The 72,089-nt window shown below is 41.1% G+C and overlaps 1 protein-coding gene across 1 annotated transcript; it reads right to left on the reverse strand.

The window, feature by feature from the left end:
* Positions 1-7,745: 7,745 nt before the first annotated feature.
* Positions 7,746-60,630, reverse strand: CDYL2 (chromodomain Y like 2). The gene is made up of 7 exons (XM_072346795.1): positions 60,376-60,630; positions 32,285-32,879; positions 25,662-25,879; positions 19,196-19,368; positions 14,492-14,702; positions 13,617-13,760; positions 7,746-12,152 (listed from the first exon to the last, which is right to left on the reverse strand). The coding sequence occupies exons 1-7, from the start codon at positions 60,397-60,399 to the stop codon at positions 11,994-11,996; spliced, it is 1,524 nt and encodes a 507-aa protein (XP_072202896.1). The 5' UTR covers positions 60,400-60,630; the 3' UTR covers positions 7,746-11,993.
* Between the last annotated feature and the right edge of the window lie 11,459 nt (positions 60,631-72,089).

The following is a 72,089-nucleotide window of genomic DNA, read 5'->3' on the forward strand; positions in this document are numbered from 1 at the left end:
GTGTACCTCCTGTCTCTGGGCTTGATGCTATTTTCACTCAAGTTGGTTTAGAAAAAAATAAATCATTGATTTTAGTACAGCAATGTCAATATTACATTTCCATGTGTCTGTATATACAGCTGTGCATTTCTGATAGTCGATTTTCCTTTTTATGCAACAGGATCTCCATTATTTGTCTGTGTGTACCACAGCATCTCTCAGAAATGAGCCAAGTCTTAGACTGGGATCAAGCCTGTAGCACTGCATGGTGTTGTTGTGACCAAAGTGCAGGACTTGATGTTGTTGGACTCATCCCTTTGGCCTCAGCCCATTGATCCAACCAGTTCAGGTGGTTCTGTAGGGCCTTCCTACCCTTAGGCAGATCAGCACTTCCCCCCAACTTGATGTCATCTGCAGGCTTACTGAGGATGCACTTAATTCCCTCATCCAAATCGTTAATAAAGATTTCAAACAGGATGGGCCCCAATACCAACTATTTGACTTATCAGTGAGAGATGAGGCTGTGACTGTGAGTAGGGCACTTGTCTGTGAAGGCAATGAAGGAATGAGCTTCGTGCTGTGCTGTGGCAAGGCAGTGCTGCTGTGTGTACTGGTACATCTGGAAAGTAACCTGCAGTGCATGTTGTGCACAGAGAGGGCTGGACAGTATGGTGGCTGACTGCAGGTGGATTTGGGCAAAGCAAGGTGCAGAGCTGAGCAGCAGCAGATGCAATCTAATCTTTATTTCTTGGCTGGTGCTGCTGCTCAGCGGTCTCCTTGATGACTCAGTTACATGGTGAAATCAGCTTTCTGAATCCAAAGGAAAAAGTGGCTTTTATGGCAAGGGAAGGTTCTTTCTGGTAATCTGTTCACAAAGTGGAACATTAACCTGCTGCAAATCACACTCCTATAATATAAATGTCATCTTCCTTAATGTTCAAAGTGCAGATTTTACACAGTAAAAACCGGGAATTCTTGCAGAATAGAAATGTTCCCATTTCAGAGCATTAATTGAGTTATAGAGTGAGCACCTCATGGCAAGCACGAGGGCTTGGCGTTATGTTCTTTGTTGGCTGTAATCCCTTTTATATCTGTTGAAGATGACCTATTTTTCTAATGTTTCAGGTAAGGTTTGTATCTCTATAAAGTGCACCGTTCTTCTTATCAAATGAAAGAGGCCCTCACTGCACCCTGTTGTTAATTAGTCTTAAAGACACAAACAAGCAGCTCTTACCGTGGAATATGAAGGTTGTGTGAGCAGCTCTGGCATGCATTATGGTCGTGGGTATTTATTGCATTGCTACCACAAGTGGCAAACTCCTGTCAGCAGGAAGAGGAGCTGACAGAAAATCAGAATTTCTCCCACCTTCTATTGCTGGCTGTTATCTTCTGAAGATAATAATGTAAGTACATTATCAACATGTTTCACTCTGGTACATTTTATTTAATTCCTGCTATGGTTGCAGTTTTGTGGGACAGCATTTCAACATGCTGTTTTTTTTTTTTTTTTTCCCTCTGACCTTTTTATCTTCATTGACGTAGTTTTCAGTTATAACTATTAGCCATTTCTTTTGCTTACTGCATGTTTTGCTTACACACGGAGTTCTACCTCCCTAACCATATCTAGCCATGGCAAAGCGTTTTGGTGCTTCTGCTGCCTCGTCCACCTTTCTGTTTTTAAATGGATTTGCATAACACATGAAAACAAAATGCATTTCACTGCAGAATGATTATATACTTTTTTTTGTAATTACATATAATTATGGCGTTATTTAAATACACCCTGACTTAAGATTTTATTAGTACTTTACTGCTTAATTAACAACTGTTGCTGAAAAGTCTCTGCACCGAGATTCATTTTCACTTAAGCATCCATCCTGATGATGCATCTCCCCATTTGAAGGAATAAATGACATTCTGGGGAATGTTTTTTCTTGGTTGTTTCTCAGTAGTGAGCTGCTTATTTACTGCTGAGTACCTGAAATTATTTAAAGCCGTCTGTGCTTATGTTTTCTGCATAAAAGTCACAGAGACATAAAAATGAAATTCTCACCAATAACTCACATTCTTATCTGGGTGAAGAGCCTGTAAAGAACAAGTTTCCAAGTTGTAAAGTGTTTGGATTCTTCTGCTGCTAAGTCAGCAATTGTGGTGCCACTTTTTGAGCTGTCTCTGTCCTGATTTATTCAGTGTGTTGCAAGCAGCAAACTGATATAACCTATAGGTGTTGTAATTTCCCAAAGTGAGGTATGCATGCAGAGAAGTTGTTTGGGGATAGCAGTACAAGAATGGACAAATGATTTTCCATTTGTAATTGGTAGGTTTTTTTTCATAAGACTTTGATGGAGGAGTGTTGGTATGTGAGAGTGCTCTGGAGAGTTCTGTAGCTGCAGGATTTCTTGGAATTATTGCTGGGGTGATGCTGGGAGATTACTCAGGGCTTTCTGCACACAGGAAAGATGTGTCATGATTTCCTTCCATAAACTGAGAGCATAATTCTGCAAGCTGACGATTCTTTACATTCCTCTTCCTTTACGAATTTCTCATGGAGGAGTTTACCAGAATCCGCTGAAGTTTTGCTTTCAAAACTGAAGTTCTGTGGGATTCATGTCTGTTGTCACACTCGTATGAGCTAAACATGAGTCGTGAAAGAATCTTCCATAGCAAATGACATTGGTTTCCCTTCCAACTTATCCTTTAGTCTTTGTTATTTCCAGTCCATAAGGTGGTGATGGAGGGGAATGCAGTGTTTGAAGAGAAGAACCTTCCTGCTGCTCTGCTCCTCTGTGGGAGTTTGCTGCTTTTCAGGTGTCCTAGACTTTTGTCACCTGGTTGAGCTGGTATTCAGCTCCAGTGTCTCTTCAGAGCAGATTCAGCTGTCTTCTCTTCTGCCTCTGCTGCAGTTGGTAACATCTGGAGGAAGGAGGCTTGGGGCAAAAGTTCTTCCAGCAGGACTTGGTTGCTGCTGCCATTGCTGGTGGCTTTCTCAAAATGTTTGGCTTAGGCTTTACAAGGGCTGAGGGATGGGAGAAAAATTCTCTCTGGGGAAACTAACTGTGAATATTTCCATGCTGTCATACGTGAGCTGCCTGTACTAAAATCCTGCTTTTAGTTTCACAGTTCAGGCTTAGTCCAGGCCAGGAGATCCACTAAATCATCTGCTAAATGGATGTTACTGGCTGTGAGTTGAATTCCCACACAAGATGGCTCAGACCGTGGAGTTCAGCAATGCAGTGTGTGAAAAAGTTTCTCATTTGAGTAAGAACGAGCAGCACGAGGTATGGCACAGCTAGCTGTTCTCAGCCTCTAACTGGAGGCCATCCCTGTTCATTAATGGGCTAGCTGGAAGTTCACAGCCAGCCTATAATTACCCTCAGCTAACACTGTGAAGGTAATAACTAGAGGCTTTTTTCTTCCCTTCCACTCCCCTCCTCCCCAGGTGTCCACTGTGGTTATTTACACCTGTGGAAAGTGAGTAAGAAAGTAGGTATAAAATGCTGCCATTCTGGTTTGGCAGTGTTTTACAGCATTGTAAATGAGTGTTCAGATTTGCAGGTGGAGGACTGGATCCTCTTTCAAGTCTTTTTCATGTTTTTAATCCTCAATCTTTGTGTTCTTTTATTCTTCTCAATAATGTATCTGGGGTGACGTTGCAAAGTGATGCTTCAGTGGGGAATTTCTTATGAAGGATTAATTGAAAAATGATTTAGGAAATCTCGTGATTTCATCAAGCACTTCACAGGAATACTGTGAAGGAGAGCAGTGAGCACAGATTCTCCTTTGGGAATATGACAGATCAGCTGAACTGTGTTTTCATTAGGAAAATGTACTCCTTTTAATGTCTGTGCAAGCTTTTGGTACTATAGGTTATAATGCCCTCATAGAAATCTTCTGAACTCAGCCTTGCAGGGCTGTCAGTGGCAGCTCTATCAGAGGAAGAGCTATAGGGTTGACTGATACACGTTCATGGACCTCTTTTCCATCCCTTTGCTGATTGCTGTTTTCTTAAGCATTTCTCCTAAATTAAAATCGCTTCTGTAAGTTGGAAGAAAAATGAGATGTTTTGCCTGCGCTAGTGGAAAAATAAATCTTTTTTTCTTTTAATGGGGTGTTTTCATTCTGATCTTATAAAAAGTGCTCTCTGGAGTGAAGGTTAAATGCATCCTCGACACTTGATTCCCTCCCCTGGCTGCTGACTCATCATTTTGTTGGCTCACGGCCACCCTGTGGTTGTGCAGTGTGTGCTTACCAAGTGCTTGAGTTGCAAATGGAGCTCTGTTGGATTTTCTCATACCTAACTGGAACAGTTGGGATATCTCCAGCCTTTCAAATCAGCCATAGTGCAGCCTATTTCTTTCATGTTTGGTTTAGTCTTCCAGTAGGTTGCACCAGAAATGGTTTTACTTAAGCTCCGTTACGTATTGTGGACCCGTGTCTTTGTATTCCAGCTGGTCTCAGCCATGGATGGAAGATGAATCCTTTCAGGTCTGCTGTGTGTTATTTCCTTCCAATAGGCATCCCATTAACATCCAGGAAAGATTTGTTTGTCTTTTTATCCTTGTACATGTAAATACATGAGAAGTCCCATTTTTCTGGTCTGATTAAGCGAGGCACAGCGTGGTGCTGGAGGTGGTACATGTGTTATGATCACCTTGTCCATCGCTCTTTTCAGATGAGCCCGGTCACTGGCATAAGAACCTTGCAGGTTGCTCTACAGTTAATAAATTGCATGTCATTCCAGGAGCAGCCGCGCGCCAAGGAGTGATGAAAAGTCATTATGGCAGGAAATCCCGCAGTGGGCCAGACCACCGATATCATTAAGGATTGCTTTAAGGAATAAAGGCAGGATTAGGGTACAGCAGTTGTTGAGTGCAGACCCACACTGCAGACAGTGGGCACGCTGCTGCCTATCAGCACAGCTCATTTGACCTCTACCCTTGGAACAGCAGGGGATCCCTTGGCAGCTCTGCTGGCAGGAGGTTTGAGTTGTTGCTCATTATGAGCCTAATGGGCAAAAAGTGGACTTGGAGGGAATTGCTTGCCAGAGTCTGAGTCCCTGATAAACAACTCACTGCAGCTGCATACAAAATAAACAAACGAGAGGCTAAGATAATGCAGATCTTGAATAATTAGGCATGGGAAGAGTTTTATGTGAATGCCTTTATCCATTTAATGAACCTCTTGTACAGAGTGCGTACCCTGGAGCCCTGCAGGCAGCATAGGTAATCACCGAGCAGAAGGCTGACAGGACAGCAGTGTGGAATTGCTGATTTTTTTTGGGAGCATTAGAAATTGTAGCACTTATTTACAGACACGTCAGAAACACATTTCTGGATGACTGTGAATAACTTACTTCTAGATGATAGTAATTAACTTAATCCTAACGAGTCAAGATTGCAGCTTAGTGTTTAAATCATTTTTCATTATAGAAACTCCGCTGTTAGATGCAGCAGTTCAAAAGCCTGTTTCAGACACGACTCGTAATTGCAAAGTGCATTTTCATTCTTATAGCTCTGCACAAACGTATTTCCATGGCCAGTGAAGTAAGTTGCACAGACATTACATGGTCATCTGGAACCCAGACTGATAAAAGGGGCAGGAGAGCTGAAGAAGGTTGAAACATAGAGTATGGTGTTTGTCACTCGTAGATGAAGGCTGTGCCTATTACATGAAAATCTGCTGAAGGACAGGTGGGATTGTAATTGCTGGGATTGTAATTGCTGGGATTGTTGACTTATTAAGTAGTGCTATTATTTGTGCACCAGGTTTGGTGGGGATGGCATTCAGTAAATGTTGTCGTGTTAAAAACTGTTGTAGACTTTAAGAAAATCAACTCTCTTACCTCCCGTCTTCCCCCCAAATTAGCCCCCCTTTCCAGTAACTCATAGCTGGAGATGATGTGTGTATTAAGATATTCCCATGTAACCGGTTAGAAGCAGAAGCCATGTTCTTATGCTAGGGCAGACTTTGCACAAGGCTTTAATTCTTCCTTCTGCGTTTCTGGTCTTTGCTTCATGCTCTGTATTAATTCAGTTATTCCCTACTAAGTGATAAACAGTTTCTTCTCTCTGAAATGAGAATTCCCTTCTTTCTGCCGTGGTACTTTTTGACAGTTTCAGGTGAAAATTACCACGTCGGGCCAGATGGGCTTAGTAATTGGTATCCAGCACAGCTCTGAAGGGTCCCATTTTTATCTTACATCTGTAATGAGCAAATTCTGTAAAACTAAGGGAAGAGTATAAATGGAAGCCGAGTGCTATAGCAGGTTTATATAGGTGTATATAGCCGAGTGCTATATAGGTTTGAGTTCTAGAGTATGTTGTTGCTCTTGTTTTCTTAGAAACTTGAAACACTCTCCATGCTATCAGAGCAGATCCTCTGAGTCCCAGCTTACTCTGAATGCCGCCCACATTAAAATGGCATTCTGGTTTTCACATCACCTTTCACTTGCTGTTTGTTCTTCTTTCCATTTGCAGTGTTGAACCTGTCTGTTACCAGAGCCCAGAATGAGAAGTGCTGCGTTTTAGATCATGTTTTGAGCTGTTTGAATACTTTCTAGATCTTGAAGTAGATTGATGTCTGCCCATTCCTTTTTATGTGCAATTCATAAACTGTTTGCTTAACTTTATGAACCTTCTTTGTATGTTCTTTCTTATTGGGATCCTATTTTGTGTAGCTGGTCGGCACATAAATTCACAACCACAAGCATCAGCACTTACCTTGCTAAAACAAAACCCGAGCTCATAATATTTGTGTAGATTTTCTTAACTTTGTGTAGATTGTTTTAATTTTAAAGAATTTACTTTCCTTTAAAAATGATTTGTTTAAAAAGATTTGGCCGTCTATGTTAAAAACAAAGCCTTATCAATGACATGTTTAGACAAGGAAGGTGTCGTGCTCCTCTTGTTATGTGCTTACAGTTTAGCGTGAACTCCAATAAATTAATTCCTGACAAGAGTCATTGTCATAATTAATTGGATTTGTTGATGGTGAAGTGAGGCTGAATTGCTCAATCCTCTGCTCCAAGTAGCTGACCACAGCTATTGCTCCCACTGTTTGTTGTGTTACAGCTAACCAGTGTAATTGCTGGAACATTACTGTTGTCCTTTTAATGAAGTGTATGTCATGGTTTGAAGTCTTGCTGTGTAGGTGGTTTGGATAACATTGGCTCCCTGTAAGAAAACCCTTCCTTGTTTGCCCCAGGAAGAAGTTTCTTAGTTACTCTTCCAGTCCTGGGAGATGCCTGTTGGGATCAGTGCTCAGGGCTGTGTACAGGCAAACCAAGGGGTTCTGGGCTGGATCCAGGCCTCCCTTGCAGAAAGCACTTCAGAATCAAATCCTCTTCTCCGGGGCCAAAACGCTCTATGCAGCATCTGGTTTGGAGCAGAGATGTTTTAGGAGATGTGTACGTGGCATATAGTGGAATTGGTAATAGTGTAGGTGTCCTAGAAATGTACTTCTAGGTCAGTCCTTGGAGGTTTTCATGGGTTTCATCATGAAATGATAAATCGGGTTCATGGTGATGAATGATTGCGAGGATTGCTTATTGCAGCAGCTTCCACTGCCCTGGTTTGTGCCAGTAAAAATAGTTTTAAGTTTCATTGCTCTTTTAAGCAGCCTGCTGTATGCCTGCTTTGTTTGAAAAGGCAGAATTCCATGAATAGCTTTATCCTATCTAATAGAAGATCATGTATAATGTTGGTCTGTGGCTGCTGCTTACCATATTCATTCTGATTATGTAAAACTGGAAACCACTGCATTGAAATGAAGTTTCAATGTTTTTATTCAAAGCAGCTTCTCACAATGTATAAATACTGCATATTAACACACATGAAAAATACAACTTCTAAGGCACCCAGAAATGTGTCCATACACTAGTTACAGGACCATCAACAAATAAATTGTGTACAATTTGATCTAGACAGTCAATATTTGATATATCAGAAGATACAAGTCCCTCAGTACTGTACCAGTTTCAGAAAATATTTACAACACTGTGATATAGGGGTGCCTGTACCCTTATAATATTATAATATGTACTCATCATTACAAATATTAGAAACTGTTTTAGTCTGTTCCATGGCGTTCTGACAAAATAACTTAAGGGTCTAATTTGGGAAGTTCTACAATTAATTACTTGTGCAAGTTGTGAAAATAAATTTACATTGACATAATTTGTGAATTTTTGGTTCTTTGCTTCATCTCAGAGGTTTGGTAATAAGCCTTACCAATAGACATGCCATCCTAGCTGAACATCACTCCTTTCCCAATCGGTCAGTGGACACGTCTTTTTCCCCTTACACTTGACATAGATGAGAATGCAGTGTTTGTAGCAGAAAGAGACTATTTGATCTTCAGTACAAACGTCATGTGAGTTCATTGGCTGCGGAACTAACGCTTGGTTAGAATAATGCAGTTCTTTGGTCCTTTGTTTTTATGGAAGGCATAATATTTTTATTCTCTAAAAATTGAAGTCCTGTCTGTGAGTAAGGAAGCTAGTGAATGACTTTCAGTGTAGTATTTAAAGAAGCAGTAAAGAGATTTAATATGGCTTAAAACATACGGTTAATTGGGCGGACACAGATAACACATCTAGGATACCGAGTACCCAAATGTACTATGATTAAGATTGTCTATAAGTCTCTTATGTAAACTTCTTTAGTGTCTCCTAAAGAGTGGTGGCTTTAGCCAGATTTGACTTTTATAGACCCAGCCACACAAAGCCTGAGATTAAACTACTGTGGTTGGGAGCACAAATGCACGGTTTATATATAACAAAGCCCATGCTGACAAGTCCAAGTATGTTGTTCAAAGGAAACAACCCGTATTACCCTTTTCACAAGAAAAACTTAAGGCCCTGTACTCTGATTTGCCAACTTTCTTACAGCAATTAGTTGGGGAAGTCCTTAGTACTACATAAGCCATTATGTAGCTTTAAAGATTTCTTGTACCTAATGGTAAGGCTTATTCACAAATGCAATACATTTATAAATTACATTTAAAACTTTAAAGGCTGGCAAAATAATTAAAAAACAAAACAAAAAAACAAACCAACAAAACAAAACAAACCCCAAACAAAATTGTCTGTTCATCCCTAATGTTAAAAGAGCCTTTTTTTTTTCTAATTAAAAACTATTGGCACAAAACCATTATATTATAGATTAAAAGAACAGTTAATAGTAGTGAAAAAGATTGCCTAAAACGCATACCCTAACCTACCACAGAAATATAAAAGTTTATATTCTGAAAATATATACTGTATTAAAGTTTGTAAGCTTATTCATTTAAACAGAAATGTACTGAAATAGTAAACTGAGCAACACTTATCTACAGCAAAAATATACATGCAGGACAACACAAAATAAATTGCTTACCTTTAATATCTACAAATGCAAAACTGTAGATTTTTAAAGATTGTACAAAACAATTTACACGAGAATAAAATAACATACTTAACAACAAATTGCATTTATCATCTTAAATACTGTGAATATTAGTAAAGGTACCCAGACTAATATGTACAGTACATCGAAATGTCTGGATACCTCGTAAGGACAGAGCGAATCAATTCTGATCTTTAAATACTGGAAAAGAAGCTTTAGACATTATTATTATTCTTTTCTTGAAGGGAAAATAGATTTCACGAAAACTAGACTGTAACTGTATAGATATGAGCAATTAAAAATGTTAACTATGGTTAGCACTTGCTTGAATGGAAAAATAATTATAGAAAATGTATTTCAACTATTCCTTTGTCGTAAAAAAAGGTAAGCTGCGGCTATTTGAAAACTCAGATGAAATGATGCAGTTTAAAGGTCTAACAGCTTATCATTCTTCTTCGTTTGAAAATCTCATATAGAAAGCAGGCCTTCACATTGCCGAGCGATTCCTCTATACTTATCTACAAAAACCAAGCACAGTATCGAAATAAACTTCCTAATATCTTATTGACACGTGACTAGGAGTTATGGCTCTCTGGACGGGAGTAAAGGAAATAAAGGAAACTGAGGAATCGTGGTATTTTCATTGCTTATAGAAGGTTTATTATTTTGTTAAAGTTCTGTAGTCATCCCCTGGAGGCCTGATTGTGCAAACAAACACTTGTGAGTGCGAGTGGTTCTCACCTGGGTAACCCCTCATCTGGTGCAGTGCGGGTGTCTTCGTGCACAGACTGCACAGCAGGAGTTGTTGGTTTTGAGGGGATTTCTTGAAACATGAGAGCAGGCTTATTAGAAGCCTTGTCTTTTTAATGAAGAACTTCCACGAGAACATCTGCCTTTAGGGTGATCTTTTCCTTAAAACTCGGTGGTACAATTAGGCCATAGAAACAGTGCTTCTAATTAGTTGTGGAACACGAAATGTTATAGAAATGTGTTGAAGGGTTGTTGTAATCACCTGTTAGATGACTTTGCAAGGGCTTTGTGGAACCCTTTGTGGAAAGGCTGTGAGGGAGGAAACCTCCCAGCCTTGTTTGCAGAGGTTTAAACCATGAGCTCAAGGATGGAGAGCAAGTGCACAAACTGCAAAACAAAAATATGTGCAAAGCTGCTGCTTCAAGAGGCGGTAATTTGGGCACGCTAAAATGGCAGCTGGAGTCACAGAGCATGCTTGAGTCATTCCCATATTAATTGCCTTACTAGCAGGAAAGAAACGAGGTCGATCCAGTGTTCAGAAGTCAGTCAGTGTCGCTGAAAAGTACTAGGATCACATTCTGAAATAGCAGATCGGACTGTTGTTACGTGTGGACTGCTGTATGGATAGCCGTACATTCTGGGGGCCAGATGGTGGGGTGGCCAGATGTGGAGGGCCGGGAAAAGCAACCCGAAACTTCTCCCTCCGCTTAGCTCAATGCCTAGCACCTTGTATAAACTGTTGGCCCGCGCCCAAAGGCCTCCAGAGCAGAAATTATCTCACACCTGAGGAATCAGGCAACTAGACTAAGGCTCGTAAGGGTTTGCTTCCAGACTTCAGACCAACGAGGGATGTTTAAACCTGAAGAACAGTCAGGTGCCACGGAGCGGCACCGCTCACCCTGTCACTCACATCCGGCTAACAGGACTGTCGTAAACTTAAATAAAGCTTCTTGTTGGCAAGCCCTTCAGTGCTCCTCCAGAAGGCAGGAAGTGAAGAGGGTCTTAGGGGGGATCTCATTCAGAATCCACTATTTTTTTCCCCTCAACTGTGGCAAATGAATTTGTTCCATATATTTTTATACAATTTTACACGTACACGAGCGTGCACGTGGCTGTTTCCTTTAGTGCCCGCAGCATACTGTGTGTTTTCTATATATTCTTTGCTTTTTTTTTTACATAAGTTGCTGCTAAAAGTGTGTTCGCATTCCCACGTGATGCCATCAATTCAGTCAAGGGAAGTATGAAAATAAGATCTGTGATCAACAGGCAGCTGAATATGAACAAAAAATAAATAAGTTAAATAAATTCAACAAAGGAAAAAAAAAATCCGAGTAGTTTTGGTAAAACTAACTTTACATATTATACATATAAATTACCAGATTTTTCCATTACACTGTTAGAACTTAGCAAAGAGAAAAAAAATAAAAATTAAAGCATTTCAAAAGTGTGATGTTTGGGTCTACAAAATATTGCGCCAACCCGGTTCTTAGATGGAGCCCTCTGTGTCAGCCCAAATGCGTTGCAAGAGCAGGAACAAGTTAAGGAGGACAGACAAAAAAGATCCTTACAGATGGTGTGCCTTACTGGGCCTCAGTGGTGCTTCTCAGCACATGGAATGTACGTTTCTGTCTGGATGAGCACGTGAAAGATGCAGCCCTCTGTAGAGAATATGTGCACTGAAGAAGCCTGCCTATGTCTCGGTTACATGAAATCAAACCAGCTACAGGCAGGTGTAGCTCACAAGGAAATCGACACAACCATATGCAGTAGGATACACTGTCACAAACTCCTCAATGACGCATTGCCTCTGCTTTTCAAACACAGGTGATGTTTGACTCTGTTCACAACTGGAGCGTTTGCCGCCTACGTTAGGCTAAGACATCAGACTTCGTAAATCTTGTCTTGCAAGTAGCTGAATAATGAATCCAGTCCTTTGGAGGAACTCCACAGCTGTTTCAACATCTGACACTCTTTCTCATTCACATCTTCAAGTCCGGATTTCAGGAAGCTCCGCATGAGGCATTTGGACTCTTCCAATACCTAAAGCCAAAATATTATATTATATTATTATATTATTGAAGGTCTGCCATGAAGTATTAGCAGAAGGAGCTGAACGCTTTCCTTTGAAAATGGGACCCCTTGAGATTAAGGCGTTTTATGTAAAATAATCTTTAAGGCTTTAGAGGCTGGAAACCCAAATATGGATGTCCAACTTAAACAGCTGGTCCCCATGCATAATTTCATTACCAAAAGAGAAATGGATAGAAATGGGCCTCTACTGCACATACTTTGAAGTTTATTTTCTTCAATGCTTATATAAGTGAAATATTTAAGGACAGAAGGGTGTTAAGTGAAAAAGCACTCCCTGTCTGTGTTCTGGAGGTTAATTTGCCTAGCATAATATAAGCAGTCATCTGAAATAATATTTCTATAATTCAATGAAATGATGCTAATTGCAAATAGTGGGCCCTGCACTTACTTTCCCAGTGAACAAATATCCACAGTGAATTTGGATGAGCTCATCACGTTCACTATTTCTTTGGCTTCAGCCTGATTTGCATTGAGGATCTCAGGGAATGCATCTGTTCTTTGACTCTCATCCTTGTCCACAGGTTCACTCCAGCCTTTCCAGCAGGACTCAAGTGAGGATTTTACTGGCAGCCAGTAATGGTGAAGGAAGGAAGATTTCATAGCAAGGCCCAGTGTTTTTCTCGACTCATAATGCACGTTACATCAGCTTGATCAAATAAGCTTATGCTGCATTTGCAGGGTTTTCATTCTGAATGTCTTTGGTGAGATCTAATCTGTGCTTCATTTAATTAAAAACCTCCCGCGTCTCTACCTTCTCTTTTACAACAGATCGTTTACAAGGAACAGAGGGATGTTAAGACAGATTTAGGCACGGGAAGTACTAAAAGAAACTGCAGCAATGTGCACTCCTGTTAGTAGAGCTTTGCTGCAGCCTGTATCACTTCGTCATGATACTCAGTGACCAGACTGAGGTCAAATCCCTCTGTGTCTGAACCTCCTTCACAGTAGATGTTAGCTGGCACCATGCTGTACTGCACAGGACATTTTGCAGAATCAGGAGCTATGCAGGTGCAGAAAATAAGGCAGAGTCAGATGAAACGTAGGCCAGGACAATGCAAAAGGCAGATTTATTTTCTTACTGGCACAGCAGGGATTTCCTGGTATAGATGCACAGCTTTGGACTGCTCTGCCTTCATGAAAGAAACCTTTGCTGAAATTCTTTTTCAGAATCTGTGGCAGGGTGGTTCTAGTCATAGGCTGAATGTGGAGATGGGAAAGTGAAACAAACCTCCCTGCTCTGAAAAGTGGGAAACTCCACGAGTCTGCTGATCCCGATCCAGATTTTGTATTGCTAGACTGTTCTGCAGGCATGGCTGTGGAAGCTGAGGACCTGCTTTCTGATGCGATGAGCCTCGGGAGCACCCCTTACCTCTGCAAAGTGCCATTCAATCACAAAGTAGTGTGATTCCTTACCACTGCACTGCAGGATGCCATTTCCTTCACTCGGAGCATCACTTCTTGGCTAAATGTTGTTGGCCAAAATACTTGTGACACCAGTCCTCTGCTGCAGGCTTCTTGTGCAGTCAGCTTTCTCCCACAGAACAACATCTCGTTTGCCTGTGAAACCAAAAGATCAACTTGAGATCTTGGATGGTAATTCTCCTGATCTTGTTTTTCTTTTTCCCCCCCCATACTTGCCTGCTATTTTCAAAGTTAAGTTTACAAATGGTCTGCTGTATCTTTCCACATTGCAGAACACTTTAAAAGGAGTTTTGGCAGCTATTTAAGGATTGTGCAGGTGGCCAGAGCACAGCATGGGTTTCGCTTAGGAGAAATGTGCTGGCGTGAGTGATGAGTCTGTATTGCTGATTTTACAAGAGCAACTGTCAATAATGCAGTGTTAACGTGCCAAGAGTATGGAATACTTTGTGGGGCAAATTCTGCTTTGTTATCCTGCTAAAAATGAAGCAACTTCACTGGAATTACTGTGGAGCACCTTTAGAGCAGTAGAGAACAGCATCTAGCTGTGTTACTGCACAGTCCCCACACAACACAGACAAGAACTCTGCAACATCATTCTGCTGAAGCATTTCTTCTCTTTTCTACCATGATCTTGACAATCTTTTCCCACCCATGTAAGTCTTTCCTGAATTTCCTGCCTTTCCAGGCAGGCGGAATTGATTGAATTGATATAAGAAATTGGTGGGAATTAGATGAACTTTCCGTGGATTACATTTCTATTTATGACAGTTCAGGGAAAGTTGTTTTGTGGTTTACATTTTAAAGAGAGAAAAGAAGAGCATGACTCGAACAAAGGTTCTTCAGCAATACGAAGTGGAAAACCTTACCAGTGCAACACCCAGAATTTGTGGGAATGTGTATGATGAGCAGCCAGCTGGGGTGAGTCGGATTGTTGCATATGGTGTCTGAAACCATGCCTTCTCACTTGCCCAAACGATATCACATAGTGGTAAAATTGAAGCTCCTAACCCAAGAGCAGGGCCGTTGATAGCAACCACAATTGGCTTCTTAAATTGAATAAAAGCTTTTACAAAATCCCTAAAATAAAAAAAAATAAAAGAAAGGTCTTGAATACAGAAGCATCATTTAGAAAAAATCCCAAGCTTAAAAGTATTTAATCTGAAAACAAATCAGAACCACAGGTGAACTCAATAAATGCCATGGCCCAGTTTTATGAGATCAGAATTGAAAGATATTTTCTACTTCACGCACACAAATTTTATCTCCTATTTAATTATTTAATCTTTCATAGTTCCCAGGATATTAATAAGTTTTGCATGTGTTGTATATGAACTGAATAACTGGGATGCAGTGACTGTGATACGTTTTGCAGAATGGTTTGGTTAGGGTTAGTTGTGGGCCAGTAACTCACTTGTTGGTACACATCGTTGCTTCTCAGTTTGTTCCAGAATGGCTAGTATGGATTCTGATGATCTGGTTTGGCTAACTTGATATACATAATATAGTGTGAAAGATGGGAGGCTCATGTGTGTATTGTTGGGTATTTATGTTTTCAAAAAGTTCTCTTAAGATCTTATATGGAAGGTTTCTGCAAGTCCCATTACTGGGCTGGGAGACAGCAGCTGTTCATGGCACCCCAGATAGAAGAATAAGATCCACAAAGGGGAATCAGAGAGAGAGAAATAGACATTTTTGGGGAGGAGAAGAGTAAGGCCAAGAGTAATACCAAGTAGCTACCCTTTGCCCGCCTACAACTGAAAATGTGAGGGAATGGGATCTAACAGGGGAGTTGATGTAATTTGATTCAGTTGGGTGAATGAACTGGAACACGTTAGATTCTGTGCAATGAGGAGATATTTTAAATAAGTTGCCTTCGAAGAACTGTGGAATGACATCTGTTGAATAGAATAACCTATACACTATTTAGGGGGATAAAAAGAGTATAATTGCAGACAGATTATGGGCTCTACCAGCCCGTGTACAGCAGTTTGTGAAGGCAAATCAGATGCTCAATTACTTGAGAAAAGAGACATACATGAATGAAGCTGAAAACAAGAGAGGTGATTCTGTTCCAGCCCCGGGTACTTATTAGATCCACAGTGCATTATTGCTGACTGATTGTAGGAAAGAACGTTGCATTTTGTCAGATGTGCCTTGCAGTGAGTTGCAGTTCTCTCACTGAGGTCATGAAGACCTTGACTTGTGCATCTGAGAACAGGAGGTGTGACTTCCAGGTTAGAGTCCCGATTTGGCAGGCAGTAAAAAACATGCTGAAGGTAAGTGTTTTGTTGGAGTGAAGTGCAAGGGCAATGGCTGTATTTTAAATGGAAACTGTGAGTCTGAAGTCACTCAGTATTGTGGTGCTCAAAGAATGAGGCTGTCTAGTAAAGAGTTCTTTCTGGACTGTGAGAAGGCATGGGAATAAAACAGAAGATCAGAAGAAAGACAAATAGAGTGAAATAAGGAATGCTGTTTTTCTGTGTTCAAAATAATTTCATTCAGGAGGATGGCAGAGCTAAGGAGAGCTGTGGTTCATTTTTGTTTGCAGAAACAGTGCTGTTCCTTTGTCTCATCATAGCTTGTTTATGGTCTTGTTTATGCTTGGGTAATGACTGGAGGTTGCTGCACCTGATTAATTCCAGAATTTTGTGAACCTTCATAGTCAGCTTTGCAAATAGGGCTGAGTACACTTCGGAAACTGGGATGTGATGATAGGCAGAAATAAACAGTGTGGATAAGTAATGGCAGCTGATCTGACGACCGCATGGAAGCAGAAGAAAACTTGTGGAAAGAAGGAAGCGTGTGGTACAAGGGGGACCTGAAAGTGAATATGGAAGAACAGCTGGTAGTGTGGGGAGGAAATGGTAGATGATGGGTAGCAGAAACAAAGCAGAGTGCATTCGTGAAGGGAAAGGGATGAAGGAAATGTGAAGTCTTCACATAAGTGAACAAGGAAGGAAGGATTGGAGATGATAGGAAAACAGTGAAGCAGAACATTGAGAAGACATTCAGACTCTGTCACAGAGGCAGGCTGAGCAACAGTATGGCACAACAGGAGGGCATGGAGTGGAAGGCTAAAATATTAGAAGGGGGAACAAATGCCTGAATTTGGTCTACAGAAGCTGCAGTGTCCAGTGCCCCACTTGTCTGTGCTTGCTGCTTTGCATGCTGCATGTTTCAGTGAGTTCTCTGTCCCCAGAGCCTGGCATGTTCCCATGTCTCCAAACCACATATCCACACATGTAGTTGCAGGGCTGGAAGATCCTTCTTTCAATTCAAGGCAGTCTTTGAAAAGAACCGAAAGATGTAATTCTTGTTTGACAGCAGAAGTGGGGTTTGAAGCCAGGAATAAGTATCACATAAAGAAGGTTTTTGCTTTTGCTAGAGGAGATCTGGAAAGCAGACCATCAGGCATACTCTGGGATAATTCGGTGTTGTTGCATTGTTGTAGTTAGAACTCAGAGGGACATCAAAGGCTGTAAAGAAGTTAGGCAAGAAAAGTCATTCTTCCGTTTCTTCTGACTGCAGACAGAACTTTAGGTGTCAGGTCACAGTGATGCCTGACTGGTGGTGCAACAAGGGAGGCTGCTGCTGGAAATGCATTCCTGCAAGTCTTGTGGGTGCGCAGGGCTCGCTGGCCATGCATGCGTGCTGCAGCACAGTCCGTCTGTCTACCTTGCCCTTGCTTCAGGTGTGCAGTGCCAGGCATGTCTGGCTGGTGCTGTATGCAGAGAAGCTACAGTCTTGACATGAGCTGAAAGCTCAAAGGCTACGGATGAGGACAGGGCCCAAATAAATCACTCATGTGAGATGAGATCTGGTGCGTATTTAAACCTTAGTTTTAATTTGCGATCAGTACATGAGATCTGTAGTTTAGCAAGTGGAAACACATGGTAATGAGGATTTTAATTTGATTTTGCTAGAAGCGTACCGGTCTAATTTGATGTAGAGCAGTGGAGGCAGAGATGCATTAATGTGTTTGAGGACATCATAACCACTGAGAAAGCAAAGTGTACATTTGTACTCCTCTGATTATGGTATATTTTCCATGAGTTCAGTCCTTTGTTCGTAGAAAGCACAGAGAGTGCTGAATGGAAAAAGTAGTGCATTGTTTCCAGAGGTACAATAAAAATCTGTTTCCAGTGGGCTCGAAGCTGACATTCTTGATGAGGAGAAGAGCATTGTACGAGTACTTCCAGAGCAGTTGGTGAGCCCAAGGGTAGAAAAACAGCCTTGCAGTTTGGATTATGGTCGTTAAGATGTAGAACTGGTAGTATGCCTGTATATTAAATGTGTGCAGATAAATGTGTACGTATATAACAATACCTATCTACACAGTATTTGCATAAATATGATTAAATTTGTCTGTTTTCAGGGAGTGCGAGTGTGTCTGTGCTATCGGACAAGAAGAGCAACTTTCTTCCCTCTAGTTGTTTTTTGGGTTTTCTTTTCCTTTGCTTCGCATTGAAAGAAATCCCTTCAAAGAGATTTTGTTGTTAAGGCGTCACTGAGTGATATTCAGGCATAGAGTCTTAAAAACTGGTTGTGATTTATCATATTTTAAGAAGTACATTTTAATTCTTTCAGAACATTGGCTACTTTGAGACTTTCAGAAGTATTAAATTGAGAATCCAAACTGATCTGCATTAGTTGTAACCAAGACAGTCGGCAGTTAACGCGTCATGCAACAACTGCACTTAATCTTGTGTTACACATCCCAAATACAGGTCTGTTGTAAAACAAACACTTAAGAATTCCTTCACAGAATTGTAGGAATCTGCTGCTTAAAATCATAAAGCTCTCAGAATTACAGTATTTGTAGGGAGTAAAAAATGAAAGGACCAAACCCTCCGCTGGTATAGACTGGTGGAACACCATTGACTTCAGTGGAGTAATGTTGGTTTATACTGGAGGATCTGCCAAATCTGTACAACGAATACCTTGAGGATAATGTAAGTCGTTGGTGATGTATTGTGCAGATTGATTTGTAGACTGCATGTCATAAGCTCCGAATTTCTATTGAGGTAATGTGATATGTATATAAGGAAAGTCACATTTTAGTGATGAAAATAAAGCTACATTTGCGTATATATTAAGTCATTTAAGAAAAAGAATGGAGACCCTTCTAATAAGGTTCTGAAATACAGTGGAATACTGTTGTTTCAACAGCATATGACTAAGCCATGGATTCCCATTTGTACTGAAATTCATTAAAATGACGAACATTAAAACAAGTAAAATATCTGCCTTTCAGGAACCACTTTACAAAATGAAGCAATAGTTAATTTGGAAAAACAGCAACAAAGTTGTATTTAAATTTGGAGGATGAATTTGAAGTATTAAATACAGAGAAGTGGAATAAAATAAATCCCTATGGATAGTTAGCACTGGAATAAGTGTGCTTTCTTTTGTAATAAGCAAAGGTCCAAGGTTTTCACTAAACAAATTTGCAGGACTATAATTAGAATGCAATCAACACTTATATATACAACATTTTTGGACCTGATATATATCTTTATAATCACACACTGCATTTCATAATTTAGAGATCATAGGTAAGCTTGGGTCACCTTATAGCTTCTGCAATCCTAGTGCTTTCCTTTCTTCTGTCATTGGATAACCTGCCAATTAAATATGAGTAATCTAGGCCACTACAGAATACACTTCCCACTGCGCTGAGAAGTAAGAGTTTACTGTCATCAGCTGATGCATTGCACAATGCTCTCCGAACTTCCTTCATGATCTGTGGATAAAGAAAAGTAAACAATTCGACATGCATGCCGTTGCAATATCATTTCCCTACTTTTACAAACCTTATTGATTTTGAGAGACTTAAATTTTGGGCACTATTAATACTTACATCCATTATATATATATATATATATATATTTGCATAATTTTAATAGAATGATAACACTGAGAGTTTACAAAATATTTGATCTTTGGAAGTGCTTTGTAGACGCTGACTAATTCAAAGAGTTTTGAGGATTTGGCTACTCTCTGCTTGTCCTGTGGGAAATTGAAGCTAACTTCCAGTATTTGATTGCAATTTAATAATTTCAAATATCACTTTTCTTTTGTTTTCATAGTTAATATTCAGTGAACATCACCGTATCCTCTGTAACACGATTACCACAACAACAGCCTATAAACCTCACCCAGTTGTAAATAAGACCTGTAAACCCCATTTTTTTTTCAGTTTGTCAACTGCTTTGGTTTATATGGCATGTATCAGAGCAAGGTAGGACAAGAGGGCATCGTATACATTGACATGACAAATATATTATTCATTTTTTCTGTGGTCAGTGATATTGTTACAGCCTACAAAAGTTAAAGCAAAAAAGCCTCTAGGGAGAGAGACATTTTTACACTCTGATTTGGAACTGGATCGAGCTATTAATCGCATCATAAATCAAACTAATCAAAGTCTGTACAGAATGGAGCTGCTGTTATTGTAAGGAAATGGCCCTTCATCTGAGTACAACTGTTTTCCTAATGATTTTTAAAAGGAAATATTATTTCATAAAATCCTGGTGGGCAACTCCTTGTCATAATTCAGCGCAGTTTGGAAGCTGTAATCGATGGAAGCAATCTGAGCTTCCCTTCTGCCGTGAGCTGCTCTTCACACTTGGGTAGGGCCATCATTTCACCTGGTGTGACACGTCCTGCCCTTACACACACTCGTGTGTCAAAGTGCTTCCTTTACACAGGGCCCAGCTGAGTCAATCTTTTCTTGTTTGTGCTGAAAGTTCTGCTCAGGGTCGATTTTTGTAAAAAACAGCAAAATGTGGTTGGGGATCAAATATGGTTTCTATGTAAGAGAAAAATAAGACTGTTGGCTCGTAATTATTTTTGTTCACTACTTTCTGTTTCCAAAAACTTCTTACTCTGAAGTGCTACATTTAAGATACGCCCCTAAACCCAGAAGTGAAGTCCAGGGACCCTCCTGCTCCTCTCTACAACTCAAACTGAGGAGCAGTGATGCAGTGGCACAGCTGCCCAGGGACGTGCTCTTTCTTAGGGAAGGTGTATGAGTAATGTCAGAGAATAACAGTCAAACATGTTTATATACAACAAGGAGTTTTGCTTTAAATATGATGCCACAAAATGGTACTCCTTTCAGCAAGTTTCTCTTCTGTGCCCCTTCTCCCAGTGACATTTGCTTATGTTCCATCTCTTTGATGTTCCCACTGCTATCCTTCAAGCACATCATTACCATGGCAAGCCTGTTTCTTTCTTACTTTCCCCTCATTGATTTGGATGGCAAAAGCCGTCTAAAAGTTCACCTATCAACATTAGGAGCAGAGGCTGTACAGCCAGTTGTTGAAGAGACAATACTCTGCTATTGCTGTTATTTCAGTGTTTTGGAGAATGATATTAAAGGTCTATTATTAGGAATTGATTTCTGGGATATAGTGGAAAATGGGAAGGCATTGCTGGTATTCTGGGATGTGCTGCTGAGCAGGCCTGGAAATTTATTTCCATTGCTCCATTACTTTCTAGCAAAAGAAAACAGCATGAGAAAACAGAAATAAAACCCTGAGTGTAGCAGTGTTTGTTTTAGATCTCCAAAAGATTTGGGGGGGGGAGAGGGGGCAGATATCTGTAAGCTTGTTAACTTTGTTATTAAAAGGTATTCAGAAGCTCACTGAAATATAGCAACTCCCTCAATCCTTTTCCTGTGTGGACCAAAGTTCACCTGGTTATCAGTCAGCCTATTTACATCCACCCTGCTGTCTGCTGTGGCTCCAAATACCTTCAGCATTGCTGTTCAGTAGTGTATGCATGGGTATTTCCCTACAGGTGTTTATATGATTATAGCAAAGCTACTAACAGTAAAATAAGATAAAATAGATTGTTTTTAGGGTTATGGAATTATGTATTAAACTGCATTATTCAGTATTTAATTTTGGCTCAGAACCTGCTGTCTGTGTTTAAGTATGAATTTCCATTTAACACAGCAAGAAATTCAGTACATATAGAGATCCTATGTAGTTTTTGTTACACTTATCAGATTCCCTGTGCTTTCTGCCATGGTTCTTAATCCTCCCATCATTTTGGTATAGCAATGGGATTTGTCCCATTTGCTTTTATTTTCAGTAATAGACCAGATCTAAAATGACTATTAGCAGGGCTCCACTTAATAATCATACTATTTCATTTTTATTAATATTCAGAGAAAACAATAATTATAATTATTTATATTAATGATTTAAATGATTCCAATTCCTTACGTTACATCGATACACCAATAATTCTTAATATAAACTGTAAATTACTCTCAAGCTTCCTCTAATTAGCTTTTTTTTTTTTCTTTAATGGTCTTTTAGGCAGTTTTCAGTTGTGGGGGCAGCATTTCTATTTGCATTTATGTTACGAACGTTTCTGAGGCAGCATTTAGAAAACAACATGGGCCAAAATCTATCAAGTTCCAAATTCAGGCCAGCCCTAATGCTTCCCTTAGTGTTTTATTGGAGCCCAGGTATACAATAAAATTATCACTTCCTTAAAAGCTGCTTGTTTTTTTTTAATCCAGTCAAGAAAACAAGTTGGTTAGTCCTTTAATAGGACCTTGTACTGCAAAATAAACGTAAACTGTTTAAAGATTTCATTAAACTTCCCAAAGCTTATTTCAATGCCTTTCATGGGACAGAGGAAGTTTTAAAAGGTGTTTGGTGCCCTTCCCGTTCAATATTGCTTACATTCTGGGGAAATCAGGAAGCTGGGAACTTATCGCCTTCATTACACAAAGTATCTTGAACAGAGGTCTCTTGTTCATACAAACAGGAATGCAAGTTTAAAAGGTGAACTTCTCTGAACCTCTCAGGATTTACTACTGACTTCTTTAAAGGTAAATGTTTTGTAAATATTGTAGTAAAGCGAAATTTTAAAGCCATTCAGTTGTGTTAGAGCCTCCACCACCGAGCCTTTTTACATATGGATGCCTTTTGTTACTGCCTCTTTATGCAAACAGATCTGAGTCTGTTCTGTTTGACAGAGAAAGGAGCTATGAACCTGCCGGGCTATTGCTGGGAGTAAGGACTGGCCACTGGATTAATCTCTGTGTATGAGAGCAAAAATGCAGAAAACAGCCACATTTTATCTTTTATTTCCCCTTAAGTTGTAAGTAAGGAGAAGTGAAAGCAAGCCAGTGCTCCAAAATGCACCTGGCAGAACTTTCAGCCCTTTAATTCTTATGGCTGGAAACCTGAAACCTGACTGTTGTATGTGAAGTGGTACTTATATCAGTCTTGGATACGATGAAATGAACTTTAAAAGTAGCAAGCCTAAGACACTGCAGTAAACAATGAAGCCGTTTTGTGACACCGGCATGAAAGCTTTAGAAGGTCTTAAAATGTATTTTGACCGTCCCTGAACATTCGGTAGAAAAAACTCAACTCCTTGTAGTGGCACTGAACCAACTTCAGTTGGTGTAAATAGTGCTGGAAGAGCATTGGCACATTTTGTGCTGCAGTCACCCGCACGGAACCACAGGTGTGCTGCCGTTACCAAAATGCATGATGAAAATGCAGGCAGCCTTTTCTAAGCTGCGTTTGATTTTGTAGCATGAATTGGCTTCGTGGCATGTGATAATTTTGTTGGGTAGGAAAAGGTCTGATTTTGAGTCAGCTTTGACATGCAGAACGCTGTGCCGTAATCCTAAATATGTTGGTTACTTTAATTAAATTGGCATCAATGCTGGAGGGCAGGGGATGAACAAAACTATTAGATTGCATGGGAAGGTTTCACTAAAACACAAAGAGAAGCAGGGGTGTTTAAGAGCAAGAGTGATTTTCTATGAGGTTAATTTTATAATGACTGTGGGCAGTGCACACCTTTTCATTTCTCTGCCATGGATGGCTGAGAACTGACAGCCCATGATGTTAAACACACCAAGGAAACCTGCTCTGAGTGAATTAACCATTTTGGATTTGGCAAACGTGATTTACTGAGCTTCTGATCGAACTTAAAATTAGCGTTTCTTACGTTTGTGGGGGTTCCGTGTTTGTGCCTTTTTATTACCCAGGGTTCACAAAAAGGTGTCATAACCAAAATGGCTGTTAACTTCCTTGAACTACTCTGTCAGTTCGTCTTAACTGCGGCTGTGGGTGACAGTCTGTAGCACTGGGCACTCAACATGTTTTGTTTTGCTGAAATAGCCAATATTGGAGGTGCTGGGTTTCGTGGTGTGAGTGCTCACGGGCTGCTCTCTGGATGGAGGCCAAAGGAGCAGTCTCACGTTTGCCAGCAAGCGGCCGTCAGAGGGGAACGACTTCCAGTTGCTCTCAGCCTGGATGGGTTTTAAACAGACAATCTAAATGTGGAGAGCTCATTAAAAGCTTGATTAATTCCCGACCATCCAGCTTCTGGTCAGTAATGTAGCTTTCTGAAATGCTTTTTCTCGTTTTCAAGTGAAGTTCTGTAGAAATAGTTCAGTGCGGTGATGCAAGGAGAGGTGCTAATCATTTATCCTCATATGGAGGTGGGCCCCTGACATATTGCATGCTGTCGAAGAATGAAACAGGTTGGTCTGGCAGACCTGAAGAGCTTGAGTTCATTCACTGGTTAGTGCATCTGAACACTGCTGATGGGGAGCTGCACAGCCAGCAATGTGAAGATATGTCTGTTCATCCTGAGCAGAGAAAGCCCTTGATTTTGTGCCTTTTTTCAGGCCCTTGGGCTCTTCCTTTAAATTACCTGCAGTGTTAATTAGTGGCAATTAATGCACAGATGGAATGATGGATTTGATGCAATCATCTAATGTGTTTTAAGGAACTAGAATTAAAAGCAGGTGTTTGGTGTTCTGGGTTAATTACTGAGATAGTCTTTTTAAACATTAAATAGTTTAAAAACTAAGAGTGATAAATGTTGGTACCAACAGTTTAAGCGATTTAAGTTCTTGGTGTTAATGCCCATGTGTTTGTGTGCATCTGGGAAGGTGGAGTCAAATTTAGGGCCCATCATTCAGATAAAATCATGGTGATTTTATTGGAAGCTCACTGTAAGTCAGTTCATTTAAAATTTACTCAGTTTCTTCTTACTGAACAAAATAATTCCTAAAACTTGCAGATTGCGTTTGCCTCAAATTGTGCTCACACTGAATGTTCTGATGTTGTGTGGAGGTGTCTGGTGGACAAAAAAGGGCAGCTTGGGGAGGAGTCTGCAGGATGCTCGGACAGCCAAACTGGCAATGGGAGGCAGCTCCTAAAGCTTCTCCTTGGATATGTGGCATCTTTTCCATCCGGCCATTACTGCCTTCATGGAACAGGATCTAGCATGTTGTCTGCTCTCCACGACATGCATCCTGCTGCAGGCATTTCTTTATACTCCTTTTGTTCTGACATAGGAAGTGTTTACCACGACATCGCTGCCCACTGAGCAGAGATCATGAAGAATGGAGGCAGTAGCTCCTCAGCCCTTCCTGTGACTGTTGTATGTACTTGAGAAGTACAAGCTACAAGTCTGACCCTAAGTGTGTCATGTTGTGAAACTAGGGAATTAATTAGTACCGTTTATATATTGAACATCTTTATGCAATTCAGCTGGGAACAGAGCCCTTAATTGGCAAAGATTTCATAAATAAAGATTCATAAAGTGATTTAGAAAACAAGCAATTAGGGATCAAGGTATACTTCTACAATTACTGTTTCAGAGTATAGCCTCAAATACCTCCCTGTGCAACAACTGGAGCACTATTTATATTAGTATGAGAGAGACTAGATTTCACTAAAGATGGCATATATCAGTAACTTCAGCATGGGAGATCTGCATACAACTCCATGCTGGAAATGCAGAGTGTCTTTCCTTTCCTTAGCTCTGTTTTTCAGTTTCAGACATGTCAATTCAAAACCAATTTCCATCGCATTCTTTTACATAGAAATCCCAAGCATGAAAAAGTTAGATATATCTGAGCTCCATACTTTCTTTTCTAAGATAATCAATTAGGATAAAAATACTTAAATTAAAATGCAGTGTTTCCAAGTATAACCCACACCTTAGGATGGCTTTCTTTGGCTTCTATGGCTACGTGCTTACCTCTGGGGTCAGTGCATTGTTATCTGAAGTCTGACTCGACAGCAAAATATGTGTGAAACCATCTTCTTTCCGCACCACAATGTCCCTGAACCGGCAGTTACTTTCATTTTGACGCACGCTGTATCTTAGTCTCTTATCGAAGACATAATCTTTTTCCCCATCTAGTTTCCTTTTCACAGTGCTGTGTAGATTCAAGCTTCCATTGGCCAGAGAAGAACCTTTCAGATGGAAATAATCAAAACATAATTATGCCTATACCTTCAAAGAAACTGACTCACACTTTTTATTAGCTCAAACATAACACGATATTTTGCAGTAGCCTCTATGTGATAAATTTGGTAAATCAAGAGTATGCCTGTCTCATCAAATGTGGGCTCAAGCCATTCTTATTATTCCTTCGAGCTTTAGACTCCAAGTTTCCTTTATCAGACAAGCACTAGCCCAAGTGAATTATAGCATGTAGGACTGGTACTCCATACGGCATTCAGTTCCGCTTTGAAAGTGAAAGCAGTTATATCATGGTCCTTCTTATCACTTTGGGATGATCGCTGAATTTTGTACAAAATTCTACTTCAGCTTTGGATGAAACTTGACAAGTTTTGCCCATATCCCATCTTTCAAAGTGATATTTTCTTCCTTTCATGGTGACCAAAAAGTCATTACAACGTGGTAATTTTAACACAAGTTGTCTCTTGAGGAGCATCTCTATGTGACAGTAAGAGAGGGGAGTTCTCACTGAGCAGACAGGTACCTCACCTGGCATTCTTTTCCCTGCCCATTTGGTTAGTGTTAGAAGTTGCAGTTAGCCATCACTGCTGTGACCACAAGCTTTTCCTTGATACATTTTACAGTCACAGTAAGCTGTCTTTCACCTAACAGATATGTTAATATTGGTCGTGTGTATAGGCATTTATCTACATGCAGATATCATTATCACAAACCTCCTTACAGTTATGTTAAGAGATCCAAAATACTGGTATATGGTAAAGAAGTTAAAAAGGCAGAGGGATGAGTGAACATGAAGCGGATGATGCCTTGTGTTGAAGGTGAAGGCACACCAATTTCAAACACAGACGCTAAGAGAATGGCAGATTAATTTGCACAGGTGATCCAGCTCAAACAAATGCCTCATAGAAATACTTTCATATATTTATGTTGCATTTTTCTTTGCTTGAGTAATGTATTCCGTTTGTAAATTAAATATATGATGTAGGAAATCATATGTTGTTCTAACTGTAACTGGGGTAGTGCAAGATCTAAATGAAATATGAGAGGAACATAGGTGGGGAAGTGTCTTTTCCAAGGATGGATGATGAATAGAACAATATACAGTGAGTAAATTGTCTCAGTGTAGACATCCCTATAATCTTGCTGCATCTGATAAACTGGACAAAATGATCAGCAAAATCCAAAGACAAAAATCAAGTGAAATCAGGCCCATTTAGAAGGGCAGTTGCGTGGATGTGATGGAGCTTCTGAAGGCTTGTTGTAAGGCATCCATCTGCCTTTGTGAGAGGTTTAATAGTTAGCACCTGCTGAATGCACACAAAGGTAAACGGTACCTTTGCATGCCAAGATGAAAAATGAATGTGACAATGGAAGAAAGAGGCCGTCACCAAGTAATCTGTCATGCATGGGAAATAAATTAAGGAAGTCACAAATTAACTAAGGAAGCTTTAGGTACTTCTAAATGTGGTTTACCAGCTTAGGAGGGACTACATGATGCTCAGCCTAAGTACAGATAGAAAGCAGAAAATAATCCTTCCTGTAGTGGGAGTTTAATTGAATTATTACTTTGTGCTTAACCACTAGTATGAGTTGGGAAGGTACCTAAGCACATATTTAGAAGTTTCAATATATTTTAAGGGAAATTAAGATATTCCCAGAACACTGGTGCCGTTTCCAAGAATGGCAATGAAAGATGCTATTTAAGGAGGTGTCCCAAGCTTGGCCATTCTCTGTAGTCCTTTCCCCTGTTATCATCCCTACACGTCATACAGGAACATGGGAAGATTCATCCTTCGTGTTTCCTTCAGTATTTGCTTGCGGACCTTTTCATGCATTTCTCTAATCCCTTTTTGAGCCTGTGGATGCTGTCTGTCTCCACAGCCTCCTGTGGTCTGAGTTTGAGAAGTTTAGTAACCACTGTAGAGGGGAGAATTTTCTTTCATCTGTGCTTTTATCTGATGATCCACCAGTTTCAGTAAGTGGCCCCTAGTTCTGCTGTTGAGGGATTTAGGAAATGACAGCTCTGCATTTATTTCACTGGAGGCATTAATGATTTTGTAAACTTTGATCATATCCCCTCTCAGCCTGCCTCTCCCCACACTGAAAACCCTTCTAGTCTTGTAATCCACTTCGCCACTTCAGTCGCCTGTCCCTGCACCTTGTCTAGGCCATCTACTTCCACTGCCATCAAAGGAGAGGAAATGTACTGATATTACTGTTGCTGCTGTTGGTACTAGAAGGTGCCTGAAGAATCCAGACTGAGTCTGGGCCTCTGTTGTACTAAGCACTGCAGAAAACAGATTAGAAGTTTAGAATCTAAGAAGATAAGGTAGACAGAGAGCATGAAAGGAAAGAGCTGCTTCACCTTGTAGGCTCAAGAGTACTAATACTGGTGCCAGGGAAGGGATGGGAATAATGGTGTTGTGGCAAGAAGGTCTGGACTGCTCCTTTTATTAGCAGCACACATTTATGTTAAATGGAAAGGAGCTGTGTGTTTCATTTTTTGTAGGTGAAATAAAACATTGTCCTTTATTCTCAGTGGTGGAAGTGCTTGGTATTCCTGTCAGCCCAACAGCCTTTCTTTTCTCTGTCTCTTTCCTGTCTTTCTTGTGGGTAATGGTTAATACTGTACATACTTTAAAAAAGCATTCTGGTGATAATTTACTAATAATTTCAGACTTCTCCAGCTAAGGGAGCATCTGTAAGATATCTAAAAGCAATGAGTTTTTATCCAAACTGAGAAAGCAAGCATATTTGGCTGTCTTTTACTGCCAGTACATCTCCAGAATAAATAAAACTGAACAAGCTATAACAACAAGAGGAAGCAATGACTAAGTTCATAGAGAATATTTAAATCAAGGGCACCATGAGACTACAAAGATTTCTGTAGTGGAGGAAAACAGTGGTTAGTGATACATGACAAGCAAAAATTCTTCAGCAGATGGTACAGAAATAGAGCGATGTAGGAAAGGAAAGAGAAAATTAAAAGGGGATGTTTCTTGATGCTGTCAAGAAACCTGACAAAACAATCACTTGCAATTACAATGGAAGGAGTGAAACAGCAACGTGATAACAGAAGACAACAAATGTCATCAGAAAGAATGCTTTTGTTAGCTCCTGGGAGCATCAGTGGATGTTCTCCTGCAGAGGTTTTCAGCATTTTCCAATTTGCAGACCCTTAAATAACTGCCAATAAAGATGACGCTGCTCTCCTTACGAAGGGAAGTGTAGATGTCAGGAGAGAGGTTTTGATATAAAAGGGCTCTCCCAACTTCAGCATATGAGAGTGCCCTCCCTCTGTGATGCTGTAAATAGGATTCTATACATATGCTTTCATCTCTCTGGGGTTAATTGCTTGTTTGTGAGAGCTTTATCTATGGTTAAGCAGGAAACAATTACCCATACCCATGTAGATGTATATACATACCAAACATCTTCATCTCTAGAACAACTAAAAATTTCTAAATATATTTTCAGTGCGCTCATCCACTTAGCAATGAGAGGAGGCTGACATTCATTTGGGCTTCACATAGGCAAACTCAAAACAGACACAGATGTCTGCTTGGTAGGATGCTGCCCAGGGCTGCCCAGGAGCCGTGGATTCCGGGAGCCAAACCCAGGCCCTCCCAGCTCTGTCTCTGCGCCGCATTTAGTGCCAGGAGCCCTGTGAGTGCCAGTGGGGCACGCCGGGCTTTTGACTTCCAGACTCTGTGGCAGACAGCCTGAAACCTCTGGCACAGCTGGCTGCCTCCGAGCTCGAGGTGGGAGCCCCGCCAAGCAGACGGCCACAGAACTGCAGGTCTCGGGGGACAGAGCGTGGGGACCTTGGCTCGGATTTGGAGAAAGTTTTGAAACCCAAGATGTTGGGAAGAAAACTTCTGTTCAACACATGGGCATTTTTTCTCCCAAACTTTCTTTGTAATATGTAAAATTTCAGGCTAGTTTTAGTGTGACATTTTCCCCGCAGTGATACTCGCTGGGCACGTGGCAGTGTCACACTGGCATCTACTGTGAGTGTGAATACTGGGAGAGGTCAGTTAATTGTGGTAAATGGTGGAATGCCAGATTCTGTGATTCGACGTTTCGAATGATGCAAAATCCTGTATCAGGAAACATGATTTCTCAAGTTTATAGGGCAGCATTAAGAAAAAAGTCTGGTGGTTTTTTTTTAGGGCCTTTTTCATTAGTTGCTGCTCTGACTTTGGTAGCCTCATCTCTCCTCTTTGTGATTTTCCCCACTGTGCGTGTGCTGAGGATCACAGAGCAAAGCTGGAGGGATTTCCGACTGTGGTGTTGCTGCTGGGTATGGTTTTCTTAGAGGAGGACTGGATTGGGAGTCACAGATCTCCTGCCTCAAGGAAGATGAGCAATGCAAGAGCTGCATGCATCAGCCATGAGGCCAGGAGTTCCAGCACGGCCAAACCCGGGGCTGCTCCGGCACTGCAGCTTCTTGCTGAAACTGAGTGCTCACAGGTGACACTGCTGCTATGTTCTGTGGGGACAAACAGCAGCTCGTTTGACCTTAGAGTTCTTCAGTTCTTTGTTAAAAAACAAGAAATCTACATATGGGAATCAGTGCTGTGAAAAGCTGCATCTTGTAACAGAACTTCCTCAATGAATAACATAAACGATCTGCGGTTAAGTATCAAGACTTTTTGGAGAAGCATCTAACTTTTTAAGCAGGCTCACATGAGCTCAAATTGAAGCGACAGTTTGAAGTGTTGCTGGCATCATCTGGGCTACTTACACTTTTACAGATGACTATATATGCTGTGTATCTTTAACGAGGTAGCTGATGTCTGCGTTGCAAGACCCCAGCCATTCTAAGATGTAATTATTAAGAGTGGGCAAGGCGGCTCAGCTTCCCAAAGCAAGAAGCATTTCTAAGGTTGGTGGTAGAGTGAAAAATGGAAAGCTGGATGAAATAATTTATGTTGACTTCTGAAAAGTTTTTGGCAGGGCGATTCACAAGAAGCTGTTAAGGAAATGAGTGCTATCATGGGCTGTGGAAAGTGGCTAATAAAAATAAATAATTGGAACAAATGGTTACTTTTCATCATGTCAAGTGATTAGTAGTGGCTGCCCCAAGGACCTGCAGAAGGATTAATTTATTTAATGTAGGTATTAATGAACTGAGAAGAGAAGTATGAGAGGAAATTTTGAAGAGAATACCAAATAAGTAGAGTAAATACTACGAAAGATTCTGAAGAGCTCCAGTGAGTCATAACAGAAAGGTGAATTGGCAGCAGTAAAGCAGATTAAACGCATAATGAAAGGAATCATACATATAGCTGTGCTCTAAATTAACTGCGACTGGAAGGGAAAAATAACTAAGAGCAACTGTGTATCACTCAATGAAAACCTTTATGCAGTGTGTAAGAGCAGAAAAAAATAATACTCAAAATATTGTTTTGCCACTATATCAGTAAGCAGTAGGAAATCATTTGGAACAGCTCCTGCTGCTTTTAAAAGGTATTTGAAAAAACACACACACACCAAAGGCAAAGGTCAAAAAATAAGCCCATGAAAGCAACAAAATAAAGAAATACAACCAAGCAATCAAATAGTTGATCTAATAGAAGGTTGTGTATGGAAGTTTCTGCTACAAAGCATCATCTTTGCTGCAAGTTTGATAGGCTGAAGAAAAGATAGGACCTACCTAGATAATGAGAAGCTGTACAGTTGCATTAAACTGTGTGATACTTCACAGAGAATGTATGATTATGTTCTCTGATGGTTTATTGTTTGAGAATTAAGACAGCCAGTAACTATGGGGATTAGAAATGAACTTTTTCTTACAGTCAAGTCATTCTTTTCACCTTAAGGCTGTCTGTATCTTCCACTTAAGAATGTCTTGCGAGTTCTGACGTTTCTAGTCAGTGCCAAAGGTGAGAGTCTGGAAAGTCTGAGTATTCTTCAGTACTGAAGAGCATTAGTCCTGAAGAACTTGTACTCAGACACACTTACCAGGATATGTTAGCAAGAGTAGTATTAATTATGTCATAAAATGCTTCTGATCTTTGTAGACCATTGGGTCTGTGCACGTACAACCGATCAGTGACTTGGCACTTGGTAATAAAGACAAACATAATCTCAGGGTTAGACATAACTCAGCTGTCATTACTACTACACAAATCATCATCACGTCCTCATAGGAACTTTACACTGCAGTGCCATGCAATGAAGCCCACGCTGCTTTCCCTTACTCCATAGAAAAGAGGAGGAGATAAGCCAACTGAGAAAAATGCCATAAGGAATTGGGAAAGAATGTGAAACTTATGTGTTTCTCACCACATCTCTTGTGTAGCATGACAATCACTGTTCCATGACTGGACTTTGCAGTTTCTGCAATTAACCCCCCCCTCAAAAGACTGTAGTTGTTGAAAATCACATACCAATTCCGTTCACAACAGGCGATTCATTACTAACTTCCAACACGCTGGGCAAATTTTGTTCTCCTTCATGATCATTTATATCCACGTTTTGCTGTTGTGAGCCATTCCCAAAATGTCTAGAATCCTTTTCGTGGCTGCCATCTCCATTCTGCAGACCATTCTGTGGCTTTTTCAGTGGCATGATCTGTAAACCGCTGGGAGTAGTTCGGTAAGTTACAGTTTTAGCAGCCCTGTCATTAGCAGATGCTGGCTTTGCTGCGTATCCCCGTTTCTGTTTTTGTAGAGAAGGATTGATTCTCTTCCTTTTGTGTGCTGACCCTTTTGCCTTCCCAGATTCAGAAGGTCTATGTGGTATTTTCTCAAGAGATGACCCTCGGTTTTCCCGTAAAAATTTTGTAGTACTGGTCTGTTTTCCATGTCTCGATCGCTTTTCTCTGCTAACGTGTAGTCCATTGAACTCATCAATAAATTCCTCACAATGTAAGAGATGATGTTCCGGTTCCCAAGTATCTTCATTGCTTCCGTAACCTTTCCATCTGATGAGATATTCCCATTTGCCCTTCTTGTTCTTCCTTTTGTCTACAATCCTCTCCACCTGAAAGAATAAAACAAAGAAGTATCATATTAGACAGAAAAATACTTTGGTTGTGAGAAATACGTTCTTCGTTTGCAGCTACAAAGACCTCCTTGACATTGTAAAGTAGTTTTAGTATTCATGAGATTCAGCCCCTACAATACAGTGCCTAAAATCTGAAACGACTCTGACACTGAAAGCCTACCCAAGCTGGCCAAGACGCAGCAGCCTGTTTTACTGATTAAAACTTATCTTAATTCCATAGGATGCAGTCCAACACCATATTCCCATTGGATCCCATATAGAGCATGCTGACTGCTGATCAGAGTCTAATTGGTGTGTGTATAAACCGCTTGACACAGCATTTAGGAAATGGAGTTACATGTTTCAGTGTGACGAAGAATTCTCATGAACAGACCTGGCAATACATGAGAGGAAGGCAGTAGCCCCAGCGGTATTTTGACAGCAAAGCCATTCTCCCTTCTAAAAATGCTTGGAAAAGATGTAAAATGCCTGATCAAATCTGATCTGGGAACCTGCAATAGCCAATGTGAAAAACAAAACAAAACAAGGCAGAGCCTGAAAATCTGTGATGAAGCCATGATTTCATTGAAAATGTGTTTGTAAAATGAGTCTGGTTTTGTTGTAGTCTTCAGCTACCTCTTCTTTGAAAGAGCTGCCCAACGCATCTTCTGTTATACTGTCACTTCCTGATCATGCTCCTGAATCCACACATGGATTATGTTCTTATAAATGCCTTCTTCATGTCTTGAAACTATCCTGAACAGAGAAACAATTAAAAAACTATATATATTCTATTTTCATTCCTGCACAAAGGGACTACGCTGGTCCGCCTACTGAGTACACATTGATGGTATCACATTGTGGAAAAGAGATGGTACAACTGAAGAAATCTTTGTGCTGCCTCAGAACAGGCAACATCTCAAGTAGAAGAAGAGTGCATATGGAAACCTAAGCATGGTTAGTGATCTGTGCTGACTTGTGAAAGAAACTGGAAGAGATTTATTTACTTTAGGGAAGAGAGAAGATGTAACAATCTGAAGTGAGTTAAAGATAGGTATGCAAAGAAGATAGCTGTGATCCATTTTCTGTGGACTGGACAGCAGATCCTGGTTTTAAATTGCATCGGTTGTAATGCAGATAAGTCATTAGAAAAACCTTTGTGATGGTGAGAATGATTAATCACAGAATAGATAACTTAGGGAAAGTAGAGAGGGCTCCAGAGCAAACAAGTTCTGTTAGACAAACACGATCCACAAGCAGCCGAAATGGGCTGTGATGATTAGAAAACCTTTTGTAGTCTCTCCCAAGCTTCATTTTCTGATTATTGTTTTTTACTTCTTGAAAATGTGGCTCATGAGGGATAAGGATGCCACCAGTATAAAAGTTGTTAAATAAAAGTGCTGTTGTTAATTTAGGAAAAGTAAGCACGTGGATAGCTACTGTAATATTTTGCATTGCTTGTCAAAGAAAAATCATCTCATATGAAGAACAGCAGTGGAATCTGTATGGAGCATTTAACCTTGAAGAAGGGCAATCACAGTGGTGTATGTAATTGTTCACTTTAGCTCTCCTGTTGAAGCAAACCAACAGAATTATTCTGTCTGTTCACTGGCTGGAACTGTACATTCATGAAAATCATGGTGGGTTCCCCAAAGGATTTTAAATGTAATTAGCAGCTCAACATTATACTTCTATCCCAATTCATTTACATGGGAACAGCACTGAGAGATCTGTGTCTGAGTCAGAGTGGACAGCTTTCCTCCATCTCCAGGGCATTCAACTGCAGCACCCAAAACAGCTCTTTGCTGTGCTCTGTCTTGTGAAGTGTCTGCACAGAGCCTCTCCAGTATCAAAGCAAGGAAACATCTTTGCTCTGAATTCAGCACAGTCCCCTTCAGGATTGCTCAGTGTGGAAAAAACAATTAAATGAAGGCAAGTTTGAAAAGAAGAAGAGTACTCAGAAAAAAATGAACTGGCACTTTTCTGTTCCTTTTCTGGGACTTTCAGTTGTTAAACTGATAGACCTGTGATCTTGTTGGTGTTACAGTGAGCAGCTGTCCAAATGATCACTGCCTTTAAAATACTCCTTGTCCTCCTATCTAGCTGGTGAGACCCTACATAGAATCATAGAATTACTCAGGTTGGAAAAGACCTTGAAGATCATCAAGTCCAACTGCAGCCTAACCAGTAGCCTATCTCTAAAAACCCTCTGCTAAATCATATCCCTGAGTACCACATCCAAACGGCTCTTAAACACATCCAGGGATGGCGATTCAACCACCTCCCTGGGAGCCTATTCCAGTACCTAACCACCCTTTCTGTAAAGAAGTTCTTCCTAATATCCAACCTAAACTTGCCCTGGCGCAACTTGAGGCCATTTCCCCTCATCCTGTCACTATCAAACTGTCCACTCGTCCACCACATCAAACTGTGGAACTCCCTGGTGGTCAGTGGTTGTGGATTTGTTAATTACTGCAGCTTGGTATAACAAGGAGCAAAACACACCATATACATAAATGTATTCTGGGGAAAAAAATAAATTGCTGCAAAACTCAACAGACCACAGCAATCACTACTGCAGAGAATTCAGCTGAGCACTCCTCCATCCCTAAGAGCTACACAACACAGGCAACCCCTTCTGCTTTTATTGAGGAGCTTGTACTTGGGAACAAACCGCATCGGGTTGATGCTATATCAGAGCAACTTAGGTCTCTGCATTCCCCCACTTGCTCACCGAAGGAAGAACCTCAGAAAGGATGCATAAATAAGGTGCCGTTTTCAGAAATGCATATCAAAACAGCTCTTCAAGCTCACCTCTTCTCCCTTATGGACATTTGGTTAAGTTTATCCATAACTCTTCACTCATTTGCACGTTGTTGTGCTAATACAAGGAGGGAAAGTGAAGGGAGGTGGTTCCTTGGAAAGCGTTTTATATTTTGGAAAGCACTGAACTGTTTTGGTGATGAGGCATTATGAATTTCAATTAAGAGGATGAAAGGAGGAAAAACATTAGTAGTCTTTGTTTCTGGAAACAAAATACTGGCAATGGAGAATGTGATTAACCAGTTCAAAACAACACATCGTGAGAGGAGAAGTATTTATGAAATTGGGTCAAATTTAATAAATGGTTTCAGAAAAATTATCCAGTAAGCAAATATATTTGGGGAAGACTAAGTATTTCATGACAGCATTTTCAGAACAAAGCTACAAGGGTTTCACTTCAAGTTTAATTGAACAAAACTAAAATGAAAAGGCTAAAGAGGCACTAAGTAAAATAATATACCCAAAATGTTTTGTTTCTGATCAACCCCAACTCTGAAAGGAGTTCGGTTCTCCCCAGCAAAGCCATTTAGATCAGTATTTTTGCTGGGGAGAAAAATGAAAACAAAAAAATGCAGGCTGATCCAAAATTACTGTCATTGAGTTTTTTTGGTCTGGCCACCATAACCGCTGGCTTGACTGATGGTGTACACAGAGTCCGAGTAGACATTTGCCTCTTTCTCACTACTGTCTTATTGCTTGTTCCTAGATGTGTTTGAGGGTGACATCAAACATCCTTGACCTCTCAATATGGTCTCTTCTCTTTCCCAGGGCTTTACGTTCTCCATCAGTTTTTATCACTGTCAGAGTGCCACTGTGTTCTTTCTCTGCATACAGCGAAGTGCTTCAATGCAGGCATAAATATCAGTTTGTTATCCACACCTGGTACAGCTTGTCCCATTTTCCTTATATTTATGGCCCACAGTAATAATAAACATAACTTAAAAATATATATTAAATAATGTATATTTGTTTTAACAGGTAATATATAAAGTAATAACCTTTCTGCATTGACTTCAGGTTACACAAGTTCATGTGAGTTTTCTTAATGAGAAGCCATGACAGCTAGTGATGAATAGAAATAATTTCATTCCCTTTCTAGAACAAACAATGCACAGTCTTGGGAACATGCAGAAAACACCTATGGCTTCACTGCCTGATTTTCCACTTTCCCCTGTTCTATCTCTAGTGAGAACTCAATAAAATCTTCCTGAAAGTGACCTTGGTAGTTACACTTTGCCAGATCTCTAAGTTCGATATATTTGGGTTGGAAAACCAAGTAGTTACATCTAATAAAACTGAAACGAGTGCAGACAAAGTGTAACAGAGGGACATCACAGTTAAGAGAGTGCTAGAACTGACATATACCATTACTTGCTTGGAATCTCTGTCTCTGTCTCTACTAATTCAGGAGACTCGGGGTGCTGATATATTACTATTTGTTTTAAGAGAAGAAACAGAAGAAGACCATAGAGTTTGTGTGTGTGCATTTGCATCATACTCTTCCAAGTAAACTTAGCAGTGTGCACAATGGCAGAAATAAGGTCATAAATGAACTCCTTTTGTTTAAATGATTTGTATTCTAAACTTGATGTGAAGTTTAAAATATCTCAGTTGATTACAGTGCAAATATGAGGAGCTTCAAGAACTTTATGATATAATCTAGTGATCAAGAGCTTATACACGCTGAGTATAATATACAGTTTCCTCCTCCACAAAAGACTCAGGGTCAAACTCACCCACTGAACCACGCAGTGTTATTGTCAACTTAAAGAAAAATGTAGGCCAAGTTAAAAAGGGTAATTCCTCCTGAAGTATTTCTGTAGATACGCGTGTAAAACCAGAGCACAGTGCACTCATCTCACAGTTCACAGGAGCTCTACAGAGCATCCATAAAAAATCTTTATGCTCTCAGAAAATACCTTCCAGGAGAAGAAGAGAAATACCTTCCAGAAAGGTCTGGAGGACCACATGTCTTCTGTGTCATTTCCAAAACGAGTACAAGTCATCCCTTCTTCGTCCATGCATATCTATATAAACAATTTAAACTGTAATCTGTGATGCTCAGATGGTCCCTTTTAGCGTACAGTACAGAGCAGCAGACTGGTTTCAAGACACACTAGAAGAACTGCTTTTCATTACTCCAAATTACAGCACTCATACTGTTTTATATGTTGTTCTTTTTCTTTGGAGGTCTTTGTCCCATGTTGTGCCTCAGGCTGTTGGAAGGGATATAGATGGGTATTTGAAGAAGGCGCCAAGAAAGGCAGTAAGACTTCTGAGAGAGATAAATGCCATCTGATTCAACATGTTTGTTTTCTACTGCCCTAACTACCTCCTTTTTCTTATCTTCTCTTTAACAAATAATGCATTTGTTAGTTCTGAATCTCTTGCTTGCTTGTATATGTGATGTGTTTCTCTTGTAGTTTTATTTATTTTCTCAAAACCTGCTAATCAGAGCATTTGTTCCACATGTAAGAAAAATATGGGAACGTATCTTCTGAAAGGGTCCTTTAGAAAAACAGCGGTGGAATTAATGTTGGGTCTCTCTTCAGATCTGATCCAGCACTTTAAAACAGAGTAGATCTAATCAATGTACCAGCTACAGATGCTTCCCAAGAGGAAAGTTGTATAGTTACCTGGAAGAAATGAAAGCAAAAGGGCTACGGAGTCATAAAATAAATGGGAAGATGTTCCTATTCACAGGTGAAATATCAACAGACATCTCCCAGGAAGTTCAGTGAACACCCTGCCCTGCCTCATGTCATAAAGAGACTGCTTTTTATTCTCTTCCTTTTTTCTCCTTTTATTCTAGTTTTCTGCAATTTTCTCAGAATCAGAAGAGGCACCAAGCTTGCTAGTGACACTAAAAGTTCTGTCTTTTCCTTCACAAACACTCATGAGCCCCAGGTTAAACATGGTTGCAAAGCACATGTCCTGCAACAGGTATATGCAGACTTGAGCCAGACCAAGTTCATGGCCTTGTCTTCTCATTTCATTCCTTGCAGCCTTCTCCTGTTCAGAATTTACTTCATACCCAGTCTCTAAAAGCCATCCTCCTCTCCCACTGTAACTTTAAGGGTATCATCTAAATCATTGTCTTCATTAGGACATTTAGGTTTACGTGTGCAAACAGTGCCTGTAGCAGGAGTGCCAGGGTTTTTTGAGCAGATAGGAATGGTAATAGACATAGGGATCTTCTAATTGTGGAAGGGGATTTTTGTATGGACCAATTCTATCCCTTTGGAAAGGCCTAGAAAATTATAAATGTTGTGGGGACCTGGGAGGGATTTCCTGGTCAACATGTATAGTCCATGTCGTAGACAGTTACATCGTATAAATCTTTTCATACTGGATATGTTAACAATGCAGAGCATATTTCTGCCCTGGGCTTGTTGTTGGTAGGTTGTGTAGCAAACAGCTGGTACTTCTTGAATTTAATCATTCCATTTGAAAAGCAGATCAGTTCTCCAAGGTACAAAGGTGTCCTAAAAAACAGAGATACTCTTGAGCAGTTGGCAGTGGTCATCTTGATAATGCTTTTTATGTATCAGAAGAGCAGTACTATTTCCTTTGCAGTCCAGCTCTGCATCTATGCCATCAAAATAATTGTTTATGCAGAGTGCCCGTTAGGTCTGCTCTTCAGTAAATGGTTTAAATCCCTTTCACTTACAAATGTTAATCAACACATGCAACGTATGTGGAAATTCAAAGAATTCTGTTTATTTTGAAGCATAATGATGCACTGCATTTATCAAATCACTGCATTCTTTTCCACGGTAAATCAGTTCCTGATTGGTTTTGAGGGTTCATGTTTCTAATGGAAGGGAAAGCAAGAAGCATGGCATAGCAAATGTCCTCTGTGTTAAAAATTAAAGTCAGCCATGATCAAACACCCACTAAAATGTGATAGCACAGTTGCTTTCAGAATGAACCTGTTAGAGTCCCGTTTACAACACTTCATTTTGATAAAGAATGCTTTTATTTCCATAGTAAAAGGTGGCTGGTAACTTCTACTACAGTGCTAAATTTGTTTTGTATCTTACAGTGCACACTTTAAATGCAGAAATACCGGGTATTTTCTTGGTGTGCAGACCAACAAAGGAAAAAGTAATGTTGTTCCTATCTACTGCTGCTGAGATTTTAAAATCCAGTTAGTGCAGTCTGATTGAGATGTGGATGAATTTTACTTTAAGCAGGACCATTCTTGTAAGAAGAACATGACTAAGAGATAGATGAGAAATCTAAGTATATAAGACAAAATATTTTGCTAGGCTCCACAAAGAGCTGTCTGTTTTGGGCACATGTATGGCTCTCAGCTATAGTTATGTCATCAGCTTGTTTCTCTGCTGATCTCAAAGGGATTCACTAACTTTCTAACATCCAAGACTGTGTGTGCAGGAAGGCTGTGTCCATCTAAAAGAGGAGTTCAGCACAAGCACAGCCTAGTAGGACCTGATTCTGCCTATGCTTCCTTTACAAGATGTCAGCAGGATTATTCCCAGCTTACTTAGATGCAATAAGATCAAAGTAGGAGTCGCTTCAACTTAAACCATGAGGTATTTTGGTTTTGTCTAAAAGGAGTTTGTAGGTACAGGACTTGAATGGGCTCTAAGCAGTGTTACGTGAACACAGAACTGTTCTCTCAGTAAAACTGGCTGGAATGCATTAAAATACTCAAGTTTTTAAACAGACATGGAAATGTGTAAGCAGTAGTAAAAAATAAGAAATTCAATGATTATCAATTTCTGTAAAAGTTACACCTGAAACGATTAGAAAAAATTAATGCTCTATTTTCTGTTACGTTCATTTGCAGTTTGGTCTCCTGTTACCTCGTTCGGTCCCAGCTTATTTTCGTGTTCTGTTGTACCATTTGCTCAGTCTTTTTCTGTACCATATGGCCTTCATTCAAATTCATCTCAAGGCCAGGTCTTCAGTTCAACATGTTTACATGCATCCCAAAGCTTAGCCAGAAGTGAAGATTCCACACAAAAAAAATAATACAAAGCTTCGGCTATAGTACCGTATAAATAAATATTTGAACTGCTCTGCTGTACTATCACCCAGTGACTCATTGCTTTATAAATACTGCTGGTAGGGCCGTCATAAAATAAACCACATGTTCTTGTGTGGTAGGTAGAAAAATATTTTCTTATCCCTTTTACAGAAGAGTGGTAGACATGAGCCCAGAGAAGTGGAGCTCAGTTTTGGAGGAGCTGTTGGCTTTGTAGAGGTTTCCATAGGTGCTGAGGACATGATTTACGTGTTGGCAGGAGCTTCAGGTGCTCAGGCTTCACCAACTTCATGCAGCACGATATCTGCGAACTGTTCAAATGGCAGAGCTCTGATGCCATGTAGAAGATGAGAGACATGGAGAGGGCACAGAGTATGGGGGGGCTTATGAGGTGACACTGGGCAATCCAGGTGGTTGTTGTACAACACCCGCTCCTTACTGAAGGGATTGCAAGCTGCACTGCAGAACTAAATTCTGCAGTGATCTTGAAAGAGGACAAAAAACAGCTTAGCAGGTATTTCCAAGGAACTTGCCTTGTGCTGCAGTAATATCTTGGGAAAAATGAAAGCTGTTTGTTGGAAAACATGTTGAATGGACAATGAAGAGAAGGTAGTTACTCCCAAGTAAGGGATGTGGAATAGCAAGTTCTTTTGGGGTAAGCTGTGTGAAGTGACGGGATATGTTCTCCAGCTACTGTAATACAGGGATAAGCACATATTTTTGAAACAATCAATGCATATTTGACAGAGCAGCAACCCCAAAAGAATTTCCAACCTACAGGCCTGGATATGAGCAAGGATGGTATTTGTGGCTGAGCCAGGAGGGAAAGGACAATGAAGAATGCTGTCCATGTGCATTAATGGCTGGTCAGGGATGAGGAGATGCCAGATAAATCACATCTCCATTTTTGCTATCCAAACTAGAACAGGAGGCAACTGGCTTGGAGCATCCATATAGCAAAGGTAGTGACAGCCAAATTTGGGAACAATACCATGTGGGGATGGGCTTTAGAAGGAAAAGGCTAAAAGTAGGAGATGTTGTACAGTATAGAAGAAGGTTAAGGGGAGATCGTTTGAGTAAAAAGCTGCAGTAATGAGAGAAGCAAAGTCATGAAACACAAAGGTTTCTTTCAGAATTCAGTAGAGTTTCTCATTTTCTTGCTTATACAAATGAAGCTGATGTGACAGCAGAATACAAAAGTGAGCCAAAAAGAAAGATAGAGCAAAAGGAAGAATAAAGAAACATGCTTTGGGCAACTATAATGGCATGATAGGAGCACAGAATTTCACAATATCCAGGATGCCATCATGACTTCATAGAAGAATGGCACACATCGTTTCAAAAATTATCTGTGAAAGAGTATTTGTCAAAAAAGAAGAATAACACACCATTAGTCCCCCAGAAACAGTATTCAGATGAGGGTCAGCAGACCAGGCTGTAGCCTCAATTATTGCATTGATTTTCAATGCAGATGTAATTTGTGTTCTAGATTTGGGTTTTGTCCACTGTGAAGGCAACTTGCTACGAGTGTCCCTGTCTCAGGGACAGTAGTTAGGGCAGTAAGTTACAAAAGCTGTTAACATTCATCATACTGATGCATTTAAACACATCTCATAGTGTGGCTAGTTAGAAACCTGCCTTCAGAAAGTGAGGATGGTGCTCTGCATGGGAGAGTAAAAGGAGTAAAAGCCTACCTGTTGATTTAATATAGCAGTGTGATTTGAAGCCATTGCATGGACTCCACAAGGAGGATGCTGGTGTGGGTGAAGGGCAGCAGCACATCTGAGCTTGTGCAGTGCCCGTACCTGCAGTGGGCCAGACTGACTGCACCTTGTGGGATCCATGTGGCATGCCACCTCAAAACCCCTCCAGCAAAGGCAAAGAAGCATTAATTGGCGAGACTCTCATTAATCCTGGTGGGGTACAGCCAAGCATTGTTTGTACCTCCAGGCACAGGGGTTGAGATAGAATGGAATCCATTACCCCTTCCAGTAAGATCCCAAGTAACCGCACTGGAGTTTCTCTGGCAGTTGTGCAGATGCTGCTCAGAGTGCCTGTGGGATCACTGGGGGGGTTTCTGTGGAGGGATAAGCCACCTCTCTATGCTGACTGCTGCCCCCTCTTTCTGTTGATAGATCACTCTGATGTGCACTGAGCGTCAGGGGTGGACTGGAACTCTGATGGAGCTGAAGAACCATTTAGAAATGTCTGCGCTTGGAGCACTATTGAATATGTAAGTAGTGAATACATTACTGAGGATATTTTCCATCCATTTGTTAGTCAGATTCCTAACTTGGCGGCTGTCTTAATACCTCAGCTGCTCCTGGATGCATTTCCAGCAATGGTAAAGGAAAGAGCTTTGTTCCCCGTGCCTCTGTAGAATGCGGCACTATATTTTTATAAACGTGGGGTTTCTTAGATTTATTCCCCACATTTGTCTCACTAGGATTAGGCTCGTGTATGTTCTCTGTGTGGCACTATGCCAGCCACAAACCAAAGCTGTGAAGGCTGCAGCTGTCTGCTTATTATTAATTGAGAGTTAGTGCTGAGACTAACACACTGGTGCTCCATAACCCATACTGTTTTGCAGATAGTTTATGAACAGAAGCTTAAATTCACAATTTAGTGTAAGATACCTTTGGGTCGCACTTGATACTAGGATTCCACTTGCAAATGGTTTATGAAATTACAAATGGCTGATAAGGTGTTAGAAACTCTCATGATTCTTGAATCTAATTAATCTTCTAATGAATCCGTGATAGTCTTGGGGTGTTCTCGCAGTCATCTCTAACAAAACTGCATGTAGTCCAATACTGGAACAGGTGCCCAGAGAAACTGTGGAATGTCCATCCTTGGAGATGCTCAGAACTTGCCTGAACAGGATCCTGAGTGCCTTAATTAAGTTGGTGCTGCTTTGTGCAAGGGGCTGAATCAGATGAGCTCCACAAGTCCCTTCCAACCTAAATTATGCTCTGATTCTGCAAGACGTAATTTTGCCCAAAATATTTACTCATCGTTCACTAATTTATTAATTCATTTCCACGTGGAAAAGCAGCTGCATTTGGAAAATTGAGTTCTGTTCAATCTGTGGGAGTGGGTGCGTGATCTGACTCTGTTGGGGTGTTTTGATTTACCAGGCTACTGGAAAGGAGCTTCCTGTAAGCAGCTCTGAACTACCTCCCTTCCTTGACCTTGTATCGTTAGGAGTCATAGAATCATAGAATCACCAAGGTTGGAAAAGACCTAAAAGATCATCCAGTATGATCTTTGATCGCTGGCTTACAGGTCATACAGCAAGAGCAACTTGCTCTGAGGTAGACAGGATGGGGATGGCTTGGAAGACCAAGGCCAGCTGATCACCAGGTTAAATCGGCATTTTTAATACTAAGATACATTGTGGAGCAATTGTCTCCCTTTAAAGTAACAGCTGTGTGCTTTCAATGTTTGGATGAGCACTCACTGTTTATGGTACAAGCAGAACAAGGCAAAGTGTGGTAAATTGGGGTGTGAACAAACAAGACACCATGAGAGCAGCTGTATTTCTGCTCTTCATCCAACATGGAGGAAATGAAGACAGTAAGAGAGATTAGTTACCGTATATTTACCACAAAGATCGGAGGAATCATGCTAATGAAAATGGAATTCTCATACTTAACCCAGAATTTTCTGCAGAGATGGTGAGAGAATTCAGAACAGAATGCATAGGTGGGGCCTGAAAATCCAGGCTTGTGTTTTAAGTCCTCTTTGCCACCTCAACCACACTTCCTTATTTTTTGTCTGAAAAGAACTCCTCTGTACAGTACAGTGATCTCTGACCGGCTGTTGAAAATGGGAAAGGTGCATTGCAATAACTTCCATGTAAAGAATTCCATAAATGAAAAACAAAATGAAGTAAACCTCATCTTTTTGGAGTATGTTTAGGGACATGAACTGAGCTTGATTAGCTGTAACTAAGCTTGCTTTCTAGATAAGAAGGAGAAAGTATTTTATGTAGCTGTTTGGAATATTTCAAGATGGTATGCACATGGGTAACGTGTTTGGTTTGATTCCAAGGCAACAAGAAATTTTGGTGGTCATGGAAAAAGGATTTAAACAAACCGATAGTTTGTCTTTAAATAATCAGAGCATTTCCCCAGGGAGCAGTGAGTGTTTGCACAATTATTACTCTGAAATGTTATTTTTACAAACCTATCCTACTACATGGATACCAATGGTCATTACTGCTATTTAATAGCATAGCAGGTGGAGCCTGGAGCTGTGAGCACTTCCCTTTAATAAGTAGTGTGCCACAAAGTTGAATTTGTTCTCAAAATTAAATGGTCAGAAATGTTGATTGGAAAATCTTGTACTGAGTGTCTGTCAGATCAGTGCTAATGAGACTGAGTGCGCTCTGAACCTAATGGTGGGAGTTTTGCAGGATGAGGATTTGGTGTTATTCTGGAAAAGACCTTGCCCTGGGCTGCTGAATGTCACACGCAGCACTCAGAATATGCACTGTGCAGGGCAGGACTGATACAAAACGTGCTGTGCCATATGCTGCGTTATCAGGCAACCTGAGCTATTTTGCAACACACGCAAGGATACATGCATAGTTACAGGACAACAGGGGAACACTGAATGAAATATCCTTTAGTTTTCCTCTAAACTGCTTCTGAAGGTGACAGTGTGGGAGAACGAAGCAGATGAGTCACCTGTACATCTCCTACATCTTCTTGGAAATACTTCTTACTCACATAGGAACACTTCAGTGTTCAGTGACTTCCCCCGATGGCTATAGAATAGCAAATCATTTTTATTCAAGGTAACAATCAAAATGCCTGAAAATCTCTTGACTTTCAACTGTTTGGAGATGTGCTTGTTTTTGTTATTTTTTAACTCTTCTAAATGCCACATGTGTTAACAACGGAGAGCCCTGTCCAAGTTAATCAATAAGCTACTTCAGGTTTGCCGGAGGAATGAACACATAATTGCCTATTTTCTTCCATGTAAGAATCCATTTGGCTTCAATTTTTTTTACAGTAGATATTTACAAAGCAAAGAGATTTGTCAGGCTTCTACTTCTCTTCTACTCCAGAATTTGTATTTTAGGACCTAGGTTCCTTCCCCTGTCAAATATCCATCTCCTTACAGGCTTCATAGTCAGCACTGTGAAATCATGAACTATGTAGGTAATTGCTGGCATTGCTCAATGAATGGCACCCTGTGATAGTGTACACATGCTTCATGCACAGTGAGAAGAATTAGATGCTGAATTAGTTAGTGACAGTATAAAGCAGTGAAATTGCTGCCACGTGAGAGTGGTTCGTACTTTATCATATAGTCACAGAAGTGAACTTATCCTGGAAGTTGTCGTTATGCCTTCCTTAAAACTATAGGTTTTTAGCCACTGTTTGAAATAAAAAGCTACTAATATCCTGTTCATCAGATGTCACAGTAATAGTGGTGAAAGACTCCCCATGTTTAAGCTTGAGCTTTCCAGCTTTTAAGCTAGTATTTCTAGCATAAGCTTACTGTGTAGTACAGGCTAAACTGAAAGCCACTGCAGTAAGGATGACTTTCCAGAGTGAATGGCGTATGATACCACAACATTTTTTTCTATGTTGCGAATGCTGTCTTCTTTTTGATAAACAATTGGGCTGTGGCTATAAAACCTCTGGGGATGTAATGTCCTGATGGCATTTTGACAAACAGTAGAGCACAGATCTAGAATAAGTTTTATATGCCACAACATAGCAGAAATACCAATGCAACCGGAGTGACATTCATTTAAGAGGAGCTGTGTTTCTTTGCAGTGTGATGACCCAGACTTGATTATTTGTCTGTCATGGCATTAGTTACAGACTCACAGATTCATAGATCTGAAGGCCAGAAGGGACAACTATATCCATCCAGCCTGTCTTGGGCTACATGGGAATGTTTTACATCCAGCAACTCCGTTCCAGGTCCCAAATTCTGATTTAGTTAAACCACATCTATTAGAAAATCATCACATCTTAATTTGAAATGATTCACAGAAAATGCACTTCACTGTTGGTAAATCTTCCCAAGTGCTATAAATAAAATGCTAGAACCTTAATGTTAAAAAGTGCATCTCATTTCTCATTTATGTAGGGTAAATTTCCAGCCACTGGCTCCTTTTATATCTCCGTTAGCTAATTTAATTCTCCAAACCTTAAATCCTGCGAAGTAGTTTGCAGCTAACTGCACAGATGGCCTCCATATTTCTTTAAGTTTTGTCAAATTTTGGTGCTAATGTGATGGCTCTGTCTGAAATTCTGTAGCTGCTTCAGAAGCCGTGCTTTAAACCTTCATCACAGATGCTAGGGTTCACTACTTGTGTTTGAAGTTCAAATTCACGTATTTCATATCATCTTGAGGGAGGAAATTTTTAGGACGTTGGGGGCTACGATGACTACATTCAGCAGATCAATGCAAAGCGTTTGTTTTCTTTGCTTCATTGCTAGAGTAAGGATGTACCTCTTAAAGGCGGGACAGTTGTGACTAAAGACAAAGGCAAAGTTAACTAAGAGGAAGATCTGTGGTGTTCCAGTCTGTGTCCCCTTTTCATTCCTGCCATCCTACTTACTGTCTCAAATCTGTACCCATGTGTTCAGTCATATGGACAAAGCGAACAGCTTCTCCCTGTGCTCTACTGGATTACTGCATACTGCTAAATAATTGCCCACATCTGTCTACAAACTGCTTTACATCCGCATAAATCTGTACCCTTTCCTTCTGAAACAGGACAGGAGTATTCTCATCTGTTTCCGAAAAGTTCAAGTGCTGCCTGTTTATCCAGATTTATTGGGTTATAACAGCACACAGGGCAAAACCCGACAAAGAACTCCTGTATGAAAGTTATACAGGCTGTAAAAGTTCAGGAATTTGCCTTCAATAATGAAATTCTCAGCATTTGATATTTTAAAAACACACGCCACAAATGTAAAAATGCTAATTAAACCAATTAGAACACACTGGGAGTACACTGACAGCAGGCACATAAAGCACTAATCAAATGTAAGGAAAGAGTTTAAATACTCCGGATTTGCTAGCTTTTATTTAATTATTTTTCTTACCACAGTTGAGTACATTAATCTTGAGAGTGGAAAGGACTGGTATCCTTTGGATACACGTACCTGAAAATAAGACAGGGGCTGGTTTTGCTGACCTGAGAAATCACTCATTAGGCACAAGTGATTCACTGTAAAACTTAGAGGAAATGAAGAAGTAACAGCATTTTCTTCTCAGCCTCAAACTTACTAACTAGTCTGTTGAGACTGGTGGGCAATGGAAAGGAACTGCTGTCACTTTAGAGCAGGCAGAACTGAAATTTACTTGATTACCTCAAATGAAATTCATGACTTGTCAATTGATTTCTACTAAAATAACCCAGTTCCTTATTTCAGAGATCAGGGAACTCCGTGGGGTAAATTCAGTCAGTAGTTTCCATTATTGGCACATGAGCTCACTGGTCCAGGGCAGTTGGGTATGAATAAGGTTTTTTTTCTTTCCGACTAAAGTTCAGAAGTCCCTGTCCTTATAGTACTGCACAGAAACACAACAGGAGGGGAGAGGGTGGGATGGGAAGCAGACAGAGCAGGGCTATGCACAGGGGAAGAAGGACCTTTGAGCTTTTAGAGTAGAACAAGTGCTTTGGGATTAGGGATCACCTTGAAATTGCTGAACCTACTGCCTAAACCACGTGTCCTGGCTGGGGAAGGAAATGACTGCTTTATGCACATGCCACATGGGAGATCTACTTCTTTCTTGGACTACATGCATACAAAAAATGAACAGCACAGATCTATCATACAGACACAGCAACCCCTGTGTGTTCATGGATGCCTTCATTTTCCTGAAGGAGCACCGTCAACTCTTACACTATCAGCGTTCTGGAAAGATGTGAATACTTTTATAAACAGTAGCATAGTGTTGTTTTAACACATCTGTAAATTCTGTGTTCCCCTAACACTGCCATATCAGATTGTTCCCTATTCATCTGTGTCAGAATCTATAAATAATATCGTGGTAGAAGTCACAAAGTGTTACACCACGGGTAGATTCTGGTGTGTTATTTAAACAGTGCTACACTCATAGCTATGCACAGCCAAATCTCTCCAGCACTGTAATGAACAAGGTCAACTTGGTCAGCTGAAGTTCTGTTTTTTAAATGACTTTTATAAAAATACTTTGCCTGAGGACTTTTAATTTTCTTGGTCTATCTACCATGGTTATCACCGTTTGGTTTTAAGGAATACTGGAATAATTTTAGGAAAGTTTCTTTTTCTTTTTCATTTTGAGTGTTAGAAGGTAGACATTCCACGAATACATAATTTGCAATTCCTGCCCATTAGTAAAAATGTCCCGTAGCCAGAAAACAGGTATGATAGCACTTTTCCTTTCAAAATGATGCCAGTTCATCACTGTGAGTCATTCTTAGGTTTCTATGGTGAATGTTTTTTCTGCAGAGGAGGCCTTGGAGTTGCTGACTGAGTCTTTCCTCCAGTGCATTTTCAGTCTTCACCACTCTGGGAGTTAGGTGTTACCAATCCTTTCTAGAAACAACTTTGAAGTTTAGGCTCTGAAGGTGAGAACCTTGCTTATTTTAAGATAAAGTCAGATCCAGATATCCATTTCTCTTGGTGCAGAGGATTATTATGATGTGGCTGACTGTGAAGAACAGTTGATAGCCATGACTGTAGAATTAAAGATTTCTTTCCATCCTGTTTTCCTAAATGCAAGATAAATGGCAGTGCAATAAAGTTCTTCCTTTGAAGGCCAGAGTCTATTCCGCACATGAAATGGGTCCTTGCCATTTGTGTTTTACAAGAACAATATTAACATTCATGAACATTTCATCTTTAGCCATGTGATGAGCTTGCTTAACAAAATAAGCCCATCCTTATCTTCTGTGGGCACTTCTTCCACAGAACCAATCAGTCTGTTTATACATGAGTAGCTACCTTCTGGACGGCTGTGAACATGATGACCTGGGGCAGTGGAAGCCATTTGCAGTACAATGTCATTGAAGCTCTGTTCACTTGATGCTGAAAACAGCTGCTAAAACACAGGCAAACTCTTAGAGGAAGGCTGGGGATGTTGCAGAAATTGGTGCAGCAGAGAGCTGGTGCGGTTTTTTGGAGCTCCAGAGTGCACAAGGCTCAAAGGTCAGCCTAGGAGCACTGCTTTGAAAGACAGAGGACTCCAAAGAAACTCTCAGTCCTATATAGGATTTATTAAGCTCATTAAAATAACACCCAGTCCTAAATGAGCCACAGCTTTACTTCTTCTCTGTTGTGGCTCTGGAAACTCACAGAGTGTGATTCCCTAGCACAATAGCAGCGAGAAGCCACAGATCAAAAGCAGCTGCCACCATGTCTGAAAAGGGGAACGCTCTCCTAACTGTTTGCAGTTTCTGTCCCAGAAGCAGAGCAGCTACCGGTTTACCCTATTTCGAGATGTCCCTGTTTGAGTCAGAGGTTCTTGTAACCTTCTCAGAAATGGAGCTAAAGATTAGTCACATCAAAAGGAAATAAAAACAACACACAACAAAATGACTGTAGAACAGTCCTGCTTCATCGTCTGTCTCGGCTGCACTGCTACTGCAAAGCCATATTACACTCTGTATAACCAGAGGGGAACAAAAAGGCAAGTCTTGCAGTCAGTCCTTCTGTGAGATCTAAGGCTAAGCAGGCAGTTCCTCAGCTAGCCCTGAGGCTTACCCCTCAAGTACCTTCCACATCTTCAATGAGTGATGCATCAAATACTAAATATCCAGTATATCCCCTTGCTTCCTGTTAGTGTATGCATCTAAATAGACATCTAAAACACACCTTCGTGATTCTCAATGATACACAACACACTTGGTGTGTAACTGCACTTTGCAACATCAGCTGCAGCTCCCTATTACCAGAGATGCTTCAGCTCTTGGACTGGTGATCCATGGGTGGTAACAGGAGGAATAGCAACTAGAAATTAGGGGACGTGTTACTGAGTTGGTAGAAGTAACTTCTTGGAAGAAGTCTTCCATCAGTTCTGCTAGCAACTCCTTGAAGCTTTCTGAGGTTCTAAGAACAGCAACTCATTATTATAAGCCACAACAGGCAGTTCACAGGTTGAGCCATGAAGTTCTCCAGTGTGTTCTTTCAGGGTAGTGAAGATGGCAGTGGGGAAGGTGGCAGCAGGAGCAGACAGATCATTGCTACAGTGCTGGAGAGGGGCATAAAAGCTGGCCAGGGAAATTACCCTTTGTATTCTGATAGAAAACACGAAGGCTTACTGTGGGTGTAAAGTAAGTGGTGCCTGTAGAAGAAATGCTGAGTCACAGCTTGAAGCAGTGATTGAGCACCTAGTGAGAAGACAGGGCCAACCCAGGGGAACTTAGGAGCACGTGGTGAATCTGAGTGACCACATGGGCTGGAGCCAGGATCCAACCCTTCCCAGCCCTCATTTAAGGGTTGGCAGGAGAGGCAAGCTTATCTTGCTGGGGAGACCTGCCTACTTGAGATCTTCCATGGATAAGCAGTTTTTTATTTCCCTTTATTTCTGTGTCTATGGCTGCCGTGTTTAGGCATATTGTCACTTGCAACAGCCTAGGACTTTGCTACTCTGCTGTTGTTGCTGTCCTTTCTATTGCATTATGGCATTGCAGTGCTATTTAACCTGTATATGTAAAACTATGTTATCAAACACAGCTTTCTCTGGGGTCCTCTGGGGTTATAGTATATCAGTTTTGATGTTTCTGTGTAGAAGAAAATTATCAGCCAGTGGTAAAGTTCAATTACACAAGAGTTGCTTTTCAACTTCTCGCATTTTGGGAGTGTGAAAAACATAAGTTTGTGCACCCAAACTCTGTTACAGCCTAGTCTGCAATTACTGCAACCAAATAGTGTTGTCCCTTATCAGTCATGAGCACCATTATTTATTCCTTCAAGGACTTCAGGTTATTTCCCCTGGAGTCATGTGGGAACACTTTAGTACCTCAACATAATTCCTAGTACTTAATTTGCAATCCAGATTGTCTCCATTTTCTTTCTTATACAGAACTTAAGTTACATCCCCATTTAATTTTAAAGCCATATTGTTGCATTGTGTGAATCTAGAAAGTGGGTACTTCCTCTGCTTATTTAGAGGCAATTTCAACCACTTCTCATCCAAAGGCAGATTTCTCTTGGTGTCTCTCCTAAACCTGTGAATTCATTGCTGTGTTGGACTTGATCGTTCCTTCCTTGGAGTAATCGCCAAAAAACTTTGTGATCAACACATTTGCATTTCAAATGCCTCGAAATTCATTATTGTGCATCTTGTTTCCATGTGAACTGTATTTAGTAGAAATTCCCCAGCACCTTCCCTGTGCTGACACACCTGATAACCTATGATGAAAAGGCTTCTAAAAGGCAAATTCATCAGGTGTATTAACGTGATAATGTGATTTTATGTTTTGTAATAGTCCCTTTCTCTAATAAAGAAAACAACTTAAAAATATTACTAGAACAAATTTCAACTGTGTAAGATTTCAAAGGAGGCCCATTAGCATAGTGAAGCCAATGGTACAGAAGAGCATTAAAAAAAACAACACAATGTCACATTCTATTTTGTAATTCCTTTCTTATTATGAAGAACAATAAGATACATAAGGAGTGCACTCTCTTTTGTAGTTAGCTTGACATCTGCGAACAGCTTAAGACACCACCACTTATTGCAGTGAGTGCGAAGTGATGACAAAAAGAAGTTAGTTTTTCTGTGCCTCAGAGAGCACACCAAGTTGAGCTGGTTGGTTAGAAATTGGGCTGTTCCTGTTAGGAATCAGCATTGCTGGAAAAACAAACAAGTGTACCACAGTAGCAACTTCATGTGTCTGTCAGGAGTTGGTGGCTTTTAATGTGTATTCATATATGGTTATCAATCTTTAAGGATTGATAAACATGTATTAACAATCCTGCAGAGCTTTGAGGAAGCCTAGGAAGGCCATCCAAAAAGTTTTGATGCTGAACTGCTTGTTTTATATAAGTGAAAGTTATTTTTATTAATGAATTTTATTTCATTAATATAACTTCCTAATAATACTGCCTCCAGAAATTGCCTCATTCCATGCATTTACTCAGATGTTTTTTTTTAGTATATCCTTCTCCCTTTTTATCTTATCTATTAGACAGAACTATGGCAGTGAGCCAAAGCTTCACTTTTTATATGTTTGTTTTGATGTTACTTCATCACCTCCTCCATTCTTCTGGACTTTTGTTTGCATCTTCCACCTGTTGCATCTTGTTGGAATTATGAATGGAGAGGTCTCTAAAACAGAAATGGACTTTTCTGCACTGGAGAGTGACTCACTATTAAGATTTGTCCTTTAATTTGCAAGGATACTAATTAGCAATGATTAGCAATTAGATACAGAATACAACTTGTAAGGCGTGTATGTTTGTGATCTCTACAGACTGCAGCAACATCTTAATCAATACTTATGTTTGTTTAACGACTGTGGTATGTACAAAGCTAAGAACTACCATATAGGGTCAGACTATAAGTCCCATCTAGCTCAGGGTTTAGTATATTTTAATAGAAATCAGTATTGGATATCTAGGAAAATAGAATCTATAGAGTAAGTGCTGCCCTTGCGTTTCCTTTCAGATAATTAGCAGTTTAAGGATTTCTCTCTACTGAAAGGTAGAAAGAGATCTATCCTCCAAGATGCTGTTTTACTGTTCTTTGAAACCATTTATAGCTTTGACTTCCATGACATCCAAAAACAAGGAATTTGAGGATTGAAATACTGTGGAGATCTAGTTGTTTGTCTCAGTCATTTGCCTGATCGCTTCATTTGTTGCATGCTTTTTCTAGCACAATAAGAAATAGCATTCATTACTGAATTACTGGTCATCCTCCGTTTGTTTTTCCTGTAGCATTCCTATCTTCCACAATTGCTTCTGCTAGCAAGAAATTCACCAAAATGTTATTTTGAATGAAAGCCATTCCACCCTTTGCAACCTCCTGTTTGCCTTTCTTGAAATGTATGCAACACTGTAAATGTGAAGGCACAGTGATACGACAGTGATGAGCTTCTATTTCATTCTCAACTGCTTTTCTGGTAATATCCTGAATTCTCTTTGAGCTTTACCACTGCTAAGCAATACTCTTGTCTCATGGACCAAACTCCTATTAAGAGCTGAAACATCTTTTTTTGGCTGAGTTTCACCTGCTCTTGTTTGTGAGGTGTGGAAAATGGAGATGATGAAGAGATTCACTACAGAAGCACACACCTGATCCAAATTAAAATACTAACAGAGGCATACCCATAAACTTTCTGCAGTGATTCTAAGCTCTCTCCTAAACAGTTACAGCTTCTTCAGGGCTTGTTGTTGTGCATGTGCAGCCTGGTTTACTTTTCCTTTCATCATTAGCTTGCATTTACAAACTCTGAATTTCAGCTGCTGTCATCGAGCTCTTCACCATCAACCTTTCCCTTGACAGTGCTAATAATAATTTATAGACTTCCAGTAACAAATATGGTTATTTTCAAATAACTGATAATTCTGCTGTACAACATTGTCCCAGTACTGAGGCTTGGGAATTCTATCATAACAGCCTATCATTGCTTCCTGTCTGTGAACTTGGCTGGCCAAGAGATGACCAACCCTTCTAGACCACAGATCTATTTCATTATCAGCTGCTTCTCTGAGATCCTGACAAGTGATTTCTTTTACATACAATCACTTCAGCCATAGCCATTGCTATCAATTTGTTCATTGACTCTGAGATTTCCATGAGATCTGACTTCCCTCTAAAAAAGCTGAATTAACTCTTCTCCAAATCATGACACATTCATATTTATCTGCTGATTCCATGTCTTTTCATAGGTGCTACTAATTTTCATACAGCAGAGCTCACAGACTGAGTAGTCCGCAGTCCCCTGTTCTCCTTCTTAGTCCATCAGGTTCTGAACAGCTGTCAGCCAACACATTTTTATAGGATGATTTCAAATAAAATCCACAAGTTTGCATTAGCAAAGCGCCTTATGGAACAGAACATCCTCACTGTCCCCTTTTTTGCCCCTCTGAAGGAACAGACTGTGACTTCGGGTATCGCTAGATTTCTCTTAACCACCCACCATGTGGGTCAACTGATCTTTTTCAAAGGAAAGTGTACTTCTGGCAGATGCTTCAATACTTGTTTTGGTTTAGTGCTTTGTTGTAGTCTACTGATCATGCTGATGCTGTTTACAGTACTGTGAGAATCAAATTTCTTTAATAAGCCAAAAGGAATAATTGTTTTCCTACACTAGTCCAGTATATCAAATTATCAAGAAAGTTTCTAGAGACCTAACAGATTTCTAACGGTATTTTACATTATGCCTGGTAATGAGACGGTACTGAAATCTAGATTCTCTGTGCAATAGAAGGAAACAGATTTAAGTGTATTTTCCTTCAGCTGTGCAATATTGCCAGACTGAAATTCTGGTGATACACAAAGATTGTGATGCTGTTATTGAGCAGACCAGAAAAGCTGTTTTTCTTTAGCTAAAACCAGAGAGTTTTCATTTGTACAGATGTAAACTGAGCCTACATTGAAAATATTTGGTGTTAAATTATTTTATATTTTCTGTTCTAATAATTTAGACGCTAGGGATGATTTAATCGGGTTTTTTAAACCAATATGAAGATACGTTATAAAACATGCTACAGAAATTTTCTGAAAAATATATGGGTAAGGAGGAACAACAAAAAGGGATTGCACTGATGAAGATGTACAGAGCCAAGAAACTGTAATACTGCTAAAAGTCAAATGAATGGACAAAGAAATGCCATTTACAGCATAGCTGGCCATCACAATTACTCCATTGATTAAAAAAAAAAAAAGCCAATTTATTTCAGTATTAGATCACATTTAAATTTTGCCATTATTTAAACTAATCTCTTTCTAAATATTGCAACCTTCAGAAACAATAACTAAACAATGAGTTTATTGCCAGATATTAATTTAGAACCAATGACCGAGGTAAAACATCATATTTATCATTCAGAAAGCAATACAAAAAAATTGTTGTTTTAATCTGTTGGGTATAAAGACTGAAACTGGTAAATGAAGGGGAAGCATGTTTAGCGCAAGGGCTTTGGTGGGAGGAAGGTCTTCACTTCCCATGTTCAGGCCTTTAAGCATGATAAACATTTTGAGCAGTCTTTCCAAGCAGCAGTAGGTTTGTGACGTGCACCTTGAGTTAGGTGATACTCTAGCCAGATAAAGCACTTTGTAACAAAACTAGAACATGCATAAGCAATTAATTGGTTTTTAGTATTCGAAAATATGCCAAGCAGTCTACAATGTAATGAGGAAGTTGGAGTAGTAGCAACAATAACATTACAGGTAAACAAGACTGTTATTATGTGCATTGTAATGTTACATATGTAGCTGACACTGGAATTTCTTAGTAAGATAACAAGTATTGCTGGAGTTATCCAGTTATGCTATTGAAATTCACTTGGTATCTTTGATTTAGAGAACGACGACCATGCAGGAGACACCCCAGACTAACTCTCCTCCATTGGTGTTATTTCTCAGTTTAATCCATAATCAGATGATTGCCCAGTTTGAGTTTAAAGAATAATATCTGCAAGGCAAATTGCACCAAGTTTGGACAGTCCTGAAAGCCTTCATCAGGCATTAAGGTTTCTATGGACGGCTAATAACATAACTTACAGGTTATCTTATTTTAGGTACAGCTGTCTTCTAAGAACTGATTTTGATAATGATAATAAGTCAAAACTCTACATCTACAAACCAAACATCACATCCAAAAGCTCAGTGGTGCTCTCCCTGAACTGCATGTCTCCACATGCAGTAAGGCTTCAGCAGGCCGAACGGTGCCATTATTATCTTCAAGTTTTGACTGTGCTGGTACTTGAGTGCAGTTGAAATGGCGAGATGTTGCAACTCATCTAGAAATATTATCTTCGTGAATCGCATAACCTAAAATAAACGACAGCTCATTCTTACACAGCAGCATAAACAGACTGATTTAATTGATACCTGTCACTAAGGTGGACAAGCCTCCTATCAATGGGCATTGTATCATTTCATTAAGATGCTGAGCAACAATTCAATGCCAAAACTGCTCAGTTTAAAAGGTGATTTTATTACTGTGATCTAGAGGTATATGCATATGGCAGTCCTGTTCAGAGACTGAGCTATAATCCTTAGCTCACTCACTGTGTTGTAATACAACCTGACACAGTGTTCAAGTAAGACTTCAGATTTCAACATCGTTGTCACTGAATGTTTAACTTTATATTACATATAAGCCCCCAAAATTTTAAATAAGAGGATCTAAGTCAGCTTCATTAGCATCTCTGTGATGCCGATTAGCTGCTTATATTCATCAATAAAATAGAATTTTATTGCACTAAGTGAGGTGCTGTGTTAGGAAAGTTAGGTATGCTGTTTATATTGATCCTTTTTTCCTGTAAAGCTGTCTCATATGCTTTTAATGCCAGAGACTTTCTGAGAGAACTACTTGGATTAAGACAATGTGGGAGCTAAATTCAAGATGGAGAACACAAAATATTACTTCACTTCAAGTCATTGATGATAACAATGCAAATTCGGGACTTTTTGTTTGGGATGATTGTTGCCAAAATTAATAGGATTTCCCATCTACACATCCAACAATGTATTTCAATCATAAAGCAAAATAAGGCTGACCCCACCACTGTGGGGAAAAGGTAGCCTTTTGTCAGTCCTTTATTTTTAGTTTATTATTTCTAAAGAATATGCAATGTAGCTCTTAAATATTTAACAGGTCACCTCTTAGGAGAAAAGAAAAAAGGAATATTCCATGACTCTCACCCACTCAGAAAAGCTTCAAGTCATAAGCACGTGGAAGTCAAGCAGAGCGAGACTAGTATTTCATAAAGCCTGGATGTTACACTGAAGTACATCCATTTTCCTTACTGTTAGCAGGAACTAAATGTATATTTACTTTTTACTTTGAAACTAATATCTACCTCTTAGCTATATAATGTAATCTTTCATTGTGAAGTGTCTTGGTTCCGATACACAAATCTAGAACTGACTACCAGTCAACAGAATTCCCAGTGGGTGTTGAGCTTCTAGAATAAGTTGGTAACCATATTATGGTTCTAAAAAACATACAAGAGGAGGAATTCCTGGTGATTAGATGCTACTCTTAGCTAGCAAATGGCACCCAGTTAACCAAACACCAAGGTTATTTTGGCTGTGATCTTACATTGCTTTACATACAAAGATATTCATTGAATTTACATTGAATTTTGAAAGGTTAAAAAAAAAAAAAGATGTGCCAATGGGATGAATGTGCAGGAAGGAACGGGGAGGTCAGTGCGGAGTCAGCTTTCAAATAAAACTGCCACCTGCAAACGTGCTGCCTACAGACACACCAACTCATTGACTTTCTTGATGTTTCTTCTGACCTCAGTCATGGAGAGCTTCATGGAGATGCAAAATGTAGCTGGATTGACAACCTAAGTCCTACGTGCTTTTTGCTCACATGTTGGATGTATAACTGAAGACTTTACACCACGGCCAGCTGCAGATGGTCATATTCCAAACACCTCAAACAAGAAATGAATAGCAGACTTCCACTTACCTGTTATGATGGATACGATTCTACCATATTCCACAATGATAAGCAAAAGCACAACAAAGAAGGGAAGTGATTCAGAGGCATCGAACCACAAGACTAACAATTCACATTCGTCTGTATGAATGACTGCAAAGTGGCTGGGCATTAAAGTGATGGCAGCTTGGCCTGTAAGCCTGCCTTCTCAGAACACCTCCATGCTGGGTTACTATTTGAGCAGTGTCACTCATTTGCCAAGCAGTAGTGTTCAATGCACAGCCCACATCCAACCACCAAATGCCGTTGTCTTATAATAACATGAAAAAAAAATCACAAAAAGGAGCAGAATTTTTAAGTAATGAGTAGGAGCTGAACTAGCAAAGCTACTGTTAACCCAAGAGGCACTGGCTTTATTTCTTTTCAAGTCTAATCCAGACACCTAAGGAAAACATAGACAAGAGAAGGCAAAGGTCCTCCAAGCATCCCAGAAGTGACAAATACAAAATTTGATCACTGAGTTTTTTTGGGTCAAAGCTGTTCTTCATAGAACTCCCACTGGCTCCACCAGAGCCACAACAGTAATAGAGCTGATATGCAATAGCCTTAAAATTACAAAGTAGTGTGACAGATACTGCAAAATGGTGGGGAAAAGGTCAATGATACTATTCAAATCATCGCGTGTTTCTGATCATTTAACGCCACTTAGGAGGGTTTAAGTGCTTTTTGCTTCAAAGTTTCGTGTCCCACTCAGTAAAATACAGTCCTGGTAGAGCGGTGTCATCCCATAACTATCACCTTTGTCAGGGAGTTCGAAAGACCGTGACAAAGTAAAAAATGTCCATGTGGAACCTGCCAGATCCTCTTGCTCTTGAGCTAAAGAATCGACACCATATCACCAAACAGATAAGTCCAGCTGCCTCCACCACGGCGGTGGTTCCACACCCAAGCACACGCAGATGGCGGATCAGTCCCATATCACCACCGTGCAGACCCAACTGGAAGGCAGTCAGTTCTGCCTCAACCCAAAGCTGCGAGCTCCAGACAAGCACCGCACAAACAGCCGCTTCACCAGGAAAAAGCCTGGTGAGGTGCTCCACGCCAAGAACTGCTGTCGGACATCCAGGATTTTTGTTTGTCTTTGGTGGCAGAGTTCCACCCCGATTCCACTGACTGGAGCTGCGTGCGTTAAACACTTGGGTCCAGTCATTCTCATTTTTAATTTCTGTTTTCCCCCTTCTCTGGCACGACACGAATGTCCAACAGCCTTCGCAGTTACGGCACCAGAACCGGGTGCGTGAGGTCGGATTTTGGCTGGGGCCGCCCGCCAGCTCCTCTCTCCGCGCCCCGCAGCTGGGGCGGCGGAGCCCTCAGCCTCACCGCGCTGCCGGGGGGCCGGGGCCGGCTCGATGCCTCTCTCCCTCCCGCCCCACCTCGCACCCCGGCCGGAGCGGGGCCGCCGCCGCCGTCAAACTTCGGAGCCCGCCGCGGGGCCGCTCCGCTCCGCACGGCCCGGCCCGGCCCGCCGCCGCCCCCGCCGCCCCCGCAGCACCCCGGGCGCGAGGTGAAGCAACCTGGCGCCGGCTCCTGCACTTTGCACAGCGGGCGCAGAGCCGCCTCCATCCCTGCGCCCGCCGGCAGCGCTACGGCGCATTTTTTCGCACTAATCTGCACATTCAGCACGTCCAGAGCGCCCGTGACTTTACCTGGACTTTCTCCACTCTCCGGGCTCATCACACCGCGATCACCTCCCCATCCTACCGCTAACTCTCTCTCCCTCGCTCCTTCCTCCTTCTCCCTCGCAAGGCCTGCTAAGATCGAGCCCGATGGAAAGTCGAGAGAGAGAAAGAGAAAGAGAGGCAGAGGAAAGGGAGGGAGCAGCTCCATCCCTCCCTGCCCCCCCCCAGCCCCCCCGTCACCCGGCGCACACGCCAGCCCTTTCCCCCCACCCCAGCCCTTCCCTCGGCGATTTCCTCCGCTCTTCGGAACTACGAGGGCTCCGGGAGCGGCTCCCGGCGCTGCCCTCCGCGGCGCCCCGGCCGGCTCCCCCCCCGCCCCGCGGCCCCCGCTACCTCGTAAAGGTCCCCCGAAGCCATGCTGGGTTGCGGGACTGGGCTCCTCTCCGCGCCGTCTCCCTCTCTCTCTCCACCTCTCCCGCTCGCTCTCTCTGTTGAGTAAACTGTGTTTTGCAGAATGACAGGCTTCGGGGCTGGCTGTGCGCAGAATCAGAGGCGAGGAGAGGCAGAGAGGCAGGCGGCGGGGCTGGCGTAACCAGCAGCAGCTCGGGCGCACAGCGCCGAGAGCCGCGTCTCCCCCGCGGCGGCGGCGGCGGCGGCGGGGCCGGCGCCCCCCCCGCTGCTGCTGCTCCTCCTCCTCGCCCGCCGCCACCCTCCTCGCCCTCGGGCACCGGGACGGCTCGCCCCTACGCCCTCCGGCAGGGAAAGTCCCGGGGCCGTACGGAGGGCGGCCTCTTCTTTTTCTTTCTCTCTTCCTTTCCCCCCCCCCGTCCTTTCAGCCCCCCCCCTCCGCCTCTCTTCTCGCACTTCAAACTCTTTCCTCGGCCGAAATAAATAAATAAATAAATAAATAACATATAAATAAAAGGGGCGGGGGGACGAGGACAGGCCGCGCGGGAGGGTTGGGCCCGCGGAGGGCCGCGCGGCCGCCCGCCCGCCCGCCCAAGGTCACGGCGCGCGTTGCGCGGGGCCGGCTGATCTCCGCCGGCTTCGGGCGGCCCTGGCGGGCACCTTCCCGCCCCCTCGGCGCCTCATGGCCGCCCCACCCACCCCGTGGCCGTCGCCGAGGAAATGGAGGTGGTGGGGCTGCTCCCGATAGTCCCTCGAGTGGTGCAGGCTAAAGGGGATGGAGGGCTCGTGGCCCTTCTCATCACCGCCGGCACCCACCCTTCACAGTGTGAGGAGAAGCCTCTCCTGCTCCTTTGCAGCCATTTTGCAAATTAGCCAGCCCTCTCCAGGAAATGGAAGCCACTGACCTCCCACAACTTGGTCTTTGCGCCGAGCTGCCGGGCAACCGGCTCCCGTTGTGACATAGTGTGGCTGCTGCCAGTTTAGAACCTTCTGGGCCCGCTCCTTGGATGCGCCATCCCAATGCAGATCCTCGGCAGAGCTGCCAGCGCAGATCCATCATGGCCCTTGACATTCTCCTGGCCCACGTGAGGTGTCCATGAGCAAGTGGTCCTGCATGGAGCTGGTCTGCCATGTCCTAAGGTTGGGGGAAGACCAGAAGCTTCTAGTCTCCCATCAGCACTACAGCCGCTCCAGCCATTACCCACCATTGCCGTCTAGCATTTCTTTCTTCAGACTTTCCAAGTTAAAGAGGAATTTCCTCACCAGCCTGGCCATAAACTAGGCCAAATTCACCAGTCATATGTAGAAGCTCCACTTTCCACCAGACACAGTTGAGTCTTGAGGAGATGGAAGCTGGCTTGCGGGATGCCAGCATGCTGCGGTCCGTGAAGAAAAGGATTCCATTTCTGTGGAGGTTTCTCAAGAAGCTTCGTGGTTGTCTGCTGTGAAGGAGTTCTTCTTCCAGGTAAAGTGTGAGCGTCCTCTCAGTGATAGCTTTCTTGTCATGAAAGAGCTTAGTTAGGCTTTGCTCAGAGCAGCTCTTCACATCTTGCCTTTGTGGCCATCCTTTTCTCATAGTGGCTTTTAGACTCCATGTTTTCACCTTACAGCCAACACATAGCTAGTAGTCATTGCTTTGGGAATGATGTTCAATGCTGTGCTCTCTATCTTTGCTGTAGTTGTGGCTTTTGTTCATTTTATTGTCATTTTTCGCCTTTTGAGTTCAGCCCTTTGCATGGTACTGCGCTCCACGTTAATGTGAGACTTGGCGCAGTCCACACTATCATCTGAGTAGTGGATTGGAGCTGGTTGGTGAGTCCCAACTGAGAGGGTCCTTACTTCAAATACTGATACTGGGTATTTTGAATGTTGTCACTTTTGATCATGAAAGTAGGAAATAGCACATACACAAACAGGTCCTGATTGACCCAGTCTCCTCTACTGTGAATATTACCTCTGATGATTATGAACTTGCCAGCTAACCAGTTTAGTATTGACTTACAGTCCAATAAAAACTTATAGTAGTTTGGAGCTTGAAGACATTTATGGTTCATGTGGTCTGTTAGATGGTGCGATAACACTGAATTCCTAAGGATAGGCAACTCTGCTTATATAAAACAACGCCATTCCTTTTCTTGACTGAAGTAACTGGAGGGTATTTCTCTGATTGCCGATTTGCCAGCAGTATTTTGATTTTTGAGATTTTATATTTAGAGAGTAAAATGTTGAATGGATTAAGAAATTCTGTAAACTACGTCTGCCTTTAGCAGTTTTAGCAATTAATGCAGCAAAATTTTCTTAATTCCCAAGAAATGCATTGCTTAATAATCACACCCCATGGTTTTTCCTTGATATATCCATTACTTTGCCTTATACTAAACTGAGCTTTATTGTTTACAGTACCGAATCACTTCTTTACAGCCCTTGTTGAACAGGGTATTTCTTTGATAAGTAGGCATTTTAATATATTTCTCTTCAAAATCTGTTTTATTCCACCTACTATTTTGCTGTTTTCTTCAGCAGTTAAAAAAAAAGATGGCAGTCAAACCCAGTGAGTCGTTTCTAGGTGTGCTCTTCAATATCCCTCTTCTGATATTGTTGCCAGTCCTTGTAGTGTCAACTCACTGAAATAGGTTAATGGGTTTGAATAGGTTAAAAAATGTCCGATCCCAAGAATGTGCATCTTCTCTTTCAAGGCATGTCTAATAAGCAGACATTTCTTGCTGGGCTTTGGTGTTATTCTGCTCTCAGACAACTAAAATGAGAAAACCAACCTTGCCCACGAAGGAATATCCATGAGCTGATCTGTATTTTCAAAGGCGTATTTACGCTGTATGTGTTTAGATTACATGAACACTGTCAATATTGTTGCCTTAAGATTTACAACCCAAACAAATATTAGTTGGGAAGTTCTGAAAAGATGAATGCTTTAGTAAATACTTTGAAGAGGGGAAACATCTTTTTCCTGATTACTCATTCCTTGTTTTAGAGTGCGCAGTCTCTTGGGATGCGGTGGTGTGTGAGTCAATAGTGAGGAGCAGAAAGAGGGCTTTTGCAATTGTCAGCCACAGGAAAAGTTGGTTGTGGTTTCAGCGTATTTCCCAGTCATTCCATAGAAGACAAGATTTTAAGTTTAAAAAAAACCCAGCTGACTTTCCTTCACCCGGCAGGTCTGTAATGTGACTTGTCAGGTTATGCAGCATCTCTCTGAATCTTTGGGAAAGAATAGAAACAGTTCAGACTATTACCTGTCTTTTGAAAGATGTTTCTGTTGAGAGATTTGCTGTAAATATTCACCAGTTTTAATAGTCTTTAAATATCAGCATCCTTACTGTAAACTGAAATTGCTGCAAAATCCAGATTATTTTGGTACCAATTTCAAACCCTGAATTGAATGTTTTTGCTAAATACATGATTATTCATTACTCTTATTGTCTCACCGCCTTCTTCTGTTTCCCATCCCAAGAGAGTAATGCAAGCAAAGGAGACATTCCAAGTGCGGTACGTCACGTTTGAACACTTGTTTTGGTTTGGTGGATGCTCTGGTTTCCACTACTTCAATTACAAGAATTATCTCTTGGACTGAATAAAATTAAAAATGAAACTGTGTTATTTCAGAAAGCTAAAATACTGTTGTCATAGCTGTGCCATTGATTTGTTATTGATCGTTTAGTCAGTCTGTCCTGCGCTATGCAAATAGTGTAGGTATCGTACAGTCAATAATACGTTTTCCCCAAGGAGTGTACACTCTAATAGTGCGTTTTGGCAGTAAGCTCCATGAGAAACTGCTGCAAAGAACCGCATTGTGTCTTCAGGAGGAAGCTAAATGGTGGGAGAAAATAATTTGGTACATGAAGAAATTGAGGGAATTCCTGTATTAGGTGGTAGGGAGGTATTAAAATTAAATGAGAGAAAGGTGCAAACAAGGTATGGATGGGAGGATGGAAAGAAGGATGAGGAACGAAGGGAGAAAGCAAAGAGGAAAGCTGTGTGAAACTTTGTGTGTAGGGGTGTAAGGGGGTGGGGTGGGGAAGGGAAGCAAAAGGGCATATTGTAGCAAGTGGAAGTGAAGCAGGGAGTAAAGTAACACAGTGACTGAGTGACTATCACCAGCCAACGAAAGGAGGATGACCAGAACATGAAAAAGTGTCAGTCAAGGTAAAGAAAAAATTAAAGTGTTCCAGTGAGTTGATGAAGGAAGAAGATCTGACAGGAAGTGATGATGAGCAGGAAGAGGAGAGTCGCTTGTGGCGTCTCTGTTCTGGCTGGGTGAGGGATTTCCTGGAGTTTGGTGCCGTGATGGTTGTGTACTCTTTGGTCGGAGAGAGAGCTAACGTATCCCAGGGAGTCTGTCAGGAAAACTGTCAGAGACATGGTGTCAAGTAGAAGTAGTAGGAGGTCAGGTAGGAGTTGCCAAACTGGATGAGGAAGTCCTTACCATAGAGCTAGTACCTAAAAGTAAGAAAATCGATGAACATGAAAATGAGAAGGCACCAGTTTTTTTAATGATTGATTTACGTATTTTGTGACAAGGGGAAGTAAACTTGGGAAAAGCCCAATACACTTTGTGTTGTGCCATGCTGCGGTTGTTCGATTTTGATGCTAAATGTATTTCTCCAAACCCTTGTTTGGAGCTTAAAGCATGCAGTTGCCTATCATCAAGAGGAAATGCTCGAAACGGAATCTGAAATACCACGGTGTAAGGAAACAAACAGTAATATTTAGAAAACAAAGTGATGTTTATTTGTTAGTGTACAGCAAATACTCCAGATTAGAACCTTTCTAATGTTGAAAATGTACTTAATAACAGGTGTTCCAAAACCCATCTTTGCTTCCCACAAAAGAAACAGATTCTGTTCTGTTCTGTTAAGTGTGACCAATACAATATTGCCTCATTCTGGAAAGGGAAAAAATTGAAGCTTTGACCAGGAACGTATGGGAAAAATGAATGCCAGCTAAAATATGCAGAAGATGACAAAATATTCATTATGGTTAATACTTCATTAAGGAATCCATATAGTGTAATTGTGTATACTTGTCATTGTTTACCTAGACTTTGAACACAAGGAAGTCTCATTGCTTAGCACCTCATTGCTTGTCATTTACTTTCAGTGGGAAATATTCATATTGGGTATAGCTTGTACCCTGATTCTTTGAGCTGATGCATGTGATCTATTGATTTTTTTAACAGATTTCCTTGAGCTCATTGCAGTAGGTGTAACAGATTGGTATCACGTGAGAGGAAGAGATGGAGAAGTTACCTTAAAAATTAAAGCATGGAATGGTTTGTCATAGGAAGTGGAAGCAGAGGTAGCGTATAGGCATGTCAGGAAACAAGGCAAGTACTCCTCTGCTAGAGGAGACTTCACTGTCAAAACAGTGTTTCCCTAAACCAGTACAAGTGGCATTCTGTTAACAGCAGTCATTGAAAAGAGAAAGAGGAAAACCTGATAGTGAGTAAGACTTATCAGATAGAAGTAGTTCAGAATTGGTTTCTGGTGTGAGTCAGCAAAGCTACGTTTTCCGTGAATTATTGTTACAGCCACACGATGGCCATTGCAGAGCATTCTTTACCAGAACACATCCTTCTGGAACATAAATGATTATGTCAGACCTCACTCAAAAAAGCAAATGGAAGCGTTCTTTTGATTTCTCTCATTTTTGCTGCCTTCCACAGCTGTACATCTCTCCTTTTCTGGTTCCTCTTGCTATCCTGTTGTATCATTCGCAATCTTATTTTATGGAAACATGTCTGGCAACAAGGATTGAAGCTAATCATTGTTTTGTCTTTTCTTATGCTGAAAATTAAGATAGCTTTGTCTCTGCCTGAACACATTGGTTCTTTGCCAGTATCTCCCAATGACACCAAAAATAACGTCTTTCCATGTTCTGCTTCCTCTGTTTGCAGATGTAGCTCTCTTCCACCTGACATGTTGTCATAGATAATAGAAAGGTGCCAAAACATTCCTTTTAGAACAGAAAGATCTGCTACCTTTCTGACTACTGAAAAGCATGGGATCTACACATGGGAAAGTGTAGATCATGTAGAAATAAATCTCCTATAGAAACTTGCTTTTGAAATTGACAGCTTAACAGTTTTCAACAGATTTAGTAAATCTTCATAATACGTTATGTAGGAGCTGATTACAAGTATTATTTCCTTAGGATTCATGAGGGTAGCGCAATGAAAAGCAGTATCTCTGCATAGTTACAATAACTCTGAAATGATGCAAGGACAGGTAACAACTCAGAAAAATAAAAGGCTTCATCCTTGCTGAATAAGGGCCAGTATGGAGCCTGATTCATTGATTAAAAGGTTTCCAGAACTTTCTTCCAAATCCTTTTTTTCCTGTGCTTAAAACAGAAAAAAAAAAAAAACCCAAAACCAAACCATAATACGCCAAGGTGTTTAAAAAATAGATACAGTCATTAGGGAATCACAGTGGATGCTGGAGAAGACCTCAGTGGATCATGTAGTCCAACCCTCCAGCTTGAAGGAGGTTCAACCAGAGCACATTTACTCAGGACCATCTGCTCTTGTGTTTTGGGAATCTCCAAGGATGGAAGTTCCACATCTTGTGTGAGCAACCAGTATACCTTCACAGTAAAAAAAGCTCTTCTTATGTATAAAAGAATATTTAAATTAGAGTTCATAAAGTTATATTTAATCAGTTTATGTTATATTTTCAGAATTCTTTGCCAAAAAGGAAACATATTAGTATCCTGCACATGGTAATCTGAAGGCTTTATTCTCCAGATCGTAGCAAGCTACATAGTCATGGACAAAATTGGTGTCCCCACTTTCAGGACCTTCTGCCAGTAGTTGGTTAGGTTCTCCGTGGTATTGTTTCTGATTACATTCTTCAGTGATCGAGCACCTGGTGGGAAGACAGGGCCAACTCAGGGGAGTTCAAGTGTATGCAACGCATCTGAGTGACCAGATAGGCTGTAGCCAGGATCCAACCCTTCCCAGTCCTTATTTAAGGGTTTGCAGTAGAGGCAAGCATATCTTGCTGGAGAAATCTGTCTACCTGAGGTCTTCCATGGGTAAGCAGATTTTTTCCTCTGTTTAGGTGTCTATGGCTGCTGTGTTTGAGCATATTGTCTCTTGCAACAGCCTAGGACTTTGCAACTCTGCTATCTTTGCTGTGCTTTCCATCATATTTCAGTGTTATGTGCATATATGTGATATGAGAGCATCATAATGCAGCTCAAAATGTTACTATGAACTAGTGAAGCATTAGCCACTCTTTGCCTGAAAATTTGAAACAAAGAACTTCAAGATCTTGACAAGATGAGAAAAGCCTATTGCAGTCCAGAGAGAGGTAGCATTAACGTTCTCTGGTGGGCATTCAGAAATTCTTTCTCGTGTTACTAATGTTTCACTTTTTAAAAATGCATGTGTTTACAAGAAATTTGCATAGAAGCTAAAATATAAAGGAATAGCTTTCTTTTAATTTTCTTAAGATGTTTGGTGTTTTGAGAAATAAAATATTTTATAGTGGCTTATAGTATTATCTGAGCTTCTAAAATATGTAAATATTTCATACTTGTCAATTATTTGCTATTATAGACAAGCTCATGGAACTCTCCATTTACATACGATGGCTGTTGCTGAGTTTCATAATGTCTCTGAGAAGAGAATTATGCCCACTGTGAATGAATATACAACAAACTCTACATTGCAGTACATGCTTAACTATGCTAATCCTTAGGTCTACTTTTTAGGGTGAGGGCTATAAACTGAGCCTTATGGGACTAAGTATTTGCATTGCATTTATTTGCAGGAAAAGTGCACTTCAAAAGCATACTTATGCATTTTTTGACAAAGAATTTGCAAAGCAGTGATTTCTGGTTCTTAAACGTTATTCTAGTGTTTGTGTACTCATTTTTATTTTAAAACATGAAACATCTCAACTGTAGAAAAGTCAAGAATTTGATTTTGCTGGTTGTAGCACCAGAGTAACCATTAAATGTTTGAGCTCCATTTACAGTACTGATTTAGAAATAATGAACAGGGCTTACTTATGCCAAGCTGGACTGACTAGAGTGTGGTTTAAAAGAGTGGAATGAAAAATACTAGTTTTAATTTTAAGGACTGGTTCACTTAGCAGTGTAAATGAGGAGTAATACTTGAAAGTCAGGGAAGGGTAAAACTGATTTGAGATGAGCATCAGGTCTATAGCTTTGCACTGAAACCCAAATTTCCTGTGCTGTCTGGGTGGAACAGAACAAGTTGGAGCATGTTAAAAGCCACAGCCTGAAAAGTGGTCATTTCAGTGGATTTGAAGTAATGACTGTAGGGTAGCAGCCTACCCTGAAGTTCTGGCCTGGAGTCTTTAATTGGAGGTAAATCATGTCTTGGTAGGAACCAAACTCCTGGCTCACCTCTCATCACTTAGTCTTACTGTGTGTTGTTAGTTCTATAATAATGCATTAATTTTACTTCGTTCTCTATTCTCTTGGCAACATGTTACTTCTGCTTCAGAGTTTCCTGAAAGCAGAATTTGTCTTTTTGTTTCATCCTGGTCAGTTTGAGTTGTAATTCTCATTGACTTACATTACCTTGTGTTCCCTCTATGATTAAACAGAGAGACCAAAGCAAATAAGATTATCTGAGCTTACTGTACAGAAGAGCTGAGTTTTGTCTGTTTTTTTGAGCCCACATAATGTATTATTTGTAAGTATACTGTACAGATAATTTTTCATTCGGCACATAGTACAGAATATTGCTAGTAATATCATCAGATAGCAATCTTGTTTTGCTTTGTGTTACCTTGGACAGCCTCTCAGTTACTTTTTTTTTTTTTCTTCTTCTTTTGCACAAAACAGTCCATTCTCATTCTGGGTAATAACATGTACAATTTCCTGTTCTACTTTTAATGATGAGGCAGTTTCAGAATGTGTCAACTAAGTATCCCTTTGAAAAGGGCTCCCCAATTTGTTATCACCGTTGTTCATTTCTCCTCTCTAATGCAGAAGTTTTTGATGTATATTCTCCACCCTGTTCATCCTCTGAAATGAATTTTAGTTCTGGTCCTTCAGGAGGGTCAGATGTCATAGGAGAGTGCTTGGATTCATTGATTGAAGTGCAGATTTTAAGTTGACTTTTTTTAGAGATTGGGACCTAGGCAGGATGAGCAGTGGGCACAGGTGAACCTCATGAGGTTCAGCAAATCCGAATGTGGGGTCTTGCACCTTGCAACCCTTGCTATCTGCGAGCTGGGAAATGTAAGGATGGAATGCAGTCCTACAGAAGAGGTCTTGGTTGCATTGGTGGAAAGCTGAGCACAAGCCAGCAGTGTGCCATTGCAGCCCAGAAACCCAACTGTATCCTGGGCTGCATCAAATGAGGTGCAGTTAGCAGGGTGAGGGAGGTGATCCTGCCTCTCTGCTCTGTGAGATCTCACCTGGAGTACTGAGACCAGGTATGGAGTCCTTGGTACATGAGAGACATGGAGCTGTTAGAGTGTGTCCAGGGCAGGGCCACAACAGTGCTCCTAGGGATGGAACACCTCCCCTGTAAGAAGAAGCTGAGAACTGGGGCTGTTCAACCTGGATAAGAAAATGCCCTGGGGAACCTGAGAGTGAGTGGCATTTTGGTACCCAAAGAGAGGTTATAAGAAAGAAGGGGACTGACTCTTTAGCGTGGTCTGCTGTGGCAGGACAAGGTGAAATGGTTCATAACTAAAAAAGGAAAGACTTAGGTTGAAGAAATTTTTTTGCAGTAAGTGCAGTGAGGCACTGCCACAGGTTGCCTAGAGAGGTGGTGGAAGTCCCATCCCTGGAGACATTCAGGGTCAGGCTGGACCAGCCTCTGGGTGATGTGGTTGTGCTGTTGATGTCCCTGTTCACTGCAGGCAAGTTGGCCCAGATGGCCTTTAAAGGGTCCCTTCAGACTCAAAAGGTTCTTTGACTCTTATACCCAATGTCACTGTGCTACATAGAGATAACTTTCAACTCTTCCGTTTTTCCAGCAGTACAATGTATCTGCATGCTAAGGGGTGTGATGGCAGCAGCTAGGCAGTTAAGATGACCAAGGAGCTGGGAATCACATACAGAAGCAGCAGCTGAGGGACGGAGGTTTGTTTAACCTGGAGAAGATACGCCTAACCTGGGTCTGACTGTAGTTAGTTTTTCTGCTTGATCTCTAACTTCAGTTCTAAGGATTTTTCCTCCTTGAAACTGCATCTGTTAACATCATGTCAGCACAGAGTTATACGAAATAAGTGTTCAAATTACCTTGTGTGGGTGGAGGTAATCTGTGCAGCCTTGAACTCCAAATAGTAATTAAATAGGGTGGTAGCAGAATGTGTCCTGGGCTGGAACTCTTGCTATCTGCATCGTGGTATGCATTCTTTGTGGCATTGCACACCATTGTTGGAGAAAGGCAGGAAGCAAGTGAGCCTGTGAGACAGGCAGGAACTGCCTGTGGTTGTGATGATACTGTATGCCACTCACGTGACTTTCAGCTAGTAAATCATACCTACAGCCAGGCATTATAATTTCTAAGTGGCTAGAATCTGTTTTCTGCATCTTCATGTTTGTTCATGTACCTTTGCATTTGGATTTCAGGCAATTTCAAAGTCTGTCTCTTCAACCTTTCTAGAGTGTTAGCAATAAAAGCCTTGTCCCAGGGCAATGTAACCCAAAGATGTGATTGCTTGATGATCCTGGTATGTACTTACCAACGTCTGGAGTGTAGGAAATGGTAGAACTGGCAATGTGCTTGGGCAGTCTTTTTGCCTCCACGCTCTTGCTGCTGTTTGGTTAGCAGCAGCAGCTGTAATTTGGGAATTTGTTTCTTGAAGGTTTTAACATGTGGTAGGCCCCCTCCAAAGGACAGTTTCTGTGTTTCCTGAAAGCACAGTCAGCACTTGAACTGAGATCTGTCCTACAGTGTGTGCCATCCTCCTGCATGTCTGAGCTGTTGTCACAGAAAGAGATGGATGAAACAGAGGGAGGAGAGTCCTGGTGTTAAGATCTCCCTGTGCTGTTCCTAGCAGCAGAAATTGCTAGTTCTCCGTGTCTCACTGGATTGCTTAGATTGCTTGGATGCCTGATGGAGAAGAAGGTTTATGGGAGTGGCAGTGCTGAAAGAGTCCAGTGTCCAACAGGGTTCAAATGTTGAGAGCCAGGACTGATTCAGCTGTACATATATATGGTTGAAGTGCTGCCCTACTTCTGATTGGGTCACAGCTGTGCAATGTGCCCAGCAGCAGTGGCTAGAACAGGGTTGTTGTGTTTTTATGTGTGTGTTGGCTGCCCCACAACACCTCCCTTCCTTTCCGCAGGTATCACCCTCCCTGCAGATTCTGTGCTGACCCACCCAAACACCTCACCACTACCAGTGGTGCACTGGGGTTGGTCGTGGCTGCTGTGATGCACTTGGTGTGGGTGACAGACAGGTTGTACAGGGGAATGTGCTTTACTTATTCATGTGATTGCTTCAATGGCTCTGCTATCACAGGGTGGTGACAGCAGCAGAGCTGCCCTTGCCCCTTCCTGATGTAGCAGACCACGCTAACTCATTACTTCCATGTTGACTTTGCCTGTGCAATCATTTGAAAGGCTGAAAAAGCAGTCTTGGATAAGTTTTGGAGCCTTGAGTTTCAAGTCTAAGTGAATTGTAACCCATGTTATAGAACCAACCGCTTTTCCGGCAGTTTCAAAGGGCTAATACTAGTGGATATACAAGC

The sequence above is a fragment of the Excalfactoria chinensis genome, chromosome 11, assembly GCF_039878825.1.
Source record: "Excalfactoria chinensis isolate bCotChi1 chromosome 11, bCotChi1.hap2, whole genome shotgun sequence".
Lineage (NCBI taxonomy): Eukaryota > Metazoa > Chordata > Aves > Galliformes > Phasianidae > Excalfactoria > Excalfactoria chinensis.

Coding starts and splice junctions, on each gene's coding strand:
- CDYL2 (XM_072346795.1), bottom strand. CDS start 60,399: ATGGCTTCGGGGGACCTTTACGAG. Junction 32,880..60,375: donor CTTCGGGGGACCTTTACGAG/GTAGCGGGGGCC, acceptor TTATTCTTTCAG/GTGGAGAGGATTGTAGACAA. Junction 25,880..32,284: donor GCCTGTTGTGAACGGAATTG/GTATGTGATTTT, acceptor TCCATCTGAAAG/GTTCTTCTCTGGCCAATGGA.